At 55.3% G+C, this 68,305-nt stretch overlaps 5 protein-coding genes across 5 annotated transcripts in view; 2 read left to right on the top strand and 3 right to left on the bottom strand.

Annotated features, from left to right (window-relative positions):
* The window catches only part of ZFP57 (ZFP57 zinc finger protein), a 4,646-nt gene extending 4,174 nt beyond the window's left edge, over nucleotides 1-472 (bottom strand). Inside the window, exon 1 of the mRNA XM_084890989.1 lies at nucleotides 350-472. The gene's annotated coding sequence lies outside the window, so the exon portion shown is untranslated. The remainder of the gene's footprint in view (nucleotides 1-349) is intronic.
* A 19,990-nt stretch (nucleotides 473-20,462) lies between these two features.
* Nucleotides 20,463-25,391, bottom strand: LOC311625664 (uncharacterized protein ZNRD1-AS1; the record flags this gene model as incomplete). The annotated part of the gene is made up of 4 exons (XM_084890205.1): nucleotides 20,463-21,606; nucleotides 21,948-22,023; nucleotides 25,166-25,232; nucleotides 25,310-25,391. Coding segments are annotated over 4 exons (978 nt in total), but the record flags the coding sequence as incomplete, so codon positions are not given.
* Nucleotides 25,392-25,866: 475 nt separating this feature from the next.
* POLR1H (RNA polymerase I subunit H) lies at nucleotides 25,867-28,496 on the top strand. Its single transcript, XM_084889417.1, has 4 exons — nucleotides 25,867-26,230; nucleotides 26,407-26,507; nucleotides 26,626-26,735; nucleotides 28,288-28,496. The coding sequence occupies exons 1-4, from the start codon at nucleotides 26,095-26,097 to the stop codon at nucleotides 28,310-28,312; spliced, it is 372 nt and encodes a 123-aa protein (XP_084745543.1). The 5' UTR covers nucleotides 25,867-26,094; the 3' UTR covers nucleotides 28,313-28,496.
* A 3,352-nt stretch (nucleotides 28,497-31,848) lies between these two features.
* On the top strand, nucleotides 31,849-34,816 carry PPP1R11 (protein phosphatase 1 regulatory inhibitor subunit 11). The gene is made up of 3 exons (XM_084889762.1): nucleotides 31,849-32,306; nucleotides 33,149-33,257; nucleotides 33,661-34,816. The coding sequence occupies exons 1-3, from the start codon at nucleotides 32,238-32,240 to the stop codon at nucleotides 33,861-33,863; spliced, it is 381 nt and encodes a 126-aa protein (XP_084745888.1). The 5' UTR covers nucleotides 31,849-32,237; the 3' UTR covers nucleotides 33,864-34,816.
* Nucleotides 34,741-38,974, bottom strand: RNF39 (ring finger protein 39). The gene is made up of 4 exons (XM_084889761.1): nucleotides 38,503-38,974; nucleotides 37,570-37,592; nucleotides 37,273-37,364; nucleotides 34,741-36,200 (listed from the first exon to the last, which is right to left on the bottom strand). Exons 1-4 carry the CDS (start codon nucleotides 38,845-38,847, stop codon nucleotides 35,623-35,625), a joined length of 1,038 nt encoding a protein of 345 aa, XP_084745887.1. The 5' UTR covers nucleotides 38,848-38,974; the 3' UTR covers nucleotides 34,741-35,622.
* Between the last annotated feature and the right edge of the window lie 29,331 nt (nucleotides 38,975-68,305).

Here is a 68,305-nt window from a genome sequence, read left to right on the forward strand (position 1 = left end):
GCCTCGCCCCCCCCCCGCTCCCCCAGCGCCTCCCGCACCTCCCAGGCCCCCCACATCCCCCTGCGCCCCGCGCCTGCCACCCCACCCCTGCGCTCCCCGCGCGTCCCGGGCCTCCGGGGGGCAGGCGCCTAGGACCCAGGAGCCGGCCAGCCCCCGGGACGCCCTTCCCGGGACCCCGCTTTCCCAGCACGTGCCAGGCGGCACCCGCACAGGACACACCGCCGCCCAGCCGGCCGGAGGCTCCGCTCTGGGACGGAGGCGCGGACAGACCCCGCCGTCGGCTCCGACCCCGCCGCCCCCGCCGCCCCGCCGCCCCGCCGCCCCGCCGCCCCGCCGCCCCGCCGCTCACCGCCCAGGCGGGTCCCGAGGACACGCTCCCGCCGCCGCGCAGGCTGTGGGCCCGCCCGGGGAGTCTAGAGCCGGAGGACCCGCCCACGGCCCGCCCCGCCTCCGGCCCCGGCCTCACGGGGCTCGGGAAGGTTACACCCGAACTGAGAACCCGCACCCAGCCCGGCCCGGGACAGGCGGCGGCGGCGGCGGCCCGCGGAGCGCGCAGAGCCGGCCGAGAGGCCCCGGGCCTCCCCGGCTCCCCCGGGCGCTGTGCAGCCCGGCTGGGGCCGCAGCATCTCCAGCCCAGCGGGGTCCCCGCCCACCGGGCCTCGCGGCGCCCGGCCGGAGGCTGACGGCGGGCCTGAGCCGCCAGAGCTAGAGGGTAATTAGCGGGAAAACAGCCCTCCCCCCCTGCCCCGCCCTCCCCCTCCCTGTGAGAACCTGGGTGAGTCCTCATCCTCGGGGGTCAGCTCCTGGGGCCCCAGCACCTGCCACCGGCTTTGCTTCCGTCGGGCCGCCAGCTGAGCCCCCTTCAGCCTCACCGGAGACGCAGGCAGAGGCAGAGGCCATGACCAGGCAAAGCCCTGAGCTGCACCGCCACCTTCCTCAGTGACAGCTTTTTAAATCCTCCCAGGACCTGTTACTGGTTCTACAGAGAGGAAGGGGGACCAGCTCCTCTGGTTGCAATCCCACGGGGTCGCTTAGAGTTCAGGGGCCGCGCGCCTGGGGGAGGGGGGGACTGGGGCGGGCAGCCCCGGGGCCTCTGTCCTGAGGGTCTCTCTCGGTGGGAACCTTAGGGGAGGTGGGGGGGGGGGGCAGCAGAACATGCTGGACCGTTTCCAGGTGGCTCCCCAGGGCATGGGCTCCGGGCGGCGCCGCCGCGGAGGCCGGGGTGGGGGGAGGGCGCTGTAAGTTGCCTTGCAGTTTGCGCAGCTCTCTCTGGCTCCGGCCCGCCGGTCCCGGCTCGCCCAGGGTCTGTGCCCAGCTGTGGGCTCGGCTCTGGTGAGGCCGGGGAGGGCTGGCGCAGGTGAGCGGCTTCTGTGGGGGACGCTGGTGCGGCCCTCAGCCCGGGCCTGGGGCGCAGCTGGGCCCCGCAGGAGGGACTTGCCCCCAGGGCCTGTGAGGTCTGGTCACACACTGAGCGGTGCCCCTCCCCTGGGAACCGGTCTGTAGGCACTTCACAAGGGCATTCCCTTTCATTAGACCACACGCCATTTTGCTGAGACCATTCTCTCTCCCCTCAGGACCCTCCTTGGATCCAGACCCGCCCTGAGAACTCCCGCCAGAAAAAGCCGCCTGGAGTCCTTAGCCCTGCCTCCGGCCCATGCAGAGACCTCACTCATTTAAAGCCGCTCGCCCCTCTGGGCCTAGCATTTGGTGCTGAAACTCAGGAGGGTTCCACGGGGCAGGGGAGACATCACCCGGCTTCGGGCACCCTGAGTTTGCTGCTGGAAGAGCAGCAGGCAGCAGCACCTCGTCGTGGGTTTACCTTTGAATCCTACTCCGGTGACTCCATTGCCAGGCTCATCAGGCTTCCCTCACAGCCTCCCGAGCGCCGGGCTGCTCTTCCCCGCTGCCAACCCTCCCCCCACACGGCCATGGCTCCCACAATTCCCGGCTTGGGTCTTCTGCTTGAAAGTCTTTCCTCTGAAAAGTGCTAGTACTAGGCCATTTGAATCCTTCTGTTTTAGAGACGCCCAGTCCAGAGGGCCACCTCTCGTTTCTCATGGTGATTTGTTTAGCAGTGGGGACACCTGCCCTTTGGATTTGTGATCCGTCACTCACGCTTCCTCTCTCGTGGGCTGCACACTCGCTGGGAGGTCATGCCCACCTCATTTCCTCTTTGGCCACAACATAAACTAGATGGAAAGTTTCAATGGCCTGAAAACAGCACTTCCAATTTTATGTATATTCTTTATTTTTTTTTTTTATTAAATCTTTTTTTCTGATTTTGCCTCTTTGTTCTTTATAAGTGCTAGAGCAATCAACTTCTAAAAATTAAATCTAGTCTAAAGGACCTGTTCTTAGTTTTGAATTAGTTTAGATTTTTTTAAAAAAAATAAATCTTTATTGTTCATATTATTACAAATGTTCCTCATTTTTCCCCCTCCATTGTTCCCCTCCACCAGGTTCCCACCCCTCCCTCTGCCCTTTCCCCACCCACCATTGTCCTCATCCATAGGTGCACAGTTTATGTTCAGTCTCTTCCCACCCCCCCCTTTTCCCCAAGAATCGTCAGTTCACCCCCCTTCCATACCTCTGATTCTATTATATTTACCAGTTAATATTGTTCATCAGATTTTAATTCCCTTGGTTTTTAGATTCACTTGTTGATAGTTATGTATTTGTTGTTCATAATTTTTATCTTTATTTTTTTCCTCTTCCTAAAAAAACCCCTTCAGCAATTCATATAATTCTGGTTTGGTGGTGATGAACACCTTTAGCTTTTTTTTATTAGTGAAGCTCTTTATCTGGCCTTTGATTCTGAGTGATAGCTTTGCTGGGTAGATTATCTTTGGCTATAGGTTCTTGCTATTCATCACCTTGAATATTTCTTGCCATTCCCGTCTGGCCTGCATGGTTTCTGTTGAGAAATCAGCTGACAATCGTATGGGTGCTCCTTTATAGGTAACTATCAATACCTGTATATATATATTTGATATTTTACAGAGCAGAAGGGAGAGGGATAGAGAGCTAGAAACGTCAATGAGAGAGAAACATCGACCAGCTGCCTCTTGCACACCCCCTACCGGGGATGTGCCCGCAACCAATGTACATGCCCTTGGCCGGAATCCAACCTGGGACCTTTCAGCCCGCAGACTGACGCTCTACCACTGAGCCAAACCGGTTTCGGCAACTACCTGCTTTTCTCTTGCTGCTTTTAATATTCTCTCTTTGTCTTTTGCTCTTGGAATTTTAATTATGATGTGTCTTGGTGTGGTCCTGTTTGGATTCTTTTTGTTTGGGGTTCTGTGCACTTCCTGGACTTATAGGTCTAATTTTCTCACCAGGTGGGGTAAGTTTTCTGTCACTATTTTTTTCAGTATGTTTTCGGTATCTTGCTCTCTCTCTTCTTCTGGGACCCCCATAATTCTGATGTTGGTTCGCTTGAGGTTTCTTACATTATCTTCAACTTTCTGGATTCTCTTGTCTTCTTGCTTCTGCGGAGGAGTGTCCTCAGGCTCTTTATGTTCCAAATCTTTGACTTGATACTTACCATCTTCCATTCTGTTTTTAGGACTCTGTATAATATTTTTTATTTCAGACAATGTATTCTCTATTTCTTGTTGATCCCTTATTATTTCTAGCTGACCCCTTATTATTTCTAGTTGATCCCTTTTCATATCCTCATAGGTCTCATTTATTTTATTGGCCTTTTCTAGGAAATTCTTGAAAAACCTTATAAGCATGATTTTGAACTGTATATCCAGTCGCTTTTTGTCCTCCATTTCTTTTGTTTGTGATCTGTTTCCTTGTCTTGGCATTTTCGCAGCTTCCCTAAGTTGGTAGCCTTAAAAGTCTCTGTGCTCAGCTTCGATGGGGCGGAGTTTCAGGGTGGAGCCTATAGCCTTGGCTTCCGTCAGCCCCACCCTATGAGGTTCCTGAGTCTCAGTGTTCCTCAGTGTCCTTTGGTACTCACTGCAAACACCTCTGAGAGAAAGGTGCCCTTGAGTTTCGCCTGCTACCAAACAGTCTAGGCTCTCCCCCAATGAGCCCAGAACTGGGGTTCAGTTCAGTTGGAAGTGGGGTTCAGAGCAACCCGGAGCTTTTGTTTCCTTCCCACTAGGGCAATCCAGCAGCACAGTCAACAGTCCGTTCTCTGCGGGCAATGTGCGAGCCTCTGGGACTTCCTTTCGCCACTCCCCTGAGTTTCTACCTTACAGCCCAGCTACCTCTGTGTGAGCCTGGGTGCCCAGGGTCTGGCCTAGAATTGGGGTTCGGTGCAGTCGGAACTGGGGCTCAGCACAGTCCGGAGCTTTTATCTCCTTCCCCCTAGGGAATGCCAGACTGGCACTCAGCCGCCCCTCCTCTCCGGCTCCGTCCTCTCCGCACACGCAACGTGTCTCCATACCTTAGGCTTTTACAGCTCCTCTGATTTTCCTTCTGGTTTTCTCTTTCCTTCTAGTTGTAGAATTTCCAGTCAGTCGACTTTCCTGTAGTTCTGGGTAATGTCCATTTTGTATTTTATTGAAATTGTTGTGTGAGCCAAAATCAGTTTGGCTCAGTGGATAGAGCGTCAGCCTGCGGACTGAAGGGTCCCGGGTTCGTTTCCGGTCAAGGGCATGTACCTGGGTTGTGAGCACATCCCCAGTAGAGGGTGTGCAGGAGGCAGCTGATCGATGATTCTCTCCCATCAATGTTTCTAGCTCTCTATCCCTCTCCTTTTCTTTGTGGAAAATCAATAAAATATATTTTTAAAAAATTGTTGTATGAGGCTGCAGTTAAGCGGTTTCCTATGCCGCCATCTTGGTTTCTCTTCTAGTTTCCATTTTTATTAAATCTTTATTGTTCAAATTATCACAGTTGTTCCTCCCCCCCATAGCTCCCCTCCACCCAGTTCCCACCCCACCCTCTACCCTTAGCCCCCCCATAACTGTCCTCATACATACGTGTACTATTTTTATCCAGTCTCTTCCTGCACCCCCAAACCCCTTCCACTCCCTTTCTATGCCCCCGATTCTATTATTGTCACCAATTTATTCTGTTCATCAGATTTTTTATTCATTTGATTTTTAGATTCACTTGTTGATAGACATGTATTTGTTGTTCATAATTTTTATCTTTACCTTTTTCTTCTTCTTCCTCTTCTTACACAATACCTTTCAGCATTTCATGTAATCCTGGTTTGGTGGTGATGAACTCCTTTAGCTTTTTCTTGTCTGTGAAGCTCTTTATCTGCCCTTCAATTCTGAATGATAGCTTTGCTGGGTAGAGTAATCTTGGTTGTAGGTTCTTGCTATGCATCACTTTGAATATTTCATGCCACTGCTGTCTGGCCTGCATCGTTTCTGCTGAGAAATCAGCTGACAGTCGTATGGGTGCTCCCTTGTAGATAACTAATTTTTTTTCTCTTGCTGCTTTTAAGATTCTCTTTTTGTCTTTTGCCCTTGGCATTTTAATTATGACGTGTCTTGGTGTGGTTCTTTTTGGATTTCTTTTGCTTGGGGTGCTGTGTGCTCTTGAACTTGTAAGTCTATTTCTTTCACCAGGTGGCAGAAATTTTCTGTCATTATTTCTTCAAATAGGTTTTTTGTATCTTGCTCTCTTTCTTCTGCTGGGACCCCCATAATTCGGATATTGGTTCGCTTGAAGTTGTCCCAGAGGCTCCTTACATTATCTTCATATATTTGGATTATTTTTTATTTTTTCTTTTCGGGTTGCGTGTTTTTTGCTTCTTTGTATTTAAAATCTTTGACTTGATTCTTGCAATTCTCTAGTCTGCTATTGGATCTATGTATATTATTTTTTATTTCAGTCAGTATACGCTTAATTTCTAGTTGGTCCTTTTTCATATCCTTGAGGGTCTCACTAAATTTATTAGCCTTTTCTAGAAAATTCTTGAAAAACCTTATAACTGTGGTTTTGAACTCTATATCCAGTCGTTTGCTTTCCGCTATTTCTTTCATGTGTGACCCGTTTCTTTGTCTCTGCATTTCAGGTGCTCCCTGAGTTTATACAGTTTTTTTTTTTTTTTTAAATATATTTTATTGATTTTGTACAGAGAGGAAGGGAGAGAGATAGAGAGTTAGAAACATCGATGAGAGAGAGTCATCGATCAGCTGCCTCTTGCACACCCCCTACTGGGGATATGCCCGCAACCAAGGTACATGCCCTTGACCGGAATCGAACCCGGGACCCTTCAGTCCCCAAGCCGACGCTCTATCCATTGAGCCAAACCGGTCTCGGTTATAGAGTTGCTTTGTGTGCTAGGTGTCTTATAGGGGCCAGTGGCTGAGCCTCCCCAGTTACCTGAGGTGGTCACTCTTGGTGCACCCCTTTGTGGGCTGTGTGCACAGTCTTGTTGTAGTTAAGCCTTGATGTTGTTGGTATCACTGGGAGGAATTGACCTCCAGGCCAATTGGCTGTGAGGATCAGCTGTGTCTATGATGGGAGAACTTCTGTGCTGGAGACAACCTTATGAGGCAAGACTTGCCTCAGTGGGGCTTTGGTGCTCACTGTGTCTGCCCCCTGAGTGTGTCCCTTATGGATCTAAGGAGTTGTAATCTGGAGGGTCCTACTCTGACCCCTGGGTACACTGACTCTTGTATCTCCAAGGAGGTGCTAATTTAGCCTCTGCCTGAGGCCACCCAGCAGGAGCTACAGAGAGATCTGCAGATTACTCTCTTTTTGGGTTTTGGAGGTGCCCAGATTAGACCCAGCTGTGAAGCAATGCAAGCTGCTATGGGGCCTTGGGCCTTCTTTTGAATGTTCTGGGTCTCTCTGACTCAGATGCAGTTTGTCAGGTAAGTTTAGATTTCAAAGGATCAGGCCATTCATATGCAAAAGCCTCTGTGCACAGTTTGGATGGGTGGAGTCTCAGGGTGGAGCAAACAGCAATATCTTCCCATCAGCCCTGACTTAAGAGGCCCCCAGGTCTCAGTTCCCGTGGTAATTGCTGCAAACCTCTGAGAGAAAGCTGCCCTCCAGTTCCACCCACTGCCAGACAGTCCAGTTTCTCCCCATATGAATCTGGTCCCCAGAGCCTTGCCAGGAACTGTTCAGAGCTGTCTCCCTCCCTACTGAAAAAAAGATAGCCATGTACTCAGTTGCCAGACCTCTCCGTGTGTGCGTGGGCTGTACCTCTGCACTTTATTTCCACAGCTCATCTGAGTCTCAGTGTGCTTTTTCCTTTCCTTCTAGTTGTGGAATTTCCACTCAGCCAGCCTTCCTGTGGTTCTGGATGATGTCCATTTTGTCTTTTAGTTGTAGTTTTCAAGTGGTTGTACGAGGCAGCAAGATCAAGTGTTTACCTCTGCCGCCGTCTTGGTTTCTCTTCAGCACTTTCAATTTTAACACACTGAGCAATTTAGATAATTGCTGTCACTGCAATGAAAAATGGTCAGAGATTTCCTACATCCAGGCCTTTTCACCCTTCCGTCCCAATCCTCTCGCTCAGTCCTGCTTTACCCATCAGACCCTCCTCCTTCACAGGAAACACCTCTGCCCCTCAACACTTTTGGTTTTGAATCTACTTTGGACCCAGCAGACCACCAACCTCCACCCTGATATGTGCCCCCTCCCTCACCTGCAGCAGATTCCCAAAACCCAAACACTCATAACCAGCAACCACCTTCTCCCTTGATCCCTGAGAGCCCAAATCCTGAGAACTAGAGCTCCAATACAGACTTTCCCACCTAACACTCGCTCTCAGGCCACCAAAAGGCTGCTCTCCTCAACACCCACTTCTATCCCCATGCCCACTCTACCCCTGACTGAGGCAGCAGGAACTGAGGGGACTGTCCGGGCACACATCCCATTTTTCATATCCAAACTCGCACAGATAGAGAGGTGTCTCAGGTCTTTTTCCACTGACCCCCCCCCCCCCCCCCACCTTTACCAAGGAATTTGAGTGCCTGACTTAGTCCTATGACCTGACCTGGAGCAACATCCGTGTAGTCCTGTCTTCTCTCACCTGGAGGAAGAGAAGGAGGAGGAGGAGGAAGAGGAGGAGGAGGAGAAGGAGGGGGGGGGGAGGAAGAGGAGCGTGTAGGCTAGCAGTCAGGACTGTGCCATGCCCTCCACAGACGGGACTTGGTGGCCAACCGGTTGGCGCTGACATAATCCTCCAAACTGACCCGAGACAGAACTATCAGGTTACTTCTCCAGGGTGCTGGCTTTGTAGCCATATAATCCCGTCTCATTGCCGGACTCAGAAAGGCTGCCCATAAGGTGGTCTTCATATTGGATTTAATGAGATCAATCAGAGCCCTGACGGAAACCCAGCTGTCGTCCTCTCCTGCCTCATGGAGGCCTTATGGGGATTTCCCACCTCAGACCCCACCTCCCGGAGGGAGCCCTCCTTCTGAACACTCACTTTATAGCCTGGTCAGCCCCCGGTACACCCATCAGCCGCAAACTCCAAAAATAGACACAGGTCCACAAAACCCTCAAAAAAGACCTTGTTAACCTGGCCTTTAAGGTTTTTAATAATAGAGACAAGGAAACCCAAATCCAAAAACAAAGGTGAGACCAGGCCAAGGCTGAGGCCCAGTAGGGGGCCTTCCAGCTCCTAGCCACTGCTTTCAAACACCAAACAAGTGCCAGTCCTCCAACCCAGGGTAAGTCAGGGGCAAAGCCTCCTCCGGGCCCTCCTTCAAATGCAGCCAGGAAGGACACTGGGCCAAGTCCTTCTCAAACCCGAGACCCCGGGCTGGTCCCCGCCCCAGGTGCGGAGGGAAGGCCGCGGAAATCAGGCCTCAGCCAGTCCAGCATGGCTGCCCTCTGGATCCGGTTTGGAGCTCCCAGACCACCTGGGACTGGCCACCGAAGAAGCTGCCCGGGTCTGACAGGGCCCGAAGACTCACATCACCAGGACCGAGCCTCAGGAAACGACTGTGATGGCAGGTGAGCCCATCTCCTTATTTTCTCTTTCTCTTTTATTATATTTTTATTGACTTCAAAGAGGAAGGGAGAGGGAAAGAGAAACAGAAACATCAATGATGAGAGAGACTCATGGACTGGCTGCCTCCTGCACGCCCCACACAGGATTGAGTCCACAACCTGGGCATGCGCCCTGACTGGGAATCAAAACCATGACCTCCTGGTTCATAAGTCAACACTCAACCACTGAGCCAGGCTGCCTGGGCTGCTCTCCTTTTTATTTTTTTAAAATATATTTTATTAAAAAAAATAATAAAATTTAAAAATTAAAAAAAATAAAATATATTTTATTGATTTTCCACAGAGAGGAAGGGAGAGGGATAGAGAGCTAGAAACGTCAATGAGAGAGAAACATGGACCAGCTGCCTCTTGCACACCCCCTACTGGGGATGTGCCCGCAACCAATGTACATGCCCTTGACCGGAATCGAACCTGGGACCTTCCAGTCCACAGACCGACGCTCTACCGCTGAGCCAAACCGGTTTCGGCTGCTCTCCTTTTTAACTGACGCTGGGGCCACTTATTCTGCCCTCCCCGAATTCACTGGGAGCCTTGTCCCCTCCTCAGTTTCTATTATTGGGGTTTACACACTAGTCTCACAGGCCTTAGCCACCTCACCTCTACACTGCATCTAACCAGACACTCCTTCATCCACTCTTTGCTTGTTCTGCCTCGGTGCCACACCGCGGCTACCACACATCCCCTCATAGAGCCTCGTTGTCCAGAACCACAGTCACCTGCCTCGGTGTCGTTCTCACCCCACAGGCCGAGCCATTATCTTGGACAGGAAACTATTATCTCCTCCAGGACTGTCCCCTTCTCTATCACATGACCAGAGTCCCCTGCACATGCCCCCGTGTACTGCCCTACCCCCCTGCCTTCCAGGAAGCCCACCTCCTCTCCCAACACCCCCTCCAGGTCCGACTGCTGCCCTTCCCCTTCGCATCAGGACTAGCCTTCCTGAGGGACTCCCTTCTCCAAGGGACTTCGCTTACCCAGGGGGGGAGACTGCCTTCCTTCTAGGTCCCCACATACCTTCCCCTGGGTCCATCCTGGCCTAGAAGTGAGGCTTAGCTCTCCTCATCCACAGCCCTCTTCTCCTCCACCCACAGCACTTTCCCAACCCCACTCATCTCCAACCAGCACTTACCTCACCCACTCCTCCTGAGCAGGCTCTGCCTTCCCCTTCTCTTCAGCCAACACCACCCTCCCTACCCCAACCCAGACAAGGAATCGGGCAAAACCTCTCTGGCTTATAAGAAGGGGACTATGTTTCTCCCAAAGGCAGACATCCTTCTAGGCAATTATCCTGCAGCCCAGGCATCAAGCCTCCCTCCTCTTCCAAACTTAATTCTATTTCCTACTAAGGTGGCTCTTTCCTCCACCCGTCACAGGTCCCATCACCCTACACACCCCACTAACCACCTAGCCCCTTCGTGCTTTACAAGGCCCAGGCCACCTCCCATCACCAGCGGCCACACAGCAGTTAACTAGAACTCTGGGAACAGGAGAAGCCAATGGTTACTTCCTACAGCCCGTCCGTTTTACTTCTCATCCAACCATCCAGGCTTCAAATACTCCTGTCCTTCTCTTTCGCTTTTCCCATCCTAGCATTCCTGCCCACTTTACATCAATAGAATCTCAAGCACCCATCTGTCACCCCTTATGGGGAGCGCCATGGTGACTCCCCTCTGGGTTTGGAGTGTGGAGCCAGGCAAAGGAACCTTAGACCCTTTCGTCACCTCTTCTCCCTACACCTTTCAGCTTGTCTCCATGATCAGGGATTCTTCTTCCTCTGTGGGAGAACACATACATCTGCCTTCCTACCAGCTGGGCAGGAACCTGTATTCTCATCTCTCTCTCGCCCCATGTAGGTGAAGCCCCCAATAATCAGCCTTTACCCGTCCCAGGAACCCACCATATTCGACAAAAGGGCAGTCTAGATAACCCCTCTCCTCATAGCCCTCAGCTTCGTAGCAGAGGTTGGAGCTGGCATGGGGACCTAACCACTGCTCTACCTATTTTGAAATCCTGTCTCAGGACCTACAAGAAAGCTGAGGGTGCCCAGCAAGGGGCAAAACTGGGAAAACAAGAACCTACCCCCAGGGTAACCTCTCCTACCCTTTCATATCACTGGTCAAGCAACTTAGACCCTGACCTTTACCTCTGAAAGATAACATCGAGGTTGTATTTCAGCTCCAGGCCCAGAAAAGCAGCCAAACCAGACCAGTGACACTGTGGCAGCCTCCAGGCCAGCTTTTGCCTCCCCAGTCCCTCTGGAGCCTTCCCGGTCTCTCAGGGGGCTCCTGCCGCTGCCCCTCACCCCCTCACCCCCAGGAGGAATCTATACAGCGTTCCAGGGGCTACCAAAGGCCACTTCTCAGCAGGAAGTAACTATGGAAGCTACGATCGTCCCTTTTCCATACAACAAAAAAGGCTGGACAGCCCACTTCACAACGGCATTCCCTTTAGCTTAGAGGACATTCCACTGGCTAAGACCATTATCCTTCCCCTCTGGGCCTTCCCAGGATCCAGACCCGCCCAGAGCATTGCCTGCCCAGAGTCCTTGAAACCTCTGACTCCCCGTCGCTGGGTGCTGGCGCCATTTGGGGCTCAGCCCATCTGGTCTCCAGATCACCTACTAAATTCGTAATTCTTCATCCCTTTTGGCCTCGTGCCTTTCCCCTTCGGCAACCCTCACAGTGCTGAGTTTGTCTCTGGTTTTGTGACTTGGTTTTCAATCTGAAAAACAAACTTAGAAGAAGTCAGTGGTTCCTGGTGATGACGCCACAGCTGTGACAGGGCTGGCCTCGAGGGAGCATGTTTGGGAACATGTGATCCTGCCTGGTTACTCACAGGCGAGGAAAAGGCCGGAGAGGGTGCCTCCCGAAGCCACGTCGTGCTGCTCCGGTCCGGGAGCCGGCCCTCTCCCCGTCACACACGGCTGTGCGGGCTGCACGTGTGCTGCAGGCTGGCAGGCGAGGGTCCCGAGGCGTGCGGCCTGTGCTCCCTTACAGATAAACATGCGTGTTGTGCACTGGGGTCTCCATGTAGGCGGCTGGTGGGGAAGGTGGCAGAAAAAGCATGAGGTGAAGCAATGATGTACATTACCACAATCTTCAAAGAGGCTGGAGGAGGGGTGCCAACTATGCTCCCCATTAACCATGGAGAAACTAAGTGTGCCCTTTAAAAGACAGGATCTGCCCTGGTCAGTGTGGCTCATGGATAGAGCATCAAGCTGCATACCAAAGGGTCCCACGTTCGATTCTGGGCAAGGGAATGCACCTTGGTTGTGGGCTCCTCCCCAGGCCTTTATAGATCCTCCCTTCCCCGAATTGATGGACAGAGAATGACGTAAACTCCACCTGCAGCCAAACATTCCTGAGCTCCTAACCAGGCACCTTATATGGACTGTACAGTGAACCACCAATCAGCACCTGCCAAATACCCTAAGCCCCGGATTCCTAAGTCCCTAATCATGTGCCTTACATGAAAGCACCAATCATCGTGTGCTGAGTGCCCTAAGCCCCGTCCCTTCCCTTTCCTCCCCTCAAAAGGCGTGTTCACCCCGTATGTGTGCTCTTTCTCCTTGGAAGGCAGCCGCAGGGAATTCTCCACCAATAAAGCTGTGTCCTGGAATCCCGCTCTCCGGCCCCTCTGTTTCATCTTTCATTGGTCAGAAAGCTTGCAGGAGGCAACCAATCAATGTTTCTCACACATTGATATTTCTCTCTGTCTTTTCCTCCCTCTTCCACTCTCCCTAAAAGATCAATGGAGCCCTAGCTGGTGTGGCTCTGTGGATAGAGCATTGGCTTGTGAACCAAAGGGTCCCAGGTTCGATTTTGGTCAAGGGCACGTGCCTTGGTTGCAGGCTCCTCCCTGGCCCAGACCCCGGTGGGGGCACGTGCAGGAGGCAACCAATCAATGTGCTTCTCTCACATTGATGTTCCTGTTTTCCTTCTCTCTTCCCCTCTCCCTAAAAGATCAATGGAGCCCTAGCTGGTTCAGCTCAGTGGATAGAGCGCTGCCTATGGACTGAAGGATCCCTGGTTCAATTTCAGTCAAGGGCACATGCCCATGTGGGTTTGATCCTTAGTAAGGGTCATACAGGAGGGAGCCAATCAATGATTCTCTCTCATTATTGGTGTTTCTATCTCTCTCTTCCTCATCCTTCTTCTCTAAAATCAATAAAAATATATTTTAAAAAAGATAAGTGGAAAAATATCCTTGGGTGAGGATTAACCAACAAAACAACAACAACATAAAAATCAATGGGAAAATATTCTCAGGTGAGAATTAAAAAATAATAACAAAAAAATAAAAAAATAAAAAAGTGACTTCCTAAAAAAAAGACAGGACCTGACCTGCACTGGCATGAAGCAGCCTCGTCACCATAAGAAGCATTTACACCCGAAGAGCATTTTTATGAGTTTATTTGAGCCAAACTGACAACTGCGAGGAAGCAAAATCTCAACAGATTGAGAAAAAGCTCCTGAGGGGACCAGTTTGGCTCAATGGATAGAGCATCGGCTTGGGGACTGAAGGGTCCCGGGTTCGATTCCGGTCAAGGGCATGTACCTTGGTTGCGGGCATATCCCCAGTAGGGGGTGTGCAAGAGGCAGCTGATCGATGACTCTCTCATCGATGTTTCTGACTCTATCCCTCTCCCTTCCTTTCTGTATAAAATCAATAAAATATATTTTAAAAAAAAAAAGAGAGAAAAGAAAAAGCTCCTGAGAACAGCAGTTTTATATATTACAGTCGAAGGAAGAGGTGGCCCTAGCCGGTTTGGCTCAGTGGATAGAGCGTCGGCCTGCAGACCGAAGGGTTCCAGGTTCGATTCTGGTCAAGGGCATGTACCTTGGTTGCAGGCACATCCCCAGAGGGGTTTGTGCAGGAGGCAGCCGATCGATGTTTCTCTCTCATCAATGTTTCTGACTCTCTATCCCTCTTTCTTCCTCTCTGTAAAAAAATCAATAAAATGTATATTTGTTTTTTAAAAAGGAAGAGGTGTAAGGGGGTGGTTACAAGGGTTCCACTGGTGATCGAGAGAGAGGAGAAAGCAAAGGGGAAATCTCTGGGACTGGATAAAGAGTAAAAGGAATAAATACACAGTTCTTAACAATTAACATGATAACAATAACAACCAGGGGTTTTGCGGTCTCTGCTCTGGTGCAGTGAGGGGTCTGGAAAAAAGGAAATTACCCTGATTTGTTATTGTAGATGCAAAAAGACAACAGACAAGCTTAGTTAAGGCAAAGACTGGCCTCTGTGGGAGAAGACACTGCCCTGGACATGGCTGCTGCCATGGCCTGTTTTTAGTCAGAACGTTTTAATGTCAGGCTGCTCTGTGGCTACTTTAGGTCCCTGAGTTTGTAAGACCGCCCTCAGCCTTCCCCTCAGCTTCCAGGTTTAATATGTGGCTCCTTTTCTTTTTTAAAGATTTTATTCTTTAAAATATATATATATATATATATATATATATATATATATATATATATATATATATATATATATTATTGATTTTGTACAGAGCGGAAGGGAGAGAGATAGAGAGTTAGAAACATCGATGAGAGAGAGTCATCAATCAGTTGCCTCTTGCATACCCCCCATTGGGTATATGCCCGAAACCAAGGTACATGCCCTTGACTGGAATCGAACCCGGGACCCTTCAGTCCCCAAGCCGACGCTCTATCCATTGAGCCAAACCGGTTTTGGCTGTGGCCTCTTTTCTGTCTACAATTCTAATCCCAGTCCTGGTTCCAAATCACCTTTTTAAATATATATTTTCATTGCTTTCAGAGAGGAAGGGAGAGGGCGAGCTAGAAATATCAGTGATGAGAGAGAATCATTTATAGGCTGCCTCCTGCAAGACCCCCTTGAACCCTGCAAGGGATCAAACCTGCAACCCATGAATGTGCCCTGACCAGGAATCACACCGTGACCTTCTGGTTCCTAGGTTAATGCTCAACCACTGAGCCACACAGGCTGGGCCAAATCACCTTATTTACAAAACGAGGCAGTTGGCCCCTGGACCATTTGATTTGATTTGATCCTCAAATCTTGAGTGTCAGCAAAGAGCTCTGGGATGAAAGGGCATGTGTTTGCTCACTCAGTAAACATCAGGCTTAGATTTGGAGACCCAGAATGGGACAGGCCATTTATCTCTGCGGCACCAGCTCATTGGTGCTCGGCACAAGGCTTGCTTGGCTGTAGACTCTCAGCTACTTACAGTTCCTTACAAGACGAAGAGCAGCAGACACAGGCCCCCAAGGCAGTGGGAAGCCCTGAGGCAGGGCAGCAGGCCAGGGCCTGACAGCTGAGTGAAATAAGACATTAAGAATATTCATCTCAGGTAAAAACTGCTGTCTGAATTTTAACCCTTCTAGTCTGGCTCCTGCACCTGATTAAACACAGGATAATTACCCCAACTACCAGCTGGAGACCTGGAGGCTAAGGCAATTTTCCTGTGCCTGGGACTAGAACTACAGGAGATTGATTCCCATGGACTCAGTAGCTTCAGGGGTAGAAACTGTAGATAACTTTTAGAGACTAACCGCTGAGCTTTGTTTCTGTATTATCGGCTATTGCAAGATAGGGCCACATTCCAATGTCCAGCAGTTTGTGACTGGGAGCCACCGCGGGCTGTTCCCAGCCTTTAGAATTTAGAATTTAGAACAAAGGAAAATTCTTGCGGTTTAGGCCTTTAAAAGAACTGCCTACACCTGGAACGGTGCGGTCGTGTGGAGTCCACCTGCGTGTGGTGCTCTTGCGACTGTCCTGGCCAGTTTTTCAATAAATCCTTGCCTGCTTTTTTTAATCATCAGCCTCCGGTGGTCTTATTTTGAACCCAGGGTTCGACCCCACAACACTAGAACAGGCTGAGAGCACTCTGCAGTGTGAGTGGGGATGGTGCCGCAGGGACTCTGAGGAGTGGAACAGGAGATGAGATAGGTATTGGGTTTGAGTGTGAAGACAATGAGTGGGAGGAAGGATGCTGGAGGAAAGCTGGGAATTGTGGGAAACTCTATTCAGGGAGCCTGAGGTTGATGGAACTGAAGGTGGGGATGAGAAGGGAGAAAGGAAGAAGCCCACCTGGTTCTGACCTCCATGGTCCACACACTGAGAAAGCTCTGAGCTAACCATCAGGTTGGGGACCAAGACCCTGGTCTGAAGTTTAGCAACAGCCAGGCACAGTTTGGCTATTGTCTTTGAATCAACTTCCTGGTTCTCTGTCGTTAACCACTGCCCCAATTCTTTCTCATTAATAGGCAATAAAATGGAAGGCCCCATTGTCACAATCTAACAAGCTGTGGCAAGTTTTAGTGGACGAAAGGAGACACATGCTAACCTGAAATATTGAAAATTAAATATTTAACTACAAATAGGTTACAGTGGGTAGTCATGTCCTAGGCCGATATTTTCCCTGACAAAGATCAACTTAGATCTTCTTTACTGAGCCATTTGCCTTTTTGCCTCTAAGATAACTTATCTGTAAGGTGTCTGGGTAACTTGTAACTTCCTTTTTACCCCGGACCCCTCAGGGCACAGCAAATGGCCTCGAGACATTCCCTCATTGTTATTGTTATCAAGTTAATTGTCAACTGTTAATTACATTAGAGTATCCTGTATCCATCTCTGTAAAAGAAGCTCATGTCCATTATTTCACTTTTTACCCTATCCCAGAGGTTTCCCCCCTTTGCTTTCTCCTGCCTCCTTAATCTATCACCAATGGATTTCATGTAACCTGCCTATGTCCCTCCTCTGATGGCAATGTATAAACACAGTTGTAAGCCGCCATTCTCTGGAGCATTATCTCAATCTGTTGAGGTTCTGCTTCCTGACATATGTCAACAGTTCTGCTCAAATAAACTCATTAGAATCCTTTACAAGTTTCAATGTTTTTTTTCTTTAACAGTTTCTATGCCTGAAGCTCCACAAACTGGGGTGGAGATCTACTTGCTCTGCAGCTGCCCTAGACAAGCTCTACAGATGGTCCTTTGCTGATTGAACTCCCTCCGGTCTGGAGCAGCCTGCCTCTACCTCAGTGCCAGCATGCAGAACCAAAAAGAGCTGCCACCCGATGTGGTGGGCAGAACTCTAGGCCCTTTTCACAGCTCTAATCAACCAACCTTCCTGTATTTCAGTGTTTCCCGTAGTGTGGTCCGCGCACCCCCAGGGGTACGGGAAGAGTCTGGTAGGGTACGCGTTGCACCGGAGTTTGGTGGGGATATGCACTGCACCGTGCTTGGCTGCGCCTAATTCTATGTTCTCATGAGTACGAGGGGTACTCAGCGTTACGGAAATTATAGAAGGGGTGCACGTATGTCAAGTTTGGGAAACACTGCTGAGTTAGTGTATTTGATTGACTCCTGAGCTGTTGGCCAATGGCCCAGCTATATGGTCTGACACTTGAAAAACTATAGATTCATTAGACATCTCTCTTTGGAGCTTCACGCTGTGAAATAAACCACCCCTGCTGACCTGCCCACCGAGGCGCTGGGGGAAGGGGCGCCCGGAAGCACCTGCTCCCTGCTGTGACCGGCAGGACGGCTGCTGACGGGAGCCTGTGCGTGCAGCTTCCCCAGGTGCCGGGACCCCTCCCATCAGACATGGCAAGAGCGTCCCTCTCACCCACTAGGCAGCGGGGAGGACTCAGCTGGGAGGACTTTGACGATTGCCAACATTTGTCCATTTTTACAAGGAAGGCCACGTAGGAGGGGCATGAACCTCGGGGATCTCTGGCCCCCGCTCAGGGCTCTCCGTGCGCCTCCCTGCTCTTTAGGGCCCAGAGTTGTGAGTTTAGTCCAATTAGCCTCCTCAGCCCACCAGTGTGGCCCTGAAGCTGCCGCCTTCTCGGCTGGTCGGCTGTTTTCAAGCTGAGAGTGACGGGGTATCAGAGACCTTTCGTGCTTCCACCATCCAGAGGCTGAAACAGGGTTGACTACAAAGGGTTTTTTACTTCCTTTCTCACCTCCTTGGGCCCAACTCAGCCATGGAATTCTGCAGACCGGGGAGGAGCATGTCCATGGCCACGGGTTGAGTAACACCCAGGATGGAAAGGACCGGAGGTTAGAGAAACCTATTTCATAAATTCCTGGACCTGATGCTCCTTTCTTTCCCTAAAAGCCTAACAACCCCAAGCTGGCCTGGCTGGTGCATCCTCTGGGTGGGACAGCCCAACCACAGGTGCAGGGGAGCCGAGATGCACACTTAATTCCAGGCCAGATGCTGGGATTCTCTTGTTGGATTTACATGATCCCAGATTATAAAGATAATGGACACCTGATTGAGTATATTGCTCACTAAGTCTTATACCCTACACAGACATGATGGGATCTTTGTACTTTTTATTATTAATTTTATTTATTTAAATATATTTTTATTGATTTCAGAGAGGAAGGAAGAGGGAGAGATAGAAACATCAATGATGAGAGAGGATCATTGATCGGCTGCCTCCTGCACATCCCCCACTGGGGATCAAGCCCACCACCCAGGCATGTGCCCTTGACTGGAATTAAACCTGGGACTCTACCCACTGAGCCAAACTGGCTAGGAATATTATTAATTTTAGAGAGGAAGGGAGAGGAGAGAGATTTTTAAAAAACATCCATGTGAGGGGGAAAAGGAGATGGCTGCCACTGGGAAGGAGACTGCAAGATAGTGTGTGAGCGAGAGAACAAAGCGAGAGTGTGTGGTCCCACAGGGAGTTTGTTGGTGAGCTGAGGGACGGCTGTCCTCCAGGACAAGGTGGGGACTGCTGGGCGGGGCTCCCTGACGGGCAGCCCCCACTGCTGCTGGGGTCCCTCCCGGAGCCACCGGCTCGGACTCAGACACCGCGCCATCTTGAAGTGGGAGGGATGTTACTGGAAGCCTGAAAATCTACAACCACGGCACCCGCCGAACAGCTGCGAACCCCGAGCACCGGCCCCCAAGTGACGGAGCACAGGACTCAGAGGGCTCTGCACGCCCACGGAAAGGTCAGCTTTGGCCGGGGGAAGGGGCGGTCTCTGGTCCTGGAGGAGAGAAACACTGACAGCTCCGGAGCACTCCACAGGCTGGGCAGAGGAGGAGGAAAAAGAACGACAGTCCCACACATCAACATGAATGAACTAAAAGCTGTTCAAAAGCAAAGAAAGCAAATCAGATGGAGTATATTTCCATTTATATAAAGTCCATAAACAGGCAACTATGAACCATTATGTCAGTTAGGAATACAGCTGACCCATGAACAATATGGTTTTGAAGTGCATGGTCAACTTTTATGAGGATTTCTTTTCAATTAATACATACAGTACTGTAAATGTATTTTCCTTATGCTTTTAATAACATTTCCTTTTCTTTAGCTTGCTTTATGGTAAGAATAGAGTTTATACTACAAATAACATACAAAATACATTTAAATCAACTGTTTATGCTAAGCCTCGGTGAGGCTTCTGGCCAACAACACATTAGTAGAAGTTTTTGGGGAGTCAACAGTTAATGCAAATGTCCAACAGCTTGGGGGACCAGGACCCCAACCCCTGCAGTAAGGGGCAACTGTCCATGCTTTTTCTAATGACTAAAAAGCTCGCCGGGACCGGTTTGGCTCAATGGATAGAGCGGTCGGCTTGGGGACTGAAGGGTCCCGGGTTCAATTCCGGTCAAGGGCATGTACCTTGGTTGCGGGCATATCCCCAGTAGGGGGTGTGCAAGAGGCAGCTGATTGATGACTCTCTCATCGATGTTTCTAGCTCTCTGTCTCTCTCCCTTCCTCTCTGTATAAAATCAATAAAATATATTTTTAAAAAGCTGACGTTACTACAAATTCCCGAACAATGAGTGCCCCCAGGGACGAGGAGCGGCGGGAGGGGAGCACACAGGCGCCGGGAACCTGCCCATCTTTACCGTCCCCCCAAGTGCACAGGCGCGTTTCCATTTGTGTTGTTTCACTGGGAGAGGAGGAAGAATACGGACAAAAGAAAAGCATGTGTAAGTGCTACCATTTCCAACAGAGTCTTGGAAGGGTCCTGCACGAGTGGGGGATAGAAAGTGACCATCTGCACGCCTTCGCCACGGCCTCACCCCCCCATCTGCACTCCTCCACCACGGCCTCACCCCCCCCCCATCTGCACTCCTCCGCCACGGCCTCACACACACACCCCCCCCCATCTGCACGCCTCCGCCACGGCCTCACCCCCCCCCATCTGCACTCCTCCACCACGGCCTCACCCCCCCCCCCATCTGCACTCCTCCACCACGGCCTCCCCCCCCATCTGCACGCCTCCGCCACGGCCTCACCCTCCCCCCCATCTGCACGCCTCCGCCACGGCCTCACCCCCCCCCATCTGCACTCCTCCACCACGGCCTCACCCCCCCCCCATCTGCACGCCTCTGCCACGGCCTCACCCCCCCATCTGCACGCCTCTGCCACGGCCTCACACACACCCCCCCCCATCTGCACGCCTCTGCCACGGCCTCACCCCCCCCCATCTGCACGCCTCTGCCACGGCCTCACACCCCCCGCCCCCCATCTGCACGCCTCCGCCACGGCCTCACCCCCCCATCTGCTGCCCTGATGGAGGTACGACCATCATTGCGAAAGGCCAGCCACTTCCCTCCCGCAATCCAAGGTAGCCCCGGGGTTGGGAGCAGGGGGAGGGGAGAAGCACTGCCCAGCCCATATGTTAGTGCTTCACAGAAATCACAATCTACTCATCAACACTGTAATTATTAATCCCACTTCACAGAGAAAAAACTGAACATCACAGAATAAAAGCAACGAATAAAGGAAAAATAGCGAGGCTAGTTCCCAGGCCAGAGCTCTCCGCACGGCTCTAGCTGACCCGGGGGGCCGCCCGGCCTGCGGACGGACGAGCTGGCATTAAGGACAAAAAGGTTCGTTTAAGAGACGTGATCTTACCAAAAAGTACTGAAACTCGACTAATCTTTTATTTTTCTTATTTGACTTCTCAAAAAGGGTGGTAGAGTTAAAAATTTTCTTTGATAAGTTTTTATTATTGTATCCTCTTCTCTATTCTGAGACTTTTCCATAAGAATATTCACTTTAATCTGACTTCTGCGCGGCTGGAAAAGTGGGTATGCAATGACACTTTCAAACTCTTTTATCTCTTTCTGTATTCTCGCGCGCTTCTCTGCTGCGGGCAGCTGGTTCTGGCTATTTCTCAAGACTCTTGCCCTGAGCCTCTGCTCTATGAGTTCCCTCCCTCTAATCATGCGCTCCTGGTGATCTCTAATTTGAATCTGTTCCCTCGTGTTCACCTGTTTTCTCCTCTGTGCATTCTGGACAGCGGGTCCCTCCAACACGATCTTCGGGAGCACTGTCTCCGCAGGGGCTGGCCGGGGCTGGCGAAACGCTCTCTCCGCGAGCTCTCTGGCCTGCGCTGCCTGGCGCATTCGCCTCTCTATGTGTCTCATCTCTCTCTCAGGTACCAAGCACCACTGTTTCTGTCTCTCTGTGCTTTGCGTTGTCTTCCCCTCCCATTTCTTCTCGATCCCATTGCCTATCTCTTGTTCTTTCATCATTCCCACCAATCCTTTACTATAATAAGACTCCACTCGGGCGAGCCAGTAGTCAAGGGAAAGGTCTTGCTCCCTATAGAGTGTTTGATACTCTTCTTGATTTTTTTGAGTTCTCAGTTGTCTTGCTGCTTTTGTATGCACACCACCTAGATTCTATCAAAGGGAAAGGCAGAGCTGTATAGGGTGACCATTTTTTTCCAGTGAAGGTATTTAAACAGGAGTTTATCCTGACTACTGACCCCAAGAAAAGATGAGAGAGAGCCTGTGAGCTCTGAAAGTTGAAGTACTTACTACCAAAATCAATGACTAGCTTTTTAAAAATATAGTGTTGTGAGTTTCCAAAATAATACTGTTATTCAAGTATGGATACAGCTAGAAAACAGTTGCCAGTGTACACACACTACTTGAGGTGTCACTTCAGCAGAAAGGTTTTAAACCTAAGGTTCTTTCTCTCAGTAGTTCCAACCTGTATGATGTGAAGATGACTTATTTACCAATATTTTTTTCTCCAGAGGCGACTGCTGCCCTGAAGCAATCCTAGGGTCTCTGGATGCTTTAACCCAGGCCAACCTGAAACACAAGGAAAGCAAAGGAGGATTAGAAGGTGTCAGACATAGCTCCGTCCTGACTAAACCAAAACCCAACGGCCTTGGCAAGGCCAAGGATATTCTGCTTAGAAAGAGTAAACTGCTAACAGGCAAGACTGCCAGGCCACTTCCCCGGAGCGAACGTTCTAGGGTGGCAACAGTAACAGAATGCTGTTAACGAGCACGTCATCCTTTCCTATGAATTAGAAGCATACTTCTCTTGTGGACTCAACGAAAACCATTCTGAATCCTGTAGCAGGGACTGGGGGAGGGGAGAGACAGAGTCCTTGGTGAAGCGTGGCCCGAGCACATCTAGGTCAGACCGCTCAGGCCCCCAGCCTCCCCTGCCTTCTGAGATAACTCTAGAATGAAGTGGTTCGGGTTCATTCTCATTCTGCAGTTTCTTGATTCTGGCCCTCTCCGCCTCTATCAGCAAATATAGCATCTCTGCCTGCTAATGCTTTGTTGTGAAATCCTGTTCTTCCTTATACTGCCACTCGTCCTTCACCTTGAATCCATTATGACACCGTTCCCTGTTTACCCTTATGATGGGAAGCTGTGCTTACTCTGGTTTATTTATAGGACAGCCTGATGGCAGCACCAGGTGACTACCAGCTCTCTGTGCCATCCTTGGCCTCACCTCACTTTACTGTGAGTCACACTGAACCACCGAGGATGCCTGACATCTCCTCTCAGCCCCTTTTAAAGAATATTCCTGATGGTTAAGAGCATGGGCTCTGAAGCCGGACAGGGCTGTGTGGGACACAGGCAAGCAACGCCCTCTCTCCCCGCATCAGTTTCCACATCTAAGAACAGAAGCACGGTAAGAACCTGTCTCTGGAGATAAGAACGAGCACATGTGAACGAGATCTCAGAGCGTGGCGTGACGCCTGGTCTGTGCTAAGCTCCCCACTGAACACAGGTGTCTCCCTCCACAAGGCGGCCCCCGAGAAGCCCCTAAAGTCTCCCTGCTCTACTCCCCCTCAGACTCTGCCTTCTCAGTACTTACCACTTCACTTTGACAACTCGCTTGAAAACAACCATGGTTTACATTATGGTATCTGTATTCATATACCACATAAAAATTGACTGAAATTTAGACTCTTAAAGGGTGAGAATTATATCTACAACTATAGTAATGTGTCTATATTATCAGAAAGGTTCTTGATATCAAATATTGGATCTCACTGACCTCTTAGGTACATTCATATTTCTCTTACTATGTGTATTTATTTTGATATTTAAAAAATGATCAACTTTTATTTAGTATATAGCATCTAGTACAATACTTAACATTAGAGTCTGTGATCCCAAGTTCTCATAATTAATCACTTGTTGATATTATTTGTGTCATATAATATCTGAGCATCTTTCTCTTATTTTTCCCATAATACTATCTTTAAAAATATACATATTTCTTTATTGATTTCAGAGAGGAAGGGGGAAGGAGAGATAGAAATATCAATGATGAGAATCATTGATCGGCTGCCTCCTGCACACCCCCTACTGGGGATCAAGCCCACAAGCCAGGCATGTGCCTTTGGCAGGAATCGTACCTTCAGTCCGCAATCTGATGCTCTATCCACTGAGCTACGCCAACTAGGGCTATATCTACTTTTTATTCAAACATTTACCAGTCTTTCTTGAAGTACATAGGCATATTTATGTTATATGCCCGTCCTGGGTTCTCACATTTTGTCCTACTAGTATACTTTCATTGTATTTGAATTATTCATTTGTACTTTGTAAGATCAGAGAACACAGTTTCCAACTTTGCTGCCCAGCCTCAGCTCAAAGACTGGCAAAGGTGCTAAATAAATACTAACTGAACAGACTGCGAGCTTCCATTCGGAAAAGGCCATCCACACTCATGTTCTTTTACTGCGTTAGGACAGTATTCCATGCATGGTGGACCTCCAATGAAAAGGGAAAGTTGCCCTAGCTGGTTTGTCTCAGTGGACAGAGTATCAGCCTGCGGACTGAAGTGTCCCAGGTTCAATTCCAGTCAAGGCAATTCCAGGTTGCTGGCTCCATGCCCAATAGGGAATGTGCAGGAGGAAGCAGATCAAGAATTCTCTCTCATCATTGATGTTTCTCTCTCTCCTTCTCCCTTCCTCTATGAAATCAATAAAAAAATGTATTTTTTAATTAAATTATTATCTGAATAAAAACATATTTTTAAAAAGAAAAGGGAAAGTTAACGAGGGAAGAGCACTAATTTCAATTTCCATTTTCAAAGGAAACACAGTGAGGACAGAAATTGCCTACCATCATGGGTTCAGCAGTAAACCTCCTTTTGTCAGACAGGAAACATTACACCCAGGTGCGTGAAATGCCGGGCCTGGGGGCTGTCACTCTGGGTGGCTTGCTCCGTCTTAACCCCTCAATATTGTGTCTTTCCATTATAGCAGAGAAAGAAAGGCCAGAGGAGAAATGAATGATGGCTCCAGAACTTCTATATGCAGAGCTTAACACAGCTACCTGGTTGGGTGGGGATGTTAGGGCCAAGAGGGAACTCAGAAACTTCAGAAGCTGTCCCCTCAGGACAAGTTTCTACTTTCGATAGCATTTGACGGATGATTGCAAGTAGAAGATTTTCTAAAACCATTTGTTCTCATGTTTTAGAAAAGATTTGGGAAACATCAACTGTCCACCTAATGGAAGATAACGATGATTTATTCTCCCCCCAACCTCAAGATAACGATGATTTAGATAGAGTTGGTTGGACGGGAGGCGAGGGACCGGTAAATGGAGGTAGGTGTGTAAATAAACACCAAACTTGACCTAAATCTGTGAAATCCTACCCAAGGCTGCCCCTTGCCTAGCGCTAGCGTCTAAGGAGGGGTGGTCAGCTCTGGCTTCACCGCCTGCAAAGGGCCGGGCAGTGCCCACGCATCGCCGCTCCCTCCCATTCCCAGGGACTAAGCATTCTTCCTCCGCTTCCACCCTCACCGCCCTCACCACTCGCTGCCTCGGAAACAGCCCCCAAACCGCCCAGGTTGGCTCTACGGAAAGCTCTTATTTGGCTCGTGAGGCCCGAGGAGCGCTAAAACGCCAACTCCCAACATGCTTAGCTGTGTTTATTTTCGCTACCGCGCAGCCGCAAACGGGAAATACGGACTCACGAATGGCGGGAGTTGTAGTTCTCTATCCCTAAGCAGTTCGGTAAAGTGAGGATTTCCGGAGGGTTCCCTGTAAGACGCGAGACCAGGAAAATAAACATGAGGTTTGAGTCCGAAGAGGAAAAGCAGCGGAGGCGCATCAGTTACCGCTTCCCTGCCGAAGTCGCAAACCAGGCGGGAGGCGACGCGGCACTCCTTTCCGAGGGGTTCCGCCGCGCGGCCGGCGGTGTTATGACGTCACAGCCAGCGGACGCTCCAGCCCGCCTCCCCGCCGCCCGCCTCCCCCCCTCCCCGCCGCCCGCCTCCCCGCCGCCCGCCTCCCCCCCCTCCCCGCCGCCCGCCTCCCTCCCCTCCCTCCCCGCCTCCCTCCCCTCCCCTCCCCGCCGCCCGCCTCCCCCCCTCCCCGCCGCCCGCCTCCCCGCCTCCCCGCCGCCCGCCTCCCCCCCCTCCCCGCCGCCCGCCTCCCTCCCCTCCCTCCCCGCCTCCCTCCCCTCCCCTCCCCGCCGCCCGCCTCCCCCCCTCCCCGCCGCCCGCCTCCCCCCCTCCCCGCCGCCCGCCTCCCTCCCCTCCCCTCCCCGCCGCCCGCCTCCCCCCCTCCCCGCCGCCCGCCTCCCCCCCTCCCCGCCGCCCGCCTCCCCCCCTCCCCGCCGCCCGCCTCCCCGCCTCCCCCTCCCCGCCTCCCCCCCCTCCCCGCCGCCCGCCTCCCCCCCTTCCCGCCGCCCGCCCGCGCCGAGCGGACGCTCCAGCCCGCGGCGTCGCGGCTCTCGCGGCCCGGGAAGCCCGCAGTCGCGCTCCGCGGGCGCGGAGGCCGGCACACGCGCGTGCGGGGCTCCAGTGCCGGCGCTGGGCCGGGCGGAGCCGGAGCGGCCTGCGGAGGAGTGCGCTGTCCGTTAACACCTCCCCCTCCCTCCGCAGCCCGCCCGCCGCCCGCCATGGACCCCGCAGGCAGCGGCTCCAGCTTCCAGTCGGACCTGGACTTCTGTCCGGACTGCGGCTCCGTCCTGCCTCTGCCAGGGACGCAGGAGGCCGTCACCTGCGCTCGCTGTGGCTTCGCCATCCACGTGCGAGGTGAGGGCTCGGGGCGGGGGCCCGGCCGAGCGCCGGCGGGAGGTCGGAGGCACCCGGCAGGCGCGGGGCGTGGTGCCGGGCGACGCCGGCGGGAAGGGAGTCGGGCCGCCGGGCCGGCCGGGAGGACTCGCGCGCCGGCTCCCCGCGCGCCGGCCGACCCGTGCCATTGTGCGCAGACTTCGAGGGCAAGGTGGTGAGGACCGCGGTCGTGTTCCACCAGCCGGGCACGGCCGTGCCCGCGGCGATGGAGGACGGCCCCGAGCTCCAGGGGCCCGTGGTGAGTGAAGGGCCCCGCGGGGAGTTCTGTGCCGGTGCGGTAGGAGAGGGGCCTGGGGAGCAGCAGTGCCGGGAGAGGCCAGGAGGGCCGTGCCGGGCCCTCACCACGTGGCTTCCAGGTGGACCGGCGCTGCGCCCGCTGCGGGCACGAGGGCATGGCTTACCGCACCCGGCAGATGCGCTCCGCCGACGAGGGCCAGACCGTCTTCTTCACCTGCACCCGCTGCAAGTGCGTATCCTCGCCCGGCCTCCGCCCTTCCTCAGCCTGTTTGCTGGCTACACAACTCCACTGATTTACTTTTGTCCTGAATAAACAGTTATTTATTTCGTCCCATCCATTTTTTTGTACAGTTCTGGTAGTAGGGAGATTTGTGGTCCTTTTATTACACTTTTTTTAATCCTTTTAATGCCAGTGAACTAAATCTTTTAACATATTTAAGAGGAAATGAAAAATACAGAAGGCAAGTAAGCTCAGTGGCAGCAGTGCTGTTGGCATCTCCCGCTGCGCCAGGGCAGCTGTGCTCTGCTGAGACGGAGCATGAGTGAGAGCGGCATGCTGGGTGCTTTCAGAGCTCCTGTGGTCTCCGCTGCTCTGCAGTTGTACTGCAGTGTAGCAAAATGTGCTTTTAAAAATCTTGTTTCGGATTTGTTGGACTTTACAGCATTGAGGATTGATGTTTCTCTTTCCCACATCAACCTTGGAAAATTAGCCATTGTTTCATTGAATATTCCTTTTCCCTATGTTCTCAATTCTCATTTGCTGCAACTCTAATTAATTATTTATTAGACTGTCTATCCTCCATTTCTCTCACCCTTGTTTTTCATATTTCCTATCTCTATGCTGCTTCTGGTAATTTCTTCAGGTTTCTCCTAGGTCACTAATTCTGTCTTCAGTTTATTTCAGCTTTTATTTTTTTATGTAATTTTCTTTGTTTTGTAAAGTTCAGTTTTTTAGGATTTGAACTATGGGAATTCCTTGAAACATGAGATGAATGCTGTATCCTCAGCATTTGTGTTTCCTGTTGAGGTCCCTTGAGGCACAAGCCAGAATCACTGTAACTAACTTGGTCCCAAGTTTTTCTCACTATGTAGATCGTATGAATCTGGGCTGCAAGTCCATGCAAGGGTCAGCTATGGTTAGAAAATCTCAGATTTTTCTGCCTCTACCTAGTGACACAAATTCCCCTTCTGCAGAGTTAGATTTTTCTTTTTACTTTTACACTGAGGGCTAGCCCTACCTCCGGTGGTCCACTGTAGTTCTGTCAGCTCCTTCACATGGCTGTCGGACTGCAAGAGGACCATGGTAGCAGGGGTTTTAGTTTTCACTTACCTGGTTAGTTTCCTGGTTTTACATCATTTACCCAATATGAATTGCCTTTACTTTCTTGCCATCTCATCAATGGGTTAAAAATACTGTTAGATATATCTTTTGAGAATATTTCCCCCAGTTTTATCTATTTTATCTATTTTTCTTAACTTTTAAAAAAATGAACAGAAGTTTTAAATTTTTACTAGGTCCAGTTTATCCTTTTTTCTCTCTCTCTTTTATGGCTAGTGCTTTTTGCATTCCAAGAAATATCTGCATACTTCTTGGTCATAATTCTTTAGATATATTTTTAATCCCAGCATTTTTAGTTGGCTCAAAGTTAGAGGATTGTTTATGTGAGGTAGCTTTCCATGGTGTCAGAAATAAAAGCCCTTCCTTGATTACTTGTCTGTCATCTTACACTGCTAGAACCTCTTCCTCAGTCCAGTATAACAAAGCCTTTCTTTCTCCATAGGTTCCAGGAGAAGGAAGACTCTTGATTTCCCTTTTTTTCTGGGCAACTCCACAACTCCTCCCCTCTCCTCCATGGGGGTGAAGGGTATCGGTTCCTAGATCCTCGTCTATCCCGTTGCAGATCTCCAGGTGGGGGTTACTATTGTCCCCAGGCTGCTCCTATTCCGAGTTGAGTTTTTCTATTAAAGCTATATTTTTCAATAAGACAAATATGTGTATGTTATCTATAATCTGTTTTGTTCCAAATGGAATTCAAATGAGTTCATAGAGATATGTTTGTTCTTTTAACAAATGTATCAACTACAAAAAGAATATACATTAATAAATGAGAAAGAAAAAGAAAAAGCCAAAAAATTGAAGCCAGTAATGAGATAATATAAAAAAAGCAATTATAAGTATTTTCTCACTATCTAAATGTATTTGGTTCCTGAGTTTAGGGAAACAAAAAGTGGGGTTTGGATAGTGAGAGATTCAACAGAAAATTTAACAAGATCTTTTTGCTATGTAAGTTTGCACAACAAAAAACGTGATACTAAGGTATACCATTGTGCACTTACTACAGGTGAACATTTTGGAAAATGTTTTTTTATTGCTCTTGAGCTAAATGTAATATACACTGAGTGGCCAGATTATTATGATCTCTGAATGCATAATAATCTGGCCATTCAGAGTGTGTGTGTGTGTGTGTGTGTGTGTGTGTGTGAGAGAAGCCCAGTGCATGAATTTGTGAATGGGTGGGGGTCTGGCCAGCCTGGCCAGGGTGTGGGGACATGGGCAGTTGGCCGGCCTGCCTGCTAGTTGAATTCATGGTTGAGGGGACAATGTGTATATTAGCCTTTTATTATATAGGATAGGGGTGTCGAACTCAATCAGAGAAGGGGCCAAAATCTAAAATCCAGCCTAAATCGCGGGCCGAATGGTTTACTGAACAGTAATAAACTGACAATGTCATAAACTGACAGCGGAGTGCAGTGATGACAGCGCGGTGCGGGCCACATAGCAAGGCCTGGAGGGCTGGATTTGGCCCGCGGGCCGTGTGTTTGACACATGTGATATAGGATATACACTGAGTGGCCAGGTTATTATGCGTCCAGAGATCATCATCATCTGGCCACTCAGTGTATATTGTAATAGGTTGATATCTAGAAAGAAAAAAGTAAAGACTACAAGGAATCCCAACCTACAGAGATACTTGTTTTCTTTTTAAAATATCTTTATTATTTATTATATTTTTATTGAGTTTTTACAGAGAGGAGGAATAGAGGGATAGAAAGCTAGAAACATCGATGAGAGAAACATCAATCAGCTGCCTCTTGCACACCCCCTACTGGGGATGTGCCCACAACTAAGGTACATGCCCTTCACCGGAATTGAACCTGAGACCTTTCAGTCCGCAGGCCAACGCTCTACCACTGAGCCAAACCGGTTTCGGCGCTACTTGTTTTCTTAATGGGTATACTGTACATACTGAATGGCATCTTGCTTTTTTCAGATTGAACCATAAACTTCAAAGGGAAAAAAATACACAGTCCAGGCACAATAAACATTCAAATTGCAGTCTGGGAATCAGTATTCCTGCATTCCTTGGCTTAAATGGTGCTCAGGGGGTGAAAGTAATAATGATTATCTTGTAATCGCGTGGCTTTTGTGTACTCAGAGCTCTCAAAAACACCCTGTCTTGTTTAAATCCTCAGCAACGTTGAGGGTAGGCAAGGCCATCCCTGCATTGTGCATGTGAACGGTTCTGGCAGTTACTTGCTTGCCTCCTGAAATCTGAAACAAGTCTGTTCGCATTTCTACCCTAGGTTAAGCCTTTCCTTGACCCATAACTGACTGGATCAAGTCCAAGTTTCCTAGCAAGGCCTACCAGGGCCTCCCATATAACTGAGCCTACTTGTCAAGCCTCCTTGGCGCTCCCTTCATATCCCACCTTTGTACACATCTAGGACTCGAAGCTGCTCTTTGTACCTAAAAAAATCCCACACATCCCTTTGCCTTTGTGGTCCCTTTGCACCACTGCTGCTCCCTAAGAAACGCACATATTTTTCTCATAGCTTGAATTGTTCCATATTATAATTTATGACCATTGCTCCTTGCCCCAGAGAAAACATTGGCTGTTACAGCTAAGCTCTTCACAGGTGAGATTCACACAGCACTAATATCCCAGTCTTACATTTTGTAGGTGCTGAGCCTGCCAATCTCCCCACCAGTCTGGGGGCTAGAAGGCAGGATCAGAGTGTTTCATGCACCTCCATCTCCAAGGCCTGCCATCACAGGACTGTCCCAGCCTGTGCACGTGCGCCTGCTCAGACACTTCCAGGCAGAGGACAGGTCCTAGAACCCAGATCCTGTCTTCTTTTTTTGTTAATCCTCACTGAATGGTTACAGTTGGTGGTGCATAGGCGGGCTAAATAGCAATCTCAGGAGGTGAATAGAGAAAATTTGAATTTATCGATATTTAAAGAAAAGGAGATGGGGATATCCAAAGGGAAGGGCTACACAGCACTGGGTTGATGATGGCAGCAAAAATATAAAATATACTTCAGACAGTGAAACAAGTAAGATGCATAGAGAAAGTAACAGCCTGGGGGGAGAGGGGGGCTGTTCCGGGTCACTGAGAAGTCAGAGAAAAGGGGGCCTTGGAGACAGGTTTGGGGGTGAGCCTGGGACAAGCTACGCTCCCCATTCTCTTCTGGTTGCAAGTCTCCTGGTCCCTTAGAGGAGGGTAGGGGCCAGGGGCCCGCCGAGGGCGCTCCGGAGGAGAGCTCTCAATGGGGAGGGTCCTCCATCCGCGTTTCTCTAGCACAGTGTTTCCCAAACTTCTCTCATGATGAGAATCACCTGGTGGAGTTGTTAAAACACAGATTCCTGAATCCCAAGAAGTGCTAAACTAGAATTTTTGGGAACATATAGGTAAAATTGTATACTTAACTAGTGCTCTAACACAGATGTTATATACAGAGCACTAAGTTAGGTATGCAATTTTACCTATATGTTCTCAAAAATTCTAGTTTAGCACTTCTTAGTTGGGATTCAGGAATCTGTGTTTTAACAACTCCACCAGGTGATTCTCATCATGAGAGAAGGTTGGGAAACACTGCCTAGCAGGTGAAGTCAGGGGAGGTCCAGAAGTCACAGCTTTCCAGGGGCGCCCTTGGTCCGGAGGCAGCCACTGCCACCGTCTGGTTTTGCTGCTCTCCGCGGCCTGGAGCTGAACGGCTGATGCAGCCCCAGGAGGAAAGGCGGGTCCGATGACCGGGAGGCCAGGGCGCGCTGACAGCTGCCGGCGGGAGCTGCCGGGGACGGCTTTCCGCACCTGGCCCATCGTCCTTGTTCTGCTCATGTCTGAAACACCGTTCTTTCCACTGGTTTTTTGAGAGTGGAAGAAGGGGGTGGGGGAGGGAGGGAGGGAGGGAGGGAGGGAGGGGGAGAGAAAGAGAGAGAGAGAGAGAGAGAGAGAGAGAGAGAGAGAAGCGCCCATGGAGACACGTCTATTGGCTGCCTCCCTGACCCGGACGCTCAGTGGGCCTCCCCTGCTCCCGGCCTCTGTGACTCCCAGAGGAACAACGAGGAGACGAAGGGCCGCCACCTTCGCTCCTCAGTTCCCGCCCGCGCAGCGATGGAGGCGGCGGGTCGGGCCTCACGGCGCCCCCTTCCGGTCGCCCTGGTCCCGGCGCCTGCGCACTGCTACGACCCGCGGGGCGCAGCTCGGCCGCGCCTGCGCAGCCGCAGTTAGCGCCCGGCGGACCCCGGGCGGCGTCACACCCGGAAGCGGGGGACCGGAAGTGGGGCTGCACGGGCTGTCCCCAGGGGTGGGGAAGCGAGGCCCAGAGGAGGGGAAGAGAAGGTGGACGGTCCCGGCCGCCAGTCTGAGTGGGACACGCAGCCTCAGGCCGCGGAGACGCAGAGCGAGGAAAGGGCGTCTCCTCCCTCCGCCCCTCAGCCCGAGCCATGGCCGAGGCCGGGCCCGGGCTGAGTGAGACCGTCACTGAGACAACGGTTACCGTGACGACCGAGCCCGTGAGAAAGGCGGGGGGCGGTGCCGTGTCGGGGTCTGGGAGGTACCGGGAGGGCGGGGATAGGCCCGGGAGAGCTGCGGGCGGCCCGGGCTGGGAACATGGGAGGAGTGGGGTGGGAGAAGCCCCGGACTTGGGATATTCGCAGTGGAGAGACGGTGCAGGTTGGTCGTGACAGGCTCGGATGTAGGGATGCTGCTTGGGTGGCGGTGTGTGTGCGGAAAGACGGGGACGGAGGGTTCTGGAGCGCGGAAGGGCCAGCCGCAAGGAACTTGGAAGCATGCATGTCAATAACTCTGCGGAAGGAGTGAATGTAAAAGGAAGCAGAGAAGGAGGGGACAAAAGAAAAGGAGATGAAGATAATATTTGAAAAAATAAGAGATGTAAATAGAGAAAAAGGTAGCATTTTTGCAAAAATAGGTTAGGTGGTTTTCAAAGGGAGAAGGTTGCATTGGGCTTCATAACACCTGGATTGAGAGGGTGTAGAATAATGATTACCAGAGATGCTAGGGGATCGGTGACTCAGAGGTAGGGAGGGCTCTGAAAAAGAGATCGCAGATTAGGCTTTGAGACAGAAACTAAATACCAGCAAGATGAGTTGGGGAAGAAAATGGAGAAACAGTGAGGGTTGTGTTTCCTTTGAAGATTTCTGGGTAAGAATTCTCTAGGTTAGGAATTGTGACTTCCTTGTACACTAGAGCTTATCAAGAACAGGGAATACACTTCCCGGTTCCTGCTGGAGTCAGAGGCCTGTTCTAGTTGGTCCCCCACCGGGCTCTTCTGGTGCTGAATGCACTCGGGAGGCCCGAGAGGGAACTACATGGGTGTGCCCACCTCTCACCCTAGGAGAACCGGAGCCTGACCATCAAACTGCGGAAACGGAAGCCGGAGAAAAAGGTGGAATGGACGAGTGACACGGTGGACAACGAACACATGGGGCGCCGCTCATCAAAATGTGAGTGGTTATGGCCGTGGTAACCCGCCCCCCCCAACCCCCATCCCTCCACCTGGGCGCGGGCTTCCGCCGCCTTGGCTGCCCCTGTCCGGTGGTTGCCTTGGTGGTCCTCCGGCATCAGGGAGAGGAGGTTAAAATGAGAGGCATGGGAGGGCTCAAATTGGGATGGGATGTCCCAAGGCTTGAAGGCAAGGGGTGTCGGGTAAGAGAATGTAGCTTTGGCTCTCTCAGAGGATTATGGGGGTGAGTGTCTGAGTGCCAGCGGGTGACCCTGGAGAAGCTGGGTCCTGGACTGTAGTAGGAGTCCATAGTGGAAGTAGGAATTCTGGCAGATCCCATGGGAAGGAAACTGACTGGAGATCTTCCTCTCCCTCCTTTTTAATGGCTCCTCCTCCCAACGCAGGCTGCTGTATTTATGAGAAACCCCGGGCCTTTGGTGAGAGCTCCACCGAGAGTGATGAGGAGGAAGAGGAAGGCTGTGGTCACACACACTGTGTACGGGGCCACCACAAAGGACGGAGCCGTGTGACCCCTGGACCGAGCCCCACCACTCCTTCCCAGCCCCCTGACCCCTCTCAGCCCCCTCCAGGGCCAATGCAGCACTAAATTCCTCTGCCCCCCACCATTTCTGTGTCTGTCTGGCCCTGACTATTCATGTTGCTACTTGGGGACTAAACCCATGGTTAGATCATTCTCCAGCCCCCACCCACCGCTCTGTCTGGAGGAGGGAAGGAGAGGAGGGACGGAGATCCTGGAATCCTGATTTGCTGCTATTCTAGAACCCAGGCTTCTGGGTTGCCCAGCCCTCGTTGTTCTTGTCATTCCCCCCAGGACCCAACCTCCCCCCCAGGGATCTAGGCATCTTGGCCCCAGCCTCTTCCCTTCGCTCCCACTGCCAATCGCCAGCCCTGGGTCCAGCTCTCTCGGCTCCTGCATTCTACTTGAGTCCCAAATGCTTAGATTGGACCCCAACAGCCCCGGCTTTCACTGCCAGGCTCCGGGCAGGTCCGGGCAGTCCTGCCCCCGCTGCGCTTCAGTCCTGGCCTGGAGCCCTTCGCTAACCCGCTTGTCTTCACACGGTCTGCGCCCGGTCCTTGCGGTGGTGAGGGGTCTGGGAGCTCCCATGCCCTCTCGTGCCCTCAGGAGTTCGGGAGAGAAAGGTCTTTGTCATTCTCACCTTTAATGGGAAATGGAAGAAACAGACATGGCCTCTTCCCTCACCCTTCACGTGTGACCTAGGGCTCTGACAAAGCTGGCGTTGAGAGGGCGACTTAGGGCCAGCTGTCTCCTCAGCGTGGTCTGCCAGCTCCAGAGACATCCCACATCGTGCAGGGAGAGGAGGAAGAGAGCAGAGAGGAGGGCATGCCCCCTACGCCCCTCACCCCTTCCCTCCTGGGCTCCGATGTCTGCCAGGCCAGCCTCCGCTCCCTTGCTCTCCTTGGGGTCTGAGTGTCCTGTCCGGCGCTGGCCACGCACACTTGCAGAGATCAGTCAGATCACCACCACGGAGATCCCGTTTATTGCCACAGATGCACAAATAAATAACCCAACATCTCAAATGTGTTACATACAGCCCTTTATACATGAGGGGTAGACGGGTGAGGCTACACAGGATGCTGAGGTGTTTGGGCCACCCCAGGTCCAGGAAAGGAGAGGTAGTGCTATGGGTTTCTTTTTCTTTTTTTTTTCCTGAGAGGAGGAAGAGGAAGGGAGAGAGGTTGAAACATCAGTGATGAGAAAGAATCATTGATCGGCTGCCTCCTACACATCCCCTACTGGGGATCAAGTCTGAAACCCAAACATGTTCCTGGCGGGAATCGAACCTTGGACCCTTCACTTCGCAGGCTAACGCTCTCCAGAGCCACACGGGCTGGGCCTTGCTGGCGGTTTCTCACTGGAGCAGTGCAGGGGGTGGTTTAGAGAAGTTCCTCATGGGAAAAGCCTGACGATGGGAAGCCCGTCACCGTGGAGTAGGGCCCCCCAAAAAAGAAAACTGACACAAGCTTCCTAGAGAACCTGAAGCGAGCCCCGCCTCTGCTTCCAGGAGGAGGTCCTGCTGCCCTTGAGCCTGACAAGGAGGCAGCCAGCCTGGGGGCTGGGCCTTGGGTTGAGACCAGCAGAGGCGGAAGTAGAGGGGGACTATGTGAAGCACCTGGAGCAGCCTAGATGGGGGAGGGGCAGATGGGGAGCAGCTCCCAAGAGGCGGGTGCAATGGATTGGGCCCCGGGAGTGATGGGAAACAGGCCAGCTGAGTCTCACTGTGGGAGACAGATACAATGGAGGTGGGCAGGGCGCTCGTCGGAACTCTGGCTGCGGGCGGGCGGGTGAGGACAGGCCCCTGGTAGGCGGGCGGCCCCAGGCAGGCTCAGCCCTCCGCCGGCACGATGCGCAGCGGGGCGCGAGGGTCGCGCGTGCAGAGCAGAGGGAAGACCCGCTGCCCCAGGGGCCCGGGGGCCTGGAAGGCGAACAGCAGGTCCAGCGAGCGGCCGTCGTAGAAGGCCACGCGGCCCCGCTCCCAGTCCAAGTCCACGCGGATCCGCCGCGGCGGGGGCCCGGCGCCGCCCAGCGGGGTGGGCTCGGGGGCCGTGAGTGCCCACAGGCGGCCACCGCGGCCCTCCACGGCCCACACAGAGCCCACAGGGCACAGCCCCACGCGGCCCTTGCGCTGCACCGACTCCCCGGCCGCACCTAAGGCGTAGTGGCTCTCCGCCTCCTCGTCCTCCCCAGCAGGGGCTCCGCCCGAGGCGGGCTCGGCGGTCTCCACCTCCCAGCAGTGGCGGCCCGCCCCGAAGCCCTGCTCGCCCAGCACCGCCGGGAGCTGATCGAAGCGCGCTGGGCTGTCGGGGGGCTCTGGTGTCCCTGGGGGGGCCAGCCGGACGCTGCGGCGGTCAGCGGAGATGAGCAGGCGGCGGTGGGCAGTGCTGGGGTCCAGGGTCAGGTCGGCTGTGGAGCACAAGACAGGAGGGGGCCGAGAGAGGGGGGTTGCTGAGTCTGGGCGCAGGACCAGCGTTCACGCGGAGGGCACCGAGAGGCCCCGGGCCGCTGCCAGGGGCTGTGGACTGAGGAGGTGAGGACCTATGCAGGGTAGGTCCAGGCAGGCCCGGCCCGCGCACCCATGGCCCTTCCTGTAGAACTGGCCTTGGACCGGAGAGAGCACCAGGGCTGGGGTGGGAGAGAGGCTGGCCTGGCGAGGAATGAGGCCTGGCACCTCCATCTGCAGAATCGGGTGGGGCTGGGAGCGGGGCCAGCAGGACAGAGTGATACCAGATGCCGGAACCCCAAGTGTCAGAGGGAGGGGCGGGAGGAATCCCAGGCATCTGGAGAAACCAGCCCCCTGAGCACAGGGACAGGTGGGAGTGGACAGGCTACTTCCACAGGGAGAGGCGAGAGCAAAGGGGCCAGAGCAGGCGTTCTTGGCCTTGAGCGTACGGTGCCTGAGAAGGGATCTCTGGATTCGGGGTACAAGAAGCCACCTGGTGGGCAGGGTGCTGGGTGAGCGGGAGGTGGAGGCAGGGACTCCCAGCAGCTGCAGAGGCAGCCTAGTCTGGGGCAGAGAGGAGCGGAAGCAGGGGCTCCTGAGAGGCCCCTGACCTTCGGGTCTGTGTCTGAGCGTGTGAAGGGAAGGGGAAGAATGGCTGGAATATGAGGACCATTGGTATGCGTTGGATCAGAATGTGACCTTATTTGGGAACAGTCTTTACAGAGAAACCAAGTTACAATGAGGTCAGGAGGGTGGAGCCTAGTCCAGCATGAGCGGTGCCCTTATAAAGCGGGAAGGTTGGGCCTGGAGACAGAGGGTCCAGAGGGAGCACGGGAAGCCAGGAGACAGCACCTACAGGCCGAGGGCCGGCAGGGCCCCAAGGCGGGGGAGTCAGGACCAGCCCTGCCCGCAAGGCCCCGCGGCCAGCACCCGAGTGAGGCTGTCACAGCCTCCCTAGGACCCCGACGCCCTCTGGGCTCGGCGGCTTTGCGACAGAAGGGAGCAGACCAACACCTCCTCTCCCCGCGCCCTTACCCGCCAGCCTGTGCAGCATGTTCCTGACCACGGGGTAGTCCTCGGGGAGCTCGTCCTCGGGCTGGGATGACTTGGGGGTGGGGGCACCAAGTCTGGACAAATGAGGGAGAAAGGTCAGGAAACCAGCAGACACCCTCTGCCTTCTGTTGCCCACCTCCTACCATATGGCACCACGGGCGCAGGGAGGGGCGAGGCACCAGGAACCCTGTCTGAGTGCGTGAAAGGAGCGGGCCCTGGGAGAAGGTGATGGGTGGGCAGCTGGGGGTGGACAGGAAGGAAGAGGGAAGGGGGACTCACCTTCTCCATGTCTCCCTCATGTCCTGGGGGCAGAGGAAAAGGATGAGCTGAGCTTTATACTGTGGGGAGCCCTCCCCACCGCCGGCTCAGGTGAGCGGGTCAGAGGGGTGAGCCCCATCTCTCCCCTGTGCTCCCCATTGCCGTCTCCTCTCGCCACCCCCTCACCGCACCCCATTCTCCTACCGCCACCAGGCACTGCCCTGCCCCGTCCCCAAGGCCTCAGTGCCCGCCTGCCCCTTCCTGAGGGTGTGCCCCTTTACAACCATCACAGACCAGACACATCGGAGCCCGGGGGGAAGGGGTTCGCGCTTTAAAGCCTCCCAGTAAAGCTGCTTCACTCCGGCCATAAAGCGCAGCGCGTTTATTGGGCCTTTGCTCTGCGGCCTGTGGTCTCGGGCCAGGGAGGCAGCCGGCCGGTCCCAGGACGCTCGGCAGGACACCGGCGAGCCGCCCCTCCCGGCCCCGGGGCAGCGGAGGGGAGGCGGAAAGGCTGCCCAATTGCGCCAACTACACCTCAACCAAGGGGTTCTATCTGCCTGGACGGCAAAGGGGGGAGGGGGGGGCGAGGCCCGAGGCGGCTTGGCTGCTGGGGAGAAGCGGGGCTCTCGCAAGGGGATGGGGCTGACTGCGGACCCGGAGGGGCGCGGCCGCGGATGGGTGACGAGGCTGGGGAGGGGGAGCCGAGCCCCCGGCCGCTCCTCCAGGTCCCGCCGCCCTGCCCGCCCGCGGCCTGGGAGGAGTCGCGGCAACAACAACAAACAACCCGGCCTGCGACGGCGGGGCTCTGGGACCTGCACCCTCCGCCCAGGTCCCCCCTCGCCTCCCCAGGCAGCCCCTCGCTCCGCCCGCCCCCCGCGCGGGAGAGGCGCCCAGCCTCCCTCCTTCCTCCGCTCCATCCTTCGCCTCGGCCCGCCCGCCGCGCCGCGGCCTCACCTCCCCCGGCGGGTCCAGGCTGCCCATGGTGGGGATGCGGCGCCTCCGGGCGCGGGCCCCCGGCTCGGCCAGGCGCTCCCGCAGCGCGCGGCTGATGCGCACCTCCACGGCCAGGCGCACGTGCGAGCGCAGGCTGCGGCGCGGGCAGGGCTGGCCGCAGCGGGGGCAGGCGGGGGGCGCCTCGGGGCCGGGCGCCGGCGCGGCACCCCAGCGGCGGGCCAGGCACGCGCGGCAGAAGCTGTGCTCGCAGGCCAGCAGCACCGGGTCCTCGAAGGGGCCCCCGCACAGCGGGCACGTCGCCAGCTGCGCCAGGCGCTCCACCAGCCCGGCGCCCGGCGGCTCCATGGGAAGCGGTGTGCGCCGGCCCGCGCTCGCCGCTCTGCCCTCTGCGCCGGCCCCTCCGTCCAGGCTGCGGCCTCGCCCCCGCGGCCGGCTTTATAGGGAGGGAGGAGGCCGGGGAGGTAAACAGCGCCTTGCGCAACTCCCCCGGTTCTCCCGCGTCCCGCCGGGCTGGGGAGGGGAGCGGAAAGGACGCCGGGTCCTCCAACCGGAGGGGGTCGCCAGGGGCGCGCCGGGGGCCAGTGGCCGATGTGGGGAGGGGTAGTCCCCTTTACCCCCCCCCAAACCTCCCCTCCCCCGCCGGTGGCGTGCCGCGGGCAGGGTGCCCACATCGCCCGGGAGTGAGTCATTCCAGGTGCCTGGCACACCCACTCCTGGGGGCGGGCCGGAAGCAGGGATCCGGCTCGTGCGGCTCGGGCCGGCCTCTGAGTGCCGGCGCGGCGGCCTCCGGGCGCCTCTCCCAGCTCTTGGGCGTTAGGACCCTGACGCTCTGGGTGCGTTTGGGAGCCGGCGCCCACCCTCCCGCCTCCAGGAGTCAGGATGGGCGCTCGGCGGTGCTCCTGGCGGGCGCCCAGGTCCTCGCGCCTTACTTTCTTCTGTGTCTCTAGTTCTTCATTTTCCCTGTGTGTGATTTTATCTCTACCTTTTTTCTCTCCTTCCTTAAGATGGGTCTAAGGGTTATCTATTTCAAATCTCTTGGTAAACTGAGGCCGAGAGCTGGCACTGCCAAGGTCCCAGAAGCGGAGCCATACCCAGATCTTCTCATTTGTGTCCTTTCTGTGAAATGTTTTCATTTCAGGTTCCTAGGACTCCTTTCTGCTTCCTGATATATCCTGATCTTTCTTGTGCCCTCTCTCCTCACCTCCATCTCTGCGCTTTCCTCCTCCTCCCCTCCCCTTCTCCGCCCTCTCTGCTCCTTCTTCCTCCCATTCTGCCACCTGTCTCCAGCCAGGTCTTCTGCCTGGATACCCTCCAGCATTGTGAATAAGTAAACATGCAGGTGCCTGCAATTGTGGTCACACACTGTACAAACACGCATGTGCATCCACCAGTGTCCAAATGCCCCCAAGTGCAGCCTGACAGCACCTTCCCCTGATGCAGACCTCACACAGACACCAGTAGTCTCACGCTGGCATCACAGGGACACACGCAGGCATTCCCTGAGGACAGGCGGGCTGCTGGGGGGGGGGGGGGGCATTGGCGTTGCTCTCCAGGAGAACAGCGCCCTGTCTGGAGGCAGCCCTCCAGGCACCCCTGCCCCGGCCTGGGCGCATTCAGACACCCACCACACGCACACTGACAGACTGCGCGCAAAGCTCGGCTCAGCGCTCACCACCCGTGCGAGGCTCCGACGGATCAGATGGTTCTGTTCTGTCAGGTAGAGCACTGTCCGCGAAGACGGGCTGTCCTAATCCCGGCACGTGACTGGGAGCTCCTGGACGGCGAGGGAATTAGGTTTGCAGACGGAGCCTAGGCAGTGTGGCTCAGGAGATCACAGCTGACCGGGTCAGAGCACATGCCTGGTCTGGGCTCCATCCTGATTGATGATTCTCTCTCATCATTGATGTTTCTCTCCTCTCCCTTTCTCTCTGAAATCAAGAAAAATACATTTTTCAAAAAGTTTGTAGGTGGAATTCCGGTTGCTAATTAGTTCAATTTGAACAGGGAGATCATTCAAATTAACCAGTGGGCCCAATATAATCAAAGGCCCTACAAAGTGGAGGACAAAACCGGAAGAGGACAAGCAAAGAGACTGAGCTGGAGGGGGACTGCGCTGCTTTGAAGGCCAAGGGGGTGGGGGGGAGCAGGAGCAGAGGGGCCGGCCTTGGGGCGCGGCCGTGGGGCTGCGGGCCGTGGGGCTGTGGGGCTGTGGGGCTGTGGGGCTGTGGGGCTGTGGGCTGTGGGGCTGTGGGCCGTGGGGCTGTGGGCCGTGGGGCTGTGGGCTGTGGGGCTGTGGGCCGTGGGGCTGTGGGCTGCGGGCCGTGGGGCTGTGGGGCTGTGGGGCTGTGGGGCTGTGGGGCTGTGGGCTGTGGGGCTGTGGGCCGTGGGGCTGTGGGCCGTGGGGCTGTGGGCTGTGGGGCTGTGGGCCGTGGGGCTGTGGGCTGCGGGCCGTGGGGCTGTGGGGCTGTGGGCTGTGGGGCTGTGGGCTGTGGGCTGTGGGCTGTGGGCCGTGGGGCTGTGGGCCGTGGGGCTGTGGGCTGTGGGGCTGTGGGCTGTGGGCCGTGGGGCTGTGGGCCGTGGGGCTGTGGGCTGTGGGGCTGTGGGCTGTGGGCTGTGGGGCTGTGGGCTGTGGGCTGTGGGGCTGTGGGCCGTGGGGCTGTGGGCTGTGGGGCTGTGGGGCTGTGGGGCTGTGGGCCGTGGGGCTGTGGGCCGTGGGGCTGCGGGCTGTGGGCTGTGGGGCTGTGGGCCGTGGGGCTGTGGGCCGTGGGGCTGTGGGCCGTGGGGCTGTGGGGCTGTGGGCCGTGGGGCTGTGGGCCGTGGGGCTGCGGGCTGTGGGGCTGTGGGGCTGTGGGCTGTGGGCCGTGGGGCTGTGGGCTGTGGGCTGTGGGGCTGTGGGCTGTGGGGCTGTGGGGCTGTGGGGCTGTGGGGCGTGGGGCTGTGGGGCGTGGGGCTGCGGGCCGTGGGGCTGCGGGCTGTGGGGCTGTGGGGCTGTGGGCTGTGGGGCTGTGGGGCTGTGGGGCTGTGGGCCGTGGGGCTGCGGGCCGTGGGGCTGTGGGCTGTGGGGCTGTGGGGCTGTGGGCTGTGGGCTGTGGGCTGTGGGGCTGTGGGGCTGTGGGCTGTGGGGCCGTGGGCCATGGGGCCGTGGGGCTGTGGGCCGTGGGGCTGTGGGGCTGTGGGCTGTGGGCTGTGGGCCGTGGGGCTGTGGGCCGTGGGGCTGTGGGGCTGTGGGCTGTGGGGCTGTGGGCCGTGGGGCTGTGGGCCGTGGGGCTGTGGGGCTGTGGGCAGTGGGCCGTGGGCTGCGGGCTGTGGGCTGTGGGCTGTGGGCTGTGGGCTGTGGGCCGTGGGGCTGTGGGCTGTGGGCTGTGGGGCTGTGGGGCTGTGGGCTGTGGGGCTGTGGGCCGTGGGGCTGTGGGCTGTGGGCTGGGGGCTGTGGGCCGTGGGGCTGTGGGCCGTGGGGCTGTGGGCTGTGGGCTGTGGGCTGTGGGCTGTGGGCCGTGGGGCTGTGGGCTGGGGGCTGTGGGCTGTGGGCAGTGGGCTGTGGGCTGTGGGGCTGTGGGCCGTGGGCCTGTGGGCTGTGGGGCTGTGGGGCTGTGGGCCGTGGGGCTGTGGGCTGTGGGCAGTGGGCCGTGGGGCTGTGGGCTGTGGGCCGTGGGGCTGTGGGCTGTGGGCTGTGGGGCCGTGGGGCTGTGGGCTGTGGGGCTGTGGGCCGTGGGGCTGTGGGCTGTGGGCTGTGGGCTGTGGGCCGTGGGGCTGTGGGCCGTGGGGCTGTGGGCCGTGGGGCTGTGGGGCTGTGGGCCGTGGGGCTGTGGGCCGTGGGGCTGCGGGCTGTGGGGCTGTGGGGCTGTGGGCTGTGGGCCATGGGGCTGTGGGCTGTGGGGCTGTGGGGCTGTGGGCTGTGGGGCTGTGGGGCTGTGGGGCTGTGGGGCTGTGGGGCTGTGGGCCGTGGGGCTGTGGGCCGTGGGGCTGTGGGCTGTGGGCTGTGGGGCTGTGGGCTGTGGGGCTGTGGGGCTGTGGGGCTGTGGGGCTGTGGGCCGTGGGGCTGTGGGCCGTGGGGCTGCGGGCTGTGGGGCTGTGGGGCTGTGGGCTGTGGGGCTGTGGGGCTGTGGGGCTGTGGGCCGTGGGGCTGTGGGCCGTGGGGCTGCGGGCTGTGGGGCTGTGGGGCTGTGGGCTGTGGGGCTGTGGGGCTGTGGGCTGTGGGCTGTGGGCTGTGGGGCTGTGGGGCTGTGGCCTGTGGGGCTGTGGGCCGTGGGGCCGTGGGGCTGTGGGCCGTGGGGCTGTGGGGCTGTGGGCTGTGGGCTGTGGGCCGTGGGGCTGTGGGCCGTGGGGCTGTGGGGCTGTGGGCTGTGGGGCTGTGGGCCGTGGGGCTGTGGGCCGTGGGGCTGTGGGGCTGTGGGCAGTGGGCCGTGGGCTGCGGGCTGTGGGCTGTGGGCTGTGGGCTGTGGGCTGTGGGCCGTGGGGCTGTGGGCTGTGGGCTGTGGGGCTGTGGGGCTGTGGGCTGTGGGGCTGTGGGCCGTGGGGCTGTGGGCTGTGGGCTGGGGGCTGTGGGCCGTGGGGCTGTGGGCCGTGGGGCTGTGGGCTGTGGGCTGTGGGCTGTGGGCCGTGGGGCTGTGGGCTGGGTGCTGTGGGCTGTGGGCAGTGGGCTGTGGGCCGTGGGGCTGTGGGCCGTGGGCCTGTGGGCTGTGGGGCTGTGGGGCTGTGGGCCGTGGGGCTGTGGGCTGTGGGCAGTGGGCCGTGGGGCTGTGGGCTGTGAGCCGTGGGGCTGTGGGCTGTGGGCTGTGGGGCCGTGGGGCTGTGGGCTGTGGGGCTGTGGGCCGTGGGGCTGTGGGCTGTGGGCTGTGGGCTGTGGGCTGTGGGCCGTGGGGCTGTGGGCCGTGGGGCTGTGGGGCTGTGGGCCGTGGGGCTGTGGGGCTGTGGGGCTGTGGGGCTGTGGGGCTGTGGGCCGTGGGGCTGTGGGCCGTGGGGCTGCGGGCTGTGGGGCTGTGGGGCTGTGGGCTGTGGGCCGTGGGGCTGTGGGCCGTGGGGCTGTGGGCCGTGGGGCTGTGGGGCTGTGGGCCGTGGGGCTGTGGGCCGTGGGGCTGCGGGCTGTGGGGCTGTGGGGCTGTGGGCTGTGGGCCGTGGGGCTGTGGGCTGTGGGGCTGTGGGGCTGTGGGCTGTGGGGCTGTGGGGCTGTGGGGCTGTGGGGCTGTGGGGCTGTGGGCCGTGGGGCTGTGGGCCGTGGGGCTGTGGGCTGTGGGCTGTGGGGCTGTGGGCTGTGGGGCTGTGGGGCTGTGGGGCTGTGGGGCGTGGGGCTGTGGGCCGTGGGGCTGTGGGCCGTGGGGCTGCGGGCTGTGGGGCTGTGGGGCTGTGGGCTGTGGGGCTGTGGGGCTGTGGGGCTGTGGGGCTGTGGGCCGTGGGGCTGTGGGCCGTGGGGCTGCGGGCTGTGGGGCTGTGGGGCTGTGGGCTGTGGGCTGTGGGCTGTGGGGCTGTGGGGCTGTGGGCTGTGGGGCTGTGGGCCGTGGGGCCGTGGGGCTGTGGGCCGTGGGGCTGTGGGGCTGTGGGCTGTGGGCTGTGGGCCGTGGGGCTGTGGGCCGTGGGGCTGTGGGGCTGTGGGCTGTGGGGCTGTGGGCCGTGGGGCTGTGGGCCGTGGGGCTGTGGGGCTGTGGGCAGTGGGCCATGGGCTGCGGGCTGTGGGCTGTGGGCTGTGGGCTGTGGGCTGTGGGCCGTGGGGCTGTGGGCTGTGGGCTGTGGGCTGTGGGCCGTGGGGCTGTGGGCTGTGGGCTGTGGGGCTGTGGGCTGTGGGCTGTGGGCCGTGGGGCTGTGGGCCGTGGGGCTGTGGGGCTGCGGGCCGTGGGGCTGTGGGCTGTGGGCTGTGGGCCGTGGGGCTGTGGGCCGTGGGGCTGTGGGCTGTGGGCCGTGGGGCTGTGGGCTGTGGGCTGTGGGCTGTGGGCTGTGGGCCGTGGGGCTGTGGGCCGTGGGATGCGGGCGAGGGCGGGCTCCCCGCCTGCCGCCCGGCCTGCTGGCACCTTGACTCAGACTCCGAGCCGCAGGTCAGACTTCTGACCCCAGAGCTGTAAGAAAGAAACAGCCGTTCCTCACATTTCCACGCCAGGGTGACCGCGGTGGCAGCAGTAAGAGGAGGCGGGAGCCGCGTCCCCGCCCCGCGGGCCCCGCCTCCGCTCGGGCTGCCCCTGGTCCGGACTCCGCTGGAGGCTTCTCCGTCCTCCCACTCTCTCTGGGTGTCGCTCTATTTGCTTGGCTCCACCCCCACCCCAAGGCCTCAGACACTAAGTTCCTGCTGAGTCCGGGCCCACCGTATTGGGGGCCTGCCTCCGGTCCCCGCGGGTCCCCTGAGCAGCCGTGTGGCCCTGAGTCGTCCCAGGGCCGTCCCTGTGACACTGCGAGAGCCTGTCCGGGCGCCCGAGGGCTGGCCCTGGGCTGTGCCCTCCATAAGGCTGTGCCCCCGGGCACTGACACGATCCACCAGAGGAGCCAGAGGCCTGACCAGACAGAGGCAGCCTCCTCGCGGCCTGGCCTCGCCCTAGCCCCTGTCCCCTCAGCCTCCTGTCCCCTCAGCCCCCTGTCCCCTCAGCCCCCTGTCCCCTCAGCCCCTGTCCCCTCAGCCCCCTGTCCCCTCAGCCCCCTGTCCCCTCAGCCCCCTGTCCCCCCTCAGCCCCCTGTCCCCTCAGCCCCTGTCCCCTCAGCCCCCTGTCCCCTCACCCCGCTGTCCCCTCAGTCCCTTGTCCCTTCAGCCTTCTGTCCCCTCAGCCCCCTGTCCCCCCTCAGCCCCCTGTCCCCTCAGCCCCCTGTCCCCTCACCCCGCTGTCCCCTCAGCCCCCTGTCCCCTCACCCCCCTGTCCCCTCAGCCCCCTGTCTCCTCAGCCCCTGTCCCCCCTCAGCCCCCTGTCCCCTCAGCCCCCTGTCCCCTCAGCCCCCTGTCCCCTCAGCCCCCTGTCCCCTCAGCCCCTGTCCCCTCAGCCCCCTGTCCCATCAGCCCCCTGTCTCCTCAGACCACTGTCCCCTCAGACCACTGTCCCCTCAGACCCCTGTCCCCTCAGCCCCTGTCCCCTCAGCCCCCTGTCCCCTCAGCCCCCTGTCCCCTCAGCCCCTGTCCCCTCAGCCCCTGTCCCCTCAGCAACCTGTCCCCCCTCAGCCCCCTGTCCCCTTAGCCCCCTGTTCCCCTCAGCCCGCTGTCTCCTTAGCCTCCTGTCCCCTCAGCCCCCTGTCCCCTCAGCCCCCTGTCCCCCCTCAGCCCCTGTCCCCTCAGCCCCCTGTCCCCCCTCAGCCCCTGTCCCCTCAGCCCCCTGTTCCCCCTCAGCCCGCTGTCTCCTTAGCCTCCTGTCCCCTCAGCCCCCTGTCCCCTCAGCCTCCTGTCCCCTCAGCCCCCTGTCCCCTCAGCCCCCTGTCCCCCCTCAGCCCCCTGTCCCCTCAGCCTCCTGTTCCCCCTCAACCCCCTATCCCCCCTCAGCCCCCTGTCCCCCCTCAGCCCCCTGTCCCCTCAGCCCCCTGTCCCCTCAGCTTCCTCTCCCCCTCAGCCCGCTGTCTCCTCAGACTGCTGTCCCTCAGCCCCCTGTCCCCTCAGCCCCTGTCCCCTCAGCCTCCTGTCCCCTCAGCCCCTGTCCCCTCAGCCCCCTGTCCCCCCTCAGCCCCCTGTCCCCTCAGCCTCCTGTTCCCCCTCAACCCCCTATCCCCCCTCAGCCCCCTGTCCCCCCTCAGCCCCCTGTCCCCTTAGCCCCCTGTCCCCCCTCAGCCCGCTGTCTCCTTAGCCTCCTGTCCCCTCAGCCTCCTGTCCCCTCAGCCTCCTGACCCAGTTCCTGTCCTGCTCACTGTAAGGCACTGAACTGATTTCCCCGTACCTGCCTCAGTTTTCCCGTGTTTTAGAAACTGTGTATTTCTGTCAGCCTCACTGCCATGCCATGTCAGAGTCTGTGGAAATGTTACAGAAAACTGGAGAAGAACCAAGCAGTACTTAGATGGAATTACATTTATTTATTTTTATTTTTTAAAAATAAATCTTTATTGTTCATATTATTACAAATGTTCCTCATTTTTTTTCTCCCTCCATTGCTGCCCTCCACCAAGTTCCCACCCCACCCTCTGCCCTTTCCCCACTCCCCATTGTCCTCATCCATAGGTGCACAGTTTGTGTTCAAGCTCTTCCTGCACCCCCCACTCCTCTTTTCCCCAAGAATCGTCAGTTCACTCCCCTTCCATATCTCTGATTCTATTATATTCACCAGTTAATATTGTTCCTCAGGTTTTTTAATTCCCTTGATTTTTAGATTCACTTGTTGATAGTTACATATTTGTTGTTCATAATTTTTATCTTTATTTTTTTTCTCTTCCGAAAGAACCCCATTCAGCAATTCATATAATTCTGGTTTGGCGGTGATGAACTCCTTTAGCTGTTTTTATTTTTTTATTTTTTATTATTATTAGTGAAGCTCTTTATCTGGCCTTTGATTCTGAGTGATAGCTTAGCTGGGTAGATTATTTTTGGCTGTAGGTTCTTGCTATTCATCACCTTGAATATTTCTTGCCATTCCCATCTGGCCTGCATGGTTTCTGTTGAGAAATCAGCTGACAATCGTATGGGTGCTCCTTTAGAGGTAACTACCTGCTTTTCTCTTGCTGCTTTTAATATTCTTTCTTTGTCTTTTGCTCTTGGAATTTTAATTATGATGTGTCTTGGTGTGGTCCTCTTTGGATTCCTTTTGTTTGGAGTTCTGTGCGCTTCCTGGACTTGTAGGTCTAATTTTCTCACCAGGTGGGGGAAGTTTTCTGTCACTATTTTTTTCAGTATGTTTTCGGTATCTTGCTCTCTCTCCTCTTCGGGACCCTCATAATTCTGATGTTGGTTCGCTTGAAGTTGTCCTAGAGGTTTCTTACACTATCTTCTACTTTCTGGATTCTCTTGTCTTCTTGCTTCTGCGGAGGAGTGTCCTCGGGCTCTTTATGTTCCAAATCTTTGACTTGATACTTGCAATTTTCCATTCTGTTTTTAGGACTCTGTATAATATTTTTTATTTCAGACAGTAATAATAATCCCTTATTATTTCTAGTTGATCCCTTTTCATATCCTCATAGGTCTCATTTATTTTATCGGCCTTTTCTAGGAAATTGTTGAAAAACCTTATAAGCGTAGTTTTTTTTTAAAAAAAATATATTTTATTGATTTTTTACAGAGAGGAAGGGAGAGAGATAGAGAGCTAGAAACGTCGATACGAGAGAAACATCGACCAGCTGCCTCCTGCACACCCCCTACTGGGGATGTGCCCGCAACCAATGTACATGCCCCTGGCCGGAATCAAACCCGGGACCCTTCAGTCCACAGACCGATGCTCTACCGCTGAGCTAAACTGGTTTTGGCTATAAGCGTAGTTTTGAACTCTATATCCAGTCGCTTTTTGTCCTCCAGTTCTTTCGTTTGTGATCTGTTTCCTTGTCTTGGCATTTTTGCAGCTTCTCTGAGTTGGTAGCCTTAAAAGTCTCTGTGTTTAGCTTGGATGGGGCGCAGTTTCAGGGTGGAGGCTACAGCCTTGGCTTCCGTCATCCCCACCCTATGATGCTCCTGAGTCTCAGTATTCCTCAGGGTCCTTCAGTACTCATTGCAAGCACCTCTGAGAGAAAGGTGCCCTCGAGTTTCGCCCGCTACCAAACAGTCTAGGCTCTCCCTCACAGAGTTCGGAACTGGGGTTCAGTGCAGTTGGAAGTGGGGTTGGAAGTGGGGTTCAGAGCAGTCTGGAGCTTTTGTCTCCTTCCCGCTAGGGCAATCCCGCGGCACAGTCAACAGTCCGTTCTCTGCGGGCAATGTGCGTGCCTCTGGGACTGCCTATCACTGCTCCCCTAAGATTCCACCTCACAGCCCAGGCTCCCTCTGTGTGAGCCTGGGTCCCCACGGTCTCACCTAGAACTGGGGTTCATTGCTGTCAGATCTGGGGTTCAGCACAGTCTGGAGCTTTTATCTCCTTCCCGCTAGGGAACGCCAGCCAGGCATTCCCTCCTCTCCAGCCTCCCCCTCCTCTCCAGCTCCGTCCTCTCTGCGCGAGCACTGTGTCTCCGTACCTTAGGCTTTTTCAGCTCCTCTGATTTTCCTTCGGGTTTTCCCTTTCCTTCTTGTTGTAGAATTTCCAGTCAGTCGACTTTCCTGTAGTTCTGGGTAATGTCCATTTTGTATTTTAGTTATATTTTATTGAAATTGTTGTGTGAGGCTGCAGTTAGGTGTTACCTATGCTGCCATCTTGGATTCTCCTCCTGGAATTACATTTATTATGTGTGGGTCCGGAGGAAAACGTCTCAAATTCTGGGCCCCAACATGGAGGAACTCTCCCTATTTCTATGATACTACCTTCTTTGTCTCCCAAATATGGGGTGTTTCCGGCCCCTTTAGAAGTTCTTAAAGAGCCCGGATGTGCTGGCCCTGAGACCTCAACCAGAGGCCGGGCCTGGCGCCAGCACTGATAACCTTGTCTGGGGAAGGTTTAATGGCCTCTCGCAAGTGGGAGTAGTCCTGTTTTCCTCATTATTTAAGCAAGCAAGCATCTACAGAAGCCAAAACAGCTAGCACTCAAACAGCAGTGTATATGAGATGCTGCTTCATCAGAACGCCCCCACTCGCTGGCCCCTCCCCTCAGGCTGGGTGCCCTAGCCTCCCAGGCGGGAAAGCGGATGGCAGCGGCCTGTCCACCAGAGGCCTCTGGGCAACAGCCTTGCCCTGGCTTCCCTCCCGCCCCCGCTCTCCTTCCGGGCACACGGTGCCAGGAGGACATCACCCCGGGAGCGGCCTGCGGCTGGGGCTGGCACTGCACAGAGCACAGGCCAACCAGACGCCGCCGAGCGCCGGCAGCCCGCCCAGGAGTCAGGGGCCACTGGTGGCCCGTCTGGGAAGTGCCTGGGTCTGCTGGCGAGGGGCCCAGGCGAAGCAGCAGAACCTCCCGCCCAGCCGCCCGGCCACCCGGCCAGGGCAGAAGGCATGAGCCTCCAGCAAAAGCTCTCCCAGCCCGCAGCTTTCGGTGTAGCCACCACCACTCCTCTGTTTGTGGGTGCCCCCTCAGTGGGTCTTGCTGCCGGAATTTGAGGACACCCCCCTCCATTTGCAGGACAGCAAGAGCTCCTCAGAATACTGCCGGGCAGATGGCACAGGGCAGTGTGGAATTAAACATCACTAACCATTCTCTTCAGACAGTGCTCCTCCTTCCTCCTCTCCCTTCCTCCCCCTTCCTCCTCCCCTTCCCACTGCTCCCCCTCCCACTGCTCCTCTTTCTTTCTCCTCCCCTTCCCCCCTCCCCCTTCCTCCTCCCCTTCCCACTGCTACCCTCTCACTCCTCCTCCTTCCTCCTCTCCCTTCCTCCTCCTTCCTCCTCCCCTTCCCACTGCTACCCTCTCACTCCTCCTCCTTCCTCCTCCCCCTTCCTCCTCCCTCTTCCTCCTCCTCCTTCCTCCTCCCCCTCCCACTGCTCCCCCTCCCACTGCTCCTCCTTCCTCCTCCCCCTCCCACTGCTCCGGAGGAGCCAGGCATTCGCTCCTCCAGTCGCTCCACAACTATCTCCCCATGGAGTGGAGCACTGTTCTGAGAGCTAGGGCACGGCCATGCGCCTGTACCTCCTGGCCATTTAGGTTCAACTGCAAAAGACTAATAATGGCAGAGACGATTCTAGATGTGACAGGTGCTTGAAGAACATGAAGGGTGTTCTGTAGGAAGAGTTCACCAGGAAGGTGTGCACTACTTGCAAATGGGTGCTAGGAAAGCTTCTCTGAGGATATTACTTTTAAAAAGTCACCTTTTGAAAACTATTTTGAGAGAGAGAAACATCAACATGAGGGCAACACACCTACATGCCCCTACAGGGAATGGAGCCACAACCTGACGCCAGGAACAGACCCTGCCACCTCTCAGTGCAGGGGAAGGCCTCAGGCAGCTGAGCAGCCAGGGCAGGGATGACCTTTGAGCTGGGCTGACTGGGAAGAGGGAGCAGCCGGGACAAGAGCTTCTGGACAGAGGGAGAGAAAACCAAGATGGCGGCCTAGCTAAACACCTGAACTGCTGCCTTGCACAACAATATCAAAACTACAACTAAAAGACAGAATGGACACCATTCAGAACTACAGGAAAGCTGGCGGAGTGGAAATTCTACAACTAGAAGAGAAGAGGAAAGCACATTGAGGTTCAGAGGAGCTGTGGAAGGCTGAGCTGATTTCTCAACAGAAAAAATGCAGGCCAGATGGGAGTGGCAAGAAATATTCAAAGCGATGAATAGCAAGAACCTACAACCAGATAAGAAAAAGCTAAAGGAGTTCATCACCACCAAACCAGGATTACATGAAATGCTGAAAGGTATTCTTTAAGAAGAGGAAGAAGAAAAAGGTAAAGGTAAAAACTATGAACAACAAATACATATCAACAAGTGAATCTAAAAATCAAGTGAATAAAAAATCTGAGGAACAGAATAAACTGGTGAATATAATAGAATCAGGGGCAGAGAAAGGGAGTGGACTGACAATCCTCGGGGGAAAGGGGTGTGGGGGTGTGGGAAGACACCTATGGACGAGGACAGTTAGGGGGCTAAGGGCAGAGGGTAGGGTGGGAACGGGGTGGAGGGGAGCTATGGGGGAAAAGAGGAACACCTGTAATAATCTGAACAATAAAGATTTATTAAATTTAAAAAAAGAACCAGGGGACAGTATTCCAGCGCAGGAGCAGCAGAGGCAAAGCCCCAGGGGCAGGGGTAGAGGCAGGAGCGGCTGCGGGCTGCGGAGCCAGGCTGGGGAGCAGTGGCCTCAGAGCGGGAGTGCCGGCCCGAGTGCCATGGTCTGGGTCCTGCTTTTAGACACTCAGGTCCTCCTGCCGGCCCTGCTCTCCACTGTCTTCGCGGACTGGGCCCTCGCACCCTCCCCTGCGGGACGCCCTCCCGAGGGGGGCTCTCCCCGGCCCAGTGCGGGGCCGGGCTCAGGGGCTCTGCCACGCGATGGGCCTCACAGTGTGGGTGACCAGGCCAGAGGGCGGCCTGGCTGGCTGTGGATGAGGCGGGGTCCTGTCTGAAGTCCAAGCCCAAGGGCTCTGGCTGAGGCCCACTGCGCCAGAGCCAGGCCACTCCGGGCCGAGCAGGATGCCGTCTGCCCACGGCTCCCCGGGCGGAGGCAGGGCCCCTGCGGCTGTTGTGAGCCCCCGGGGACCGGCCATGAGAAGCCGCTCCGGGGCCGGGGTCTGAGGCCGGGGTCTGGGGTCTGGGGTCTGGGGTCCGGGGTGCGGGGTCAGGGGCCGGGGGCCGGGGTCGGGGGTCCAGGGGCCAGGGTCCGGGGTCCGGGGCCAGGGTCCAGTGTCTGAGGCCGGGGTCCAGGGTCCGGGGTCAGGGGCCGGGGTCCGGGGTCCGGGGTCAGGGGTCAGGGTCTGGGGTCCGGGGTCCGGTGTCTGAGGCCGGGGTCCGGGGTCCAGGGTCCAGGGCCAGGGGCCGGGGGCCGGGGTCGGGGGTCCAGGGGCCAGGGTCCGGGGTCAGGGGCCGGGGTCCGGGGTCCGGGGTCAGGGGTCAGGGTCTGGGGTCCGGGGTCCGGTGTCTGAGGCCGGGGTCCGGGGTCCAGGGTCCAGGGCCAGGGGCCGGGGGCCGGGGTCAGGGGCCGGGGACCGGGGTCAGGGGTCAGGGGTCCAGGGTCCGGGGTCAGGGTCCGGGGTCTGGGGACAGGGGCCAGGGTCCGGGGACAGGGGTCCGGGGACAGGGGTCCGGGGTCCGGGGTCAGGGGCCGGGGTCCGGGGTCAGGGGCCGGGGTTCGGGGTCCGGTGTCTGAGGCCGGGGTCTGGGGTCAGGGGCCGGGGGCTGGGGTCAGGGGCCGAGGCCGGGGTCAGGGTCTGGGGTCCGGGGTCAGGGGTCAGGGGCCGGGGCCGGGGTCAGGGGCCGGGGTCAGGGGCCGGGGTCCAGGGTCTGGGTCAGGGTCCGGGATCCGGGGTCAGGGGTCAGGGTCCGGGGCCGGGGTCAGGGTCTGGGGTCAGGGGCCGGGGTCCGGGGTCTGGGTCAGGGGTCAGGGTCTGGGGTCAGGGGTCAGGGTCCGGGGTCCGGGGTCAGGGTCCGGGGGCCGGGGCCGGCGGCAGGCGGGGCCTGAGGGAGGTCCCGGTGATGGCGGGGAGGTGCTGGTGGCTGGCCGGGCCAGCTGGGAGCGTACTGGGTGAGAACTGGCCGGTGCTGGTGGCACCGGGAGGAGAGGAAGAGGGAGGTCACGGTGAGGCTCTGTTCCGGCTCCCGGGGGGCCGGCAGTGCTGGCACAAAGGGCGCTGCGTTGGCATGGCGATGGGCAGGGCAGGCCCAGGTGCGGGCAGCGGGCCACCCTCCTCCCATTCCCCTTCCCTGCCTGCCCCGGCCACTCCACTCCTGGGCAGAAGGAGGGGCCGCCAGGAGGGGTGAAGGGAGGAAGGGAGGCTGTGGCAGGGCCGGCGCCCTGCGGAGCCGTTTGGCCTCTCCTGGTGGGCGGGCGGGCGGGCGGGCGGGTGGGCGGAGGGGAGCCGGAGAGCCTGGAGGGCTCCGCCGGGCACATGGGACTCGGGGGGAGAGCCTGGTGGACGCCCCCCGGGAAGCCGGGCTTGCAGTCCTTGGGCTTTGTGACTCTGAGGGGTCTGTTCACTCATCAAAGGGCCGCTTTGGGGTGGGGAGTGAGCCCCGCAGACAGACACCCTCCCTGGAAGCAGGTGGCCGGGGAGCAGGGCCTGGGCGTGGGGACGGGTGACCAGTGAGCGGGAGCCGAGGGCTGCAGCCCAGCAGGCAGCGAGGGGCTCACTGCACGGGACTGGAGGCCACGTCCACTGTTGAGGTGAGGGGGTGGGGTGGGGGGATGGAGGTGGGGTGGGGGGATGGAGGTGGGGTGGGGGGATGGAGGTCGGGTGGGGGGATGGAGGTGGGGGGGGATGGAGGTGGGGGGATGGAGGTGGGGGGGTGGGGGGATGGAGGTGGGGGGGTGGGGGGGATGGAGGGGGGGTGGGGGGATGGAGGGGGGGGGGATGGAGGTGGGGGGGTGGGGGGGATGGAGGGGGGGTGGGGGGATGGAGGTGGGGGGGTGGGGGGATGGAGGTGGGGGGGGATGGAGGTGGGGGGGGTGGGGGGATGGAGGTGGGGGGGTGGGGGGATGGAGGTGGGGGGGTGGGGGGATGGAGGTGGGGGGATGGAGGTGGGGGGGTGGGGGGATGGAGGTGGGGGGGATGGAGGTGGGGGGGTGGGGGGATGGAGGGGGGGTGGGGGGATGGAGGTCGGGTGGGGGGATGGAGGTGGGGGGGGGGATGGAGGTGGGGGGGGATGGAGGGGGGGTGGGGGGATGGAGGGGGGGTGGGGGGATGGAGGTGGGGGGGGATGGAGGTGGGGGGGTGGGGGGATGGAGGGGGGGTGGGGGGATGGAGGGGGGGTGGGGGGATGGAGGTGGGGGGGGATGGAGGTGGGGGGGTGGGGGGATGGAGGGGGGGTGGGGGGATGGAGGGGGGGTGGGGGGATGGAGGTGGGGGGTGGGGGGGGATGGAGGTGGGGTGGGGGGATGGAGGTGGGGGGGTGGGGGTGGGGGGATGGAGGGGGGGTGGGGGGATGGAGGTGGGGGGGTGGGGGGGTGGGGGGATGGAGGGGGGGTGGGGGGATGGAGGGGGGGTGGGGGGGTGGAGGTGGGGGGGTGGGGGGATGGAGGTCGGGTGGGGGGATGGAGGTGGGGGGTGGGGGGGATGGAGGTGGGGTGGGGGGATGGAGGTGGGGTGGGGTGGGGTGGCGGGATGGAGGTGGGGGGGGGATGGAGGTGGGGGGGTGGGGGGGACAAGAGCTCTCCCATGGGACAGGCTCCACACCCTCCCTCCTCCTCCCCGTTACCATCACCCCAGCTTCCTTGGGGAGTGGGGAGGGCCCTCCACCCTGGGGGAGGGGGAAAGGGGGCTGCTGACAGGAGGAGGTGGCAGAGCAGGGCCCCAAGTTGGGATGAGGTGAGGGAGGGAGAGACCCCCAGAGATGAAGTAGAATCCTGACCCCATTGTACACACCCAGCAGGGCGGGGGTGGGGGCCGGGCCTATTTATGTTTACTGTTCATGTATGGTTATTGATTTCAGAGAGGAAGGGAGAGGGCAAGACAGAAACGATGAGAGAATCCATCAGCTGCCTCCCAAGGCCCCCTACTGGGGACCCAGCTTGCAACCCAGGAATGTGCCTTTGAGGGAATGGAACCAGACCCTTCAGTCTGAAATCTGAGCTCTATCCACTGAGCCACACCATCCAGGGCGCCCCGGGGCCTGTTTAAAACCGCTGCAGGGGGCCGCGCCGGGGTTGCCTGCATCGAGGTGTCTCCGGGCCGGGTAAGGGAAGGGCAGGGAAGTGAGGCACCCCAAGGAGCGGCCCACCCCTGCAGCCTCCTCCGAGGGGCAGCTGGAGGCTGAGCAGAGCCTGGGGGGAGCAAGCATTCCCAGCAGGAGCTGCAATCCCTCACAAAGGCCTCAGGAGGGCCTGGGCGGGATCCAGAGGAGCGGGTGTGAGTGGAGAGGGCGGGCGTCCACCTGGAGGGGCCCCAGCCGGAGGGCAGTTAGACAGACGTGGGGGGACCAGGTCACCGGCGGGTGCCCCGGGGCCTGGCGATGGACAGTCAGGTGTGGGGGGCCTGGCCCCAGGGTTACTTCCTCCCCTAGCATCCGCTGGCTGTGCGGTTTGGGCCCCTGACCTTTCCTCCCAGAGACAACAGAGGCCTCAGTTGTACCTCAGCTCCAGGCCCAGAAAAGCACAGAAAACCGGACAGTGAGCCCACAGCTGACTCAGGACCAGCTGCACTGGGCAAGGGCCTGCCCTGGCACTGACCAGTCCGTGGAGACCTGGACCCTGAGTGGACACCGGGAAAGTGCCAATATTCCAGGGAGCTCTGCCCCTGGGACCCCCCTCCAGCTCCTCCTACAGCCCTTAGGGCCGAGGGCCAGCCCCCCTCTCCCTCCAGGAGCAAGCCCTGCCTCTCCCTTCCCTCCTCCTCCCCCGGTGAGTTTCCATCAGCTTCCTCCCTCCCAGCTTCTAGGCCCTCTGCCCGCCCGTTCGGCCTGGGCCCGGGCCCTCCGCCTGGGCTCCCAGGGCCCTCCTTACCCGAGGCTCTGAGTTCTCTCCCGGCCAGAACCCGCACAGAGGAGCCGCCCGGTGACTGCGGCAGGAGGACTTAGTGGACCCGATCCTCCGAGGCGGGCCTCCGAAGAGCATTTCTTTCCAATTTAAATCACTTGGTGTTTAAGCACCGATCTTACAAGACGTGGTAGAGAGGTGAGTACGTTACTGCTCACCTGTCCCTGTAAGTCGGCTCTCGGGGCCTCACACGGGCTGCACGGCGTGAGGAACCACAGAGCGGCAGCTCTGCCTGTCAGCATGGCAGCGTGGCCGGTGTGCGGTGTGGCCATGGCCGGTGTGCGGTGTGGCCATGGCCGGTATGCGGTGTGGCCGGTGTGCGGTGTGGCCGGTGTGCGGTGTGCCGGTGTGGCCGGTGTGGCCGGTGTGCGGTGTGGCCGGTGTGGCCGGTGTGCGGTGTGGCCGGTGTGGCCGGTGTGGCCGGTGTGCAGTGTGGCCGGTGTGCGGTGTGGCCGGTGTGCCGGTGTGGCCGGTGTGGCCGGTGTGCGGTGTGGCCGGTGTGGCCGGTGTGCGGTGTGGCCGGTGTGGCCGGTGTGCCGGTGTGGCTGGTGTGGCCATGGCCGGTGTGCGGTGTAGCCGGTGTGCCGGTGTGCCGGTGTGGCTGGTGTGGCCATGGCCGGTGTGCGGTGTGGCTGGTGTGCGGTGTGGCCGGTGTGCCGGTGTGGCCGGTGTGGCCGTGGCCGGTGTGCGGTGTGGCCGGTGTGGCCATGGCCGGTGTGCCGGTGTGGCCATGGCCGGCGCTGTGTCCATCTGCTCAGAGCGCCACTCGCCGGAAAGCCAAGGCCTGGCTGGAGCTTTTAGGAGGCCTCTTTGGAGATGGCAGCTCTCTCAGCTTCGACCTCCTGCTGCTTGCGGTCTGGCCTGACTCGGTTCCTCTGCCACCAGTGAGCATCCGCCGGCCGCGGGGCCGGGGCACGGGCCGCCTGGCAGAGCATCAGTAGGAAGAAGCTGATTAGACGCGGCAGCTCGGCGCCCGCGGGAGGGGCCGGACCGGAGGGCAGGCAGGGTCAGAGGGAAGGGGTGCGGAGCGCGTCTCACAGGGCTGCTGGGGAAGAGGAACCAAGCTCCTGTGTCCGGGGCTGGGACGAGGTCATGCACACATAAAGGCCCAGCAACTCCGCAAGGCTCTTCCAGCTCATTTCCTTTCCGGCTCTGTCCTGATCTCCCACACGCAGACTCTCACCGAGCTCTCCCGGCGCCGGGCAGTGCCTCGCTTTTGTGAAAGATCTTTTTTAACCTCCAATCTCACTTGGTCCACACACAGGTATTCTCACCATCCTACTTTATAACTGTTTCAAAACGGCATCGCACACCACATATATGCGGCCCGAAGGAACACATCCGAGGAGCGGCAGGGCCCTGTCTGCTCCAGCTTCTTCACAAACGAATGGGCACATTAATTGCTGAGTAACAAACACAAAACAGGGCAAAACGGAGCCACACAAAAAACCAAGGGTCATCATCATCACCCACCGTTTTCAGGTGTGGAAACTGGAGCCAGAGACGCAGGGAATCTGTTTAAGGTCTCACAGCGAGCAAGCACACGGGTAAAAACCGGACTTGAACCTAAAGGACAAGCAGGGACAAGCATGCGGCAGGACAAAAGGGAGTGAGACAGAAAGCCAGGCCTGCCGGGGACAGGAGCCTTCCCCCGAGGGCTGTCGCCTCTGGCAGGAGGGAAGGCAGGAGGTGGAGGCAGGAGCTGCGGGCTGGCAGGAGCCGTGAGGGGCTGGGGAGGAAGGGACCCCGCCACAGAGGCTCTGGCCTGAAGGGAAAGGCCGTGGCCCCACGATCCCCCGGGAGCTCAGGTCCAGGCGCCTGCAGCCACTGGGTCCCAGAGTGAGACCATCAGCCCAAAGGCGGGGAGCAGGGACAAGAAAGCCTGGAGGTCCAGGGAGCCTGACGCATCCGGCCGGGCCTCTGTCCACAGCCAGCGAGGCTGTCCGACAGGCTCTCCTCAGCCCGCAGAGGCAGGCGCTCCAGGAGCAGGGGATGCCCGCAGGGTGACTCACAGCAGCCGGCCAGCAAACAAGCTGCCGGCTCCTCCCCACGGCAGGAATGCCCGGGAGCAGCTGGGAGAGGTCAAGGCCAAGGCCACCAAGACAGCTGGCTCCTCCCTAATCACAACTGGCTGCACCAGTGCTCAGGGCTGTCCCCTCGGCCACGGGTGGTGACGGTCAGGGCTGGAAGCAGCAGCCTGAGACCCGGGATAAATGACAAGGTCGGGGGTTGGACCCTGGAGATAAACTGGAGGCTTGCTGTGTTTGAAAAGTAATAATTTTCATTCAGAATTGAAGGTCAGATAAAGAGCTTCACAGACAAGAAAAAGCTAAAGGAGTTCATCACCACCAAACTAGGACTACATGAAACCATGAAGGGTGTTCTTTAAGTAGGAGGAGAGGAGAAGAATTAGAAGAAAACAATAAAAGATATGAACAATAAAATGGCAATAAATGTCTATCAACAATTGAATCTAAAAATAAATAAGGAATGTAATGGACAAAATTAACTGATGAATGAAATAGAAGCAGAAGCACGGGAAGACTGAGGAGCCTCAGAGGGAGGGGGTGGGGCTGGGAAGAGAGCAACAAAGATCTTACAGGCTCCTCGGTGTCACCCGGGGGCACCCCCGCCCCCCCCCAGTGGGTGGTGAAGGCCTAGGGCAGGGTGGGACCTGGGGAGAGGGGCCAATGGGAGAAAAATGGGGACATCTGTAACATCTCAACCATAAAGATTTAAAACAAATGAAAATAGAAAATAAATAAATGGAAAGAAAGGTGAGTTTTGAACAGATGTACACACATACCCCACCCCTCCCAATCCATCCTTTGCCCGCCCCCTCCCCCCCCCCCAGCCACGGGAGGAGGGAAGAGCCGCCTGGGACAGTCAGAAACTGCCTCACCCGCAGCACCCAAGCTGGCCGCTCCCCGCCATCCCTCAGAACACCAGACCACGTAAGTGAGGCAGAGGTCTAGTTTATACGTTGTGTGAGCACAGACAAAAACGAGTCACCCTGCCAACACAAAATGCCAAACATCTTCCTCACCGTCAGCAATGACTGCTACTTCAAAGGCAAAAGGACCATTACAGCTTTATTTCATTCTAGTTTCCTTATCGATACTAGTATAAGTAGGACTGATTGTCATGTAATTGTCTCGCTTTCTGACAGTATTCAATCTGAGAATATTCCCGCTTTCTTAGACTCTGCCCCAAGTCCCTGAAGCAGAGCCCAGATCTTAGAGCAGCGCTTCCCTCCCTCCCTCCTGAGCTGCCCCGAGTGCTGTGCGGTCCGCGCCCACTCTTGCTGCAAAGAACAATAACCCACTTTTCCGCTGCAGGTGCGTTTCCGGGGGCCTTTGGCGGGAGGGCACTGATAACATCCAGTGTGTCTTTTTTAAAGAATACATTTTTATTGATTTCGGAGAGGAAGGGGGAGAGAGAAGCAGCTTCAATCGGCTGCCCCATGCTGGGGATTGAGCCATGACCTCCTGGTTCCTAGGCCGATGCCCAACCACTGAGTCACACCGGCTGGGCGTGTCTGCCCGTTTTTATTCTTGCCCCCTGGGATCCACATCAAGAGTCTGGAATCAGGTTGTGTGGGAAAAGGTGTTTCAAAGGCAGGAGGTGTTGTCAGAAGGGACAAAACCGGTCACGCATTCACTCAGCAAATATTTATTGGGCAACCACAGGTGCCACAGATGGTTCTAGGTGCCAAGGACAACAGACACATAAAGCAGGACCCTGATTGTCAGGAAGCTCCTGGCGAGCAGCACGCGTGGGCAGACACGGAGCAGGTCACGGTGACGGGAGGTGAGTGCTGTGAGTCAGGGCGCCCGGGGCTGTGTGGTCCACACTGGTGAGCGAGAAGGCGGCAGAGGGAGTGCGTCAGGAAGGCTTTCTGGGGGCGGGTACTTGAGGCCCCACAGGCTGAGGACAAGCTCCTGAGAATGGAAAGAGCAGGTCAGGGAGATGATAAATGAGGTGGTGAGTGAAGGGTTTTACAGGCAATTGATGCTATTAGGGTGAAAAATGGGAGGCAGGCTGGGGGGTGGTCAGGCTGGAGGCACCTGCCAATCATGATGTGAAGTTTGGGCTTATCCTTTAGCGAACGTGGGCTTCATGGGAAGCCCGCTGACAGCTCAGGAAGCCCCGCCATCACGTTGTGTTTTGAATGTTTACTTTTCCCACAGTTCCCATGGGATGTGGTTTCTGGTGCATACGCTTTATGGCGTGACCCCCATAGGAATGGTCCCCACCCGGCACAGGCTCAGTCATTATAGTGTTACTAACTATTCCTGCTGCTGCACTTCACATCCCATGCCCCTGTTCGGTAGCTGCCACTTGGTACTTCTTAATTCCTTCACCTTTTCACCAGTCCCCAACCCCCTCCCAGCTGGCAACTATCATTGTGTTTCCTGTATCTATCAGTCTGTTTCTGTTTTGTTTATTCTGTTCTTTAGGTTACATATAGAAGTGAAATAAATTTGTATTTGTATCTTTCTCTGACTTCTTTCACTTAGCATAATACTCTCTGGTCCAGAGAGTAAGATTTCATTCTTTTATATAGCTGAGCAATATTCCATTGTCTACATGTACCCCCTCTGCTTTATCCATCATCTGTTTAAGGCCTCTGTTTCCTTGTTGATTTTCTGCCTGGATGATCTGTTCTTTGATTTCAATGGTGTGTTAAAATCTCCTACTGTGACTGGTAGCTGTCAGTCTCTTTCTTTACATCCATCAGCATTTGCTTTATGTATTCAGGTTCTTATTGTAACTGAACCCCAGGCCCGCGGCCTGCCCCAGAGATGGCTGCTGAGGAGGAAAGAGGCTGTTTAAGTGCCACCCCACCCTCCGAGAAGATGGGGGCCCTGTCTCCACTTCTGGGTGCAGGCAGAAGAGACCAAGGGGAGGGGCTGCGAAATCCTCCACCTGCACATGAGCACAGTCCATTGTGATAAGGATCTCGAAACCGATCAAGTGCTGGGCTAGTGCGATTCGTCCTGGTCTTGTCATCCTGGCTTCATGTCATCTTGGTTTTAAGGTTGAAAGCCAGCAAATCTCCCAGAGCTGGGATGATTGAGGGTCAGAGTCACACTCTTTTCCTTCCCTTTACGTTCAGTCTGAGTGTCTCTCATTCTGAGGTGGGTCTCTTGTACACAGCGTATGTATGGGTCTTGTTTTCTTATCCACTCAGCTACCCTCTGTCTTTTGATTGGAGCATTTAATCCATTTACATTTAAAGTAATCATTGAGAGAGAGAAACCAAGATGGTGGCATAAATAAACACATATATGCTGCCTCGCACAACAATTTCAAAACTGCAACTGGAAGACAGAGCAGACATCTTCCAGAACCACAAGAAAGCTGGCTGAGTGAAATTCTACAACTAGAAGGAAAGAGGAAAGGACACTGAGACCCAGAGGAGCTGTGGAGGACAGAGGTGTGGAGACCTGTGCATGCAGAAAGGGCTGGCGGCTGAATACGCAGCTGAGTTACTTGGGGGTGCATGGAGAGGGCGGGCAGCAAGCATGTGGCTAGCTTTCTCATTCAGGAGGGAAACAAAACCTCCCGACTGCACTGAAATCCAGTTCTGGGTAAGGCTTTGGATACCCAGACTCATTTGGGGAGAAATTGGACTGTCTGACAGTGGGCAAAACTCAAGGCAGCCTTCTCTCAGAGGTGCATGCAGCCATGACAGTGGGGCACTGAGACACAGGGGCCTCATAGGGCGGGGCTGACAGGAAACCAAGGCTGTATGCTCCACCCTGAGACCCTGCCCCATGCAAGCTGAGCACAGAAGTTGTCCCAGCAGAGACACAGCTGATCCTCACTGCTAATTGGCCTGGAGGTCAACTCCCCCCACCCCCAGGGATACTAACAACAATCTAGGCTTAGCTATAAGACTGCACACACAGCCCACAAAGGGGCACACCAAGAGTGTCCACCTCAAGGAAGCAGCCAAAATTCGGAGACAAAGAGGCAGGCCACAAATGGAGGAAATGGAGGAAAGTAAATGACTGGATATAGAGTTCAAAACCACGATTATAAGGTTTTTCAAGAATTTTCTAGAAACTGCTGATAAATTTAACAAGACCCTCAAAGATATGAGAAAGTATCAACTAGAAATTAAGCATACACTGACTGAAAAAAATATATTATACAGAGACCTAAAAGCAGATTAGAGAATTGCAAGAATCGAGTCAAAGATTTGAAATACAAAGAAGCAAAAAACACTCCTCTGGGAAAGAAAAAAGAATCCAAGAAGTTGAAGAGAGTGTAAGAAGCCTCTGGGACAATTTCAAGTGTACCAATATCCAAATTATGGGGTTGCCAGAAGAAGAAAGAGAGAGTAAGATACTGAAAACCTATTTGAAGAAATGTCAGAAAACTTCCCCCACCTGGTGAAAGAAATAGACTTACAAGTCCAGGAAGTTCACAGAACCCCAAACAAAAGGAATCCAAAGAGGACCACACCAAGACACATCATAATTAAAATGCCAAGGGCAAAAGACAAAGAGAGAATCTTGAAAGCTGCAAGAGAAAAACAGTTATCTACAAGGGAGCACCCACACTAATGTCAGATGATTTCTCAACAGAAACTACACAGGCCAAATGGGAATGGCAAGAAATATTCAAAGTGATGAATAGCAACAAACTACAACCAAGATTACTCTACCCAGCAAAGCTATCATTCAGAATTGAAGGGCAGATAAAGAGCTTCACAGATAAGAAAAAGCTAGAGTTCATCACCACCAAACCAGAATTATATGAAATGCTGAAAGGTATTCTTTAAGAAGAGGAAGAATGCTGAAACCGGTTTGGCTTAGAGGATAGAGCATTGGCCTGTGGACTGAAGGGTCCAGGGTTCGATTCCAGTCAAGGGCATGTACCTTGGTTGTGGGCACATCCTCAGTGGGGGGTGTGCAGGAGGCAGCTGATCAATGTTTCTCTCTCATTGATGTTTCTAACTTTCTACCCCTCTCCCTTTTTTTCTGTAAAAAAAAAAAAAAAAAAAAAATGAATAAAATATGTTTAAAAAAAAAAAAGAAGAGGAAGAAAAAGATAAAGATAAAAATTATGAACAACAAATACATGTCAATCAACAAGTGAATCTAAAAACCAAGGGAATAAAAAATCTGATGAACAGAATAAACTGGTGAATATAATAGAATCAGGGGCATAATCAGTGACAATTCTTGGGGGGAAAGGGGAGTGGGGGTGTGGGAAGAGACTGGACAAAAAGCATACAGGTACGGATGAGGACAGTGGGGGGGGGTAAGGGCAGAGGGTGGTGTAGGAACCTAGTGGAGGGGAGCTATGGGGGGGGGGAAGGAACAACTGCGATAATCTGAACAATAAAGATTTATTAAATTTAAAAATAAAGTAATTATTGATAGATATGTATTTATTGCCATTTTATTTTTTACTAGAGACCCATTGCCCGAAGAGATTTGTGCAATAGGCCTTCCTTCACTTGGCTTCCAGCATCAGTTTTCCTCTGGCACCGGGACCCAGGCCTTCAATACAGCCAGGGTCTGCCTTCTTAGGTAAGATAACTATGCTCCTCTCTCTTTTTATTCTTCCTCTTCTAAAAGAAGAGCCTTTAACATTTCTTGTAATACTGGCTTGGTGTTAATAAACTCCTTTCATGGTTTTTAAAAAATTGACACTATTTCCCTAAACAGTTTGGCTTTGTGGATAGAGCATCAGCCTGCAAACTCAAGGGTATCAGGTTTGATTCCGGTCAAGGGCATGTACCTTGGTTACGGGCACATCCCCAGTAAGGAATGTGCAAGAGGCAGCTGATCAATGATTCTCTCACTCCCTACCCCTCTCTCTTCCTTTCTGTAAAAAATAAAAAAATATATATATATTTAAAAAATTGACACTATTATAGTTGTCCCCATTTGCTCCCCCTTTGCCCACCTCCACTCAGCCCCACCCCCACTTCCTTCTGGCCATTGCCACACTGCTGTCTGTGTCTATGGTTTATACACTTATGTTCTTTGGCTCATTCCTTCACTTTCTTTCATCCAGTCCCCCCAACCCACCTCCCCTGACAGTTGTCTGTTCCATGTATTCATGTCTCTGTTTCTATTGTGTTCATCAGTTTATTTTTTTGTAAATATTTTTTATTGGTTTTAGAGAGAGAGGAAGGGAGAGAGAGAGAGAGAGAGAAACATCAATGAGAAAAAGACATTGATTGGCTGCCTCCTGCATGCCTTCTAGTGAGGATTGAGCCCATAACTCGGGCTTGTGTTCTGATTGGGAATCCAACTGTGGCCTTTTGGTGCATGGGAGAACTCAGCCAACAGCATTCATCAGTTTATTTTATTCGTTAAATTCCAAATATGTGGAATCATGAGGTATTTATCTTTCTCTCACTGGCTTATTTCATTTAGCATAATAATCTGCAGGTCTATCCATGCTGTCACAAAAGGTAAGATTTCTTTGTTTTTTAAATGTTGGGTGTTCTCTGTTTCTTAAAGCCTAAACCGGTTTGGCTCAGTGGATAGAGCGTTGCTCTGCACAACCAGGTTCGATTCCAATCTTTCTTTTCTTTTCTTTTTTCTTTTTCTTTCTTTTTTTTTTATAATATATTTTTATTGATTTTACACAGAGAGGAATTGAGAGGGATAGAGAGTTAGAAACGTCGAAGGGAGAGAAACATCAACCAGCTGCCTCTTGCACATCCCCCCACTGGGGATGTGCCCGCAACCAAGGTACATGCCCTTGACTGGAATCGAACCCGGGACCTTTCAGTCCCCAGGCCGACGCTCTATCCACTGAGCCAAACCGGTCTCAGCTTATTGGTGTTTCTAACTCTCTATCCCTCTCCCTTCCTCTCTGTAAAAAAATCAATAAAAATATATTTTAAAAAATTTTTTTAATTGATTTTTAGAGTGAGAGAAAGGGAGAGGGAGAGGGAGAAGAAGAGGGAGAAGGAGAGAGAGGAGAGAGGAGAGAGGAGAGAGGAAAGAGAGAGAGAGAGAGTTGTTGATAAGCTGCCTCCTGCATACCCCCACTGGGGACCAAGCACACAACCCAGGGATGTGCCTTGACTAGAAATTGAACTGTGACCTCCTCATCCATAGGTCGATGTTCAGCCCCTGAGCCATGCCGGCCGCGCTATTTTTTTGTTTTGTTTGTCTTTAATCCTCACTCAAGGATATTTTTTTTTCCCATTGATTTTTAGAGAGTGGAAGAGAGGGGAGAGACAGTGAGAGAGAAACATCAATGTGAGGGAGACACATGGATTGGTTACCTCCTGCATGCACCCCTAACAAGGGCCAGGGTTCAAACCTGCATCCTCAGTACATGCCCTTGATCACTTCAGTCCACTGACAAACACTCTAATCACTCAGCCAGACCAGCTAGGGCCATTTCCTTTCTTCTTTTAAATTTGCTTTTATGGAACTGAAAATGGAACTCCCATTTGACCCAGTAATCCCACTCCTAGGAATATATCCCAAGAAACTAGAAACACCAATCAGAAAGGATATATGCACCCCTATGTTTATAGCAGCACAATCTACAATAGCCAGAATTTGGAAACAGCCTAGGTGCCCGTCAGCAGATGATTGGATCCAAAAACTATGGCACATCTACACAATGGAATACTATGCTGCCATAAAAAAGAAGGAATTCTCAGCATTTGCAGCAACCTGGATGGAATTGGAGAACATCATGCTGAGTGAAATGAGCCAATCAATGAAAGAGAAACACCACATGACCGCACTCATTTGTGGATAATAAAGAACATTATAAACTGATGAACCAAAAGATAGATATAGAGACAGTATATCAACAAGTAGACTGTCAAATTACAGCGGGGAGGGGAAGAAGATCTGGGGGAGATAATAGATCAACCGAAGGACTTTTATACATGCATATAAGTACAACCAATGGACACAAAACTCTGGGGAGGGAGGGGTTGTGTTGGAGGGAGGGAGGGGGGCAAAAAAAAAATCAATAAAATATATTAAAAAAAAAAAAAAAAAAAAAAAAAAGCCAAGCACTGCAGAAGGGAGCAAAACTGAGGAGAAGCAAGCAAGCAGGGTGGTGGAGAATGGAGGGAAGCAGGCAGGCGGGGGAGAAGGAAGGGAAGGAGGCGGGGCAGGGGAGAAGGGAGGGAAATAGGCAGGGTGGCAGAGACCACAGCAGGAAGCCCTATTGCAGGAATCTTCCTGCAATGGGCCCCTAATTAGTTTATACTAGAGATTGATTCATTCACTATGTATGTCCTTTTCTGTCTTCCTTGTTTCTGAACTTCTTGCCCATGCAACTGTATCTCAATGCATTATTTGGTCTATATTTATAGGAATTAAAGGCCAAAATGAAGACTTGCAAAAAAAAAAATAAATAAAAAAATAAATAAAAAATAAAAAATAAAATGTGATTAACATTTTCAACCCTCAAAAAAAAAAAATTAGCATCATCCAGGACCCCAAATAAAAGCATATGATAATATTGTCTAATAATAAATAAATAAATAAATAAATAAATAAATTTGTTTTTATGGATTTCAGAGAGAGGAAGGGAAAAGGAAAGAGAGAGAAACATTAATGAGAGAAGGTGGGAAGAGATTGACCAAAGAACTTACATACGTACTAGAGGCCCAATGCATGAAATCCGTACCCTTGTAGCCACGGCCCTTGCCTCGGCCCTCACAGTCCTGCTTTGTCCGGAAGGTCGTCTGTGAGGACATCGGAATGTCGTTCAGCTATCCAGTCTAATTAGCATATTTACACTTTTATTATTATAGACTAGAGACCCAGTGCATGAAATAATGCATTGGGGGTGGGGGGTGTCCCTCAGCCCAGCCTGCACCCTCTCCAATCTGGGATCCCTCAGACATCCCTCTCATAATCTGGGACTACTGGCTCTCAACCTGCCTGCCTGATTGCCCCTAACTGCTTCTGCCTGCCAGCCTGATCACCCCCTAACCACTCCTCTGCAAGCCTGATCAATGCCTAACTACAAGCCTGATTGCCACCAACTGCCCTCCCCTGTTGGCCTGGTCCCTCACAGCTACCCTTCCCTGCTGACCTGGTTGCCCCTAACTGCCCTCCCCTGAAGGCCTGGTGGCCCCCAACTGCCCTCCCCTGGTCCTCCAACTGCCCTCCCTCCTGAGCAGGTCTGGTCACCCACAACTGCCCTCCCCTGCTGGCCTGATTGCCCACAACTGCCCTCCCCTGCCGAACATCTTGTGACCACATGGAGGCGGCCATCTTTGTGCGAGGGCATGATAGTCAATTTGCATATTACCTCTTTATTACCTCTTCATAGGACTAGAAGCCCTGTGCATGAAATTCATTCACAGGGTGAAGGTGGGGTGGATATTCCTCAGCCCATCCTGCACCCAATTCAATCTGGGACATCCCCCTCACAATCCAGGACTGTGGCTCCCAACCACTCGCCTGCCTGCCTTCCTGATTGTCCCTAATTGCTTCTGCTTGCCAGCCTAATCACCCCCTAACCACTATCCTGCCAGCCTGATTGATATCTAACTGCTCCCCTGCCAGCCTGGTCCCAACTGCCCTCCCCTGCATGCCTGGGTCCCCACCAACTATCCTCCCCTGCAGGCCTGGTCCTTCCCCCCCTCCCCCGCAACTGTTCTCTCCTGCAGGCCTGATCCCTCCTAACTGCCCTCCCCTGCTGCCTGATCACTCTCACCTGCCTTCCCTTGCAGGCCTGATCCCTCCTAACTGCCCTCCCCTGTCGGCCATCTTGTGGTGGCCATCTTGTGTCCACATGGGGACAGTCATCTTTGACCATGTGGGGGAGCCATTCTGTGTTGGAGTGATGGTCAATTTGCATATTACCTCTTTATTATATAGGATGTGCATAACCCATGGACACACAATAGTGTTGTGAAGACCTGGAGAGGGGTGGGAGTGGGGCTCAGTGGGGGGATGGGGGGAAGAAGACAGCTGTAAACTTTCAACAATAAAGGTAAGTTGTTTAGAGAAGAAAAGAAACATCAATGAGAGAAATATGGATTGGCTGCCTCCTGCACACCTCCTACTGGGGATCAAGCCTGCAACCTGGGCGTGCGCCCTGACCAGGAATCAAATCGGGACCTCCTGGTGCATGGGACTGCACTCAGCCACTGAGCCCTACGGACGGGGCTGTATTTTTCATTTCTGACTGGTTCGTTTTTATAGTTTTGATGTACTCATTATTCCTTTGTTAAAGTTCTCACTAACTTTGCCGAAACCGGTTTGGCTCAGTGGATAGAACGTCAGCCTGTGGACTGAAAGGTGCCAGGTTCGATTCCAGTCAAGGGCATGTACCTTGGTTGCAGGCACATCCCCAGTAAGGGGGTGCAAGAGGCAGCTGATCGATGACTCTCTCTCATCGATATTTCTAACTCTCTACTCTGTATCTCTCTCCCTTCCTCTCTGTAAAAAAAATCAATAAAATAATTTTTTTTTTAAAGTTCTCACTAAGTTCATTGCGCATCCTTATAAGCTGTGCTTCAAAGTCTGCATCTGTTAGACTGCTCGTCTCTATTTCATGTAGTTTTTTTTCCCCTGGAGATTTCTCCTGTTCTTCCCATGGGGACATGCTTCTTGGACTCCTTTTGGCTGCCTCTGTCTGTTTCTGTGTGTGGGCAGAGCTGCTCCGTCTCCCAATGCTGGTGGGTGGCCTTCTGTCGCAAGTGTCTGTGGCACAAACTTCCCATGACCAGAGCCAGGCGTGCTGGGAGTGTCCCTGTGTACAT

The sequence above is a fragment of the Pipistrellus hanaki genome (genome assembly GCF_964339955.1).
Source record: "Pipistrellus hanaki genome assembly, chromosome: 7".
NCBI classification, from domain to species: Eukaryota; Metazoa; Chordata; class Mammalia; order Chiroptera; family Vespertilionidae; genus Pipistrellus; species Pipistrellus hanaki.

Excerpts from the sequence above, each read along its gene's own strand:
- POLR1H (XM_084889417.1), top strand. The coding sequence starts at position 26,095 with ATGGACCCCGCAGGCAGCGGCTCCAGCTTCCAGTCGGACCTGGACTTC. Across the intron at positions 26,508-26,625 it reads CCGAGCTCCAGGGGCCCGTG|GTGGACCGGCGCTGCGCCCG; the intron begins GTGAGTGAAGGG and ends CGTGGCTTCCAG. Across the intron at positions 26,736-28,287 it reads TTCACCTGCACCCGCTGCAA|GTTCCAGGAGAAGGAAGACT; the intron begins GTGCGTATCCTC and ends CTTTCTCCATAG.
- PPP1R11 (XM_084889762.1), top strand. The coding sequence starts at position 32,238 with ATGGCCGAGGCCGGGCCCGGGCTGAGTGAGACCGTCACTGAGACAACG. Across the intron at positions 32,307-33,148 it reads TTACCGTGACGACCGAGCCC|GAGAACCGGAGCCTGACCAT; the intron begins GTGAGAAAGGCG and ends CTCTCACCCTAG. Across the intron at positions 33,258-33,660 it reads GGGGCGCCGCTCATCAAAAT|GCTGCTGTATTTATGAGAAA; the intron begins GTGAGTGGTTAT and ends CTCCCAACGCAG.
- RNF39 (XM_084889761.1), bottom strand. The coding sequence starts at position 38,847 with ATGGAGCCGCCGGGCGCCGGGCTGGTGGAGCGCCTGGCGCAGCTGGCG. Across the intron at positions 37,365-37,569 it reads ATGAGGGAGACATGGAGAAG|ACTTGGTGCCCCCACCCCCA; the intron begins GTGAGTCCCCCT and ends TCATTTGTCCAG. Across the intron at positions 36,201-37,272 it reads CATGCTGCACAGGCTGGCGG|CCGACCTGACCCTGGACCCC; the intron begins GTAAGGGCGCGG and ends TGTGCTCCACAG.